This window comes from Rattus norvegicus, chromosome 14 (genome assembly GCF_036323735.1).
Source record: "Rattus norvegicus strain BN/NHsdMcwi chromosome 14, GRCr8, whole genome shotgun sequence".
Taxonomy (NCBI): domain Eukaryota; kingdom Metazoa; phylum Chordata; class Mammalia; order Rodentia; family Muridae; genus Rattus; species Rattus norvegicus.
In genome coordinates, this window is record NC_086032.1 from 100,675,071 (window position 1) to 100,747,159 (window position 72,089).

General features: G+C 43.6%; 1 protein-coding gene, 1 long non-coding RNA gene and 1 other non-coding gene across 7 annotated transcripts; 1 reads left to right on the forward strand and 2 right to left on the reverse strand.

The window, feature by feature from the left end:
- Positions 1 to 9,584: 9,584 nt before the first annotated feature.
- Tmem17 (transmembrane protein 17) lies at positions 9,585 to 50,401 on the forward strand. Of its 5 annotated transcripts, none has more exons than XM_039092230.2 (5): positions 9,585 to 10,188; positions 44,662 to 45,109; positions 48,101 to 48,204; positions 48,341 to 48,454; positions 49,091 to 50,401. In XM_039092230.2, the coding sequence occupies exons 2-5, from the start codon at positions 45,010 to 45,012 to the stop codon at positions 49,151 to 49,153; spliced, it is 381 nt and encodes a 126-aa protein (XP_038948158.1). In that variant the 5' UTR covers positions 9,585 to 10,188; positions 44,662 to 45,009; the 3' UTR covers positions 49,154 to 50,401. The 5 variants fall into 5 exon arrangements, with proteins under 5 accessions (XP_038948158.1, XP_017454809.1, XP_017454810.1 ...); XM_017599320.3 differs by having other exon boundaries at positions 49,245 to 50,401; XM_017599321.3 differs by having other exon boundaries at positions 9,585 to 10,184; positions 49,245 to 50,401.
- On the reverse strand, positions 16,134 to 20,008 carry LOC134481802 (uncharacterized). Its single transcript, XR_010057624.1, has 2 exons — positions 19,530 to 20,008; positions 16,134 to 18,430 (listed from the first exon to the last, which is right to left on the reverse strand). It is a non-coding gene; the product is annotated as an uncharacterized LOC134481802 (long non-coding RNA).
- Positions 46,507 to 46,581, reverse strand: Trnap-agg86 (transfer RNA proline (anticodon AGG) 86). Its single transcript has one exon. It is a non-coding gene; the product is annotated as a tRNA-Pro (tRNA).
- Positions 50,402 to 72,089: the final 21,688 nt, after the last annotated feature.

Here is a 72,089-nt window from a genome sequence, read left to right on the forward strand (position 1 = left end):
GGATCTGTTGTTTTTTCTTTGCTGAGTGTCCCTTAACTTATGGCACACTGGCGCAGACAGTTTAATCCCAGGTAAGGAACATAAACTACGTTATCGAGACTGAGGCCCCTAGTTGAAGTAGCTCTATTATTAAACATGAGATAGTTTGATAAATAATTACCTTGCAGACAAATACGTTGATTTATCCTTGGCCTTTTTGCTTGGGTATATTTTTAAGGTCCTAGGTTTAAAAGATGTTTCCTTTGAGTTTAGTAACATTTTTCCATCCCTTAAAAAGGCTCAGCAGTGGGGTTGGGGATTTAGCTCAGTGGTAGAGCGCTTGCCTAGGAAGCGCAAGGCCCTGGGTTAGGTCCCCAGCTCCTGAAAAAAAGAAAAGAAAAAAAAAAAAAAGGCTCAGCAGTTAAGAGCTTCTGCTGTTCTTATAAAGATTCAGTTCCCAGCACCAACACTGCACCAGGCAGTTCCCAGCCTCCTGTCAGTCGAGTTCCAAGAGATCCGATGCCCTTTTCTAGCATTTGAAGGCACCTGAATACACATGGCATTCACATGCAGGTGTGTGTGTACACACACAAATAAAAGTCAATAAAAAATAATTTAAAACTTCAAACGTATACCTTGAGAGTATCTATTGTATACGAGGCTATTTCATTAATAAAGGTAAGTATATAATTTTGGGGGGGAAAGGCATTTATATTTTACATGAAAGCAAAAGATATTGATCATAGGTAACCGAGGATGGTGGGTGGATTCTGTTCACAGAAGCGCTTTGGTGCACACGTGGCATTTCTCAGCAGAAGCACTGCACCATTGCCAAAGCAAGTGTGAAGAGAATAAATGAGAGGCTTGCAAGGCCCAACATGCTGGCTCAGGATCTTACTTTATAACTCTGCCCTCCGAGCCATCAGAAAGGAAATAAAGAGGAGATGAGTAAGAAAAGACACACGAAAATCACCGGCTGGCCTTACATTTCATTTAAATATTTGCTGGTTGAGTGCTACAGGGTGACTTTGGGATACTTGGGTTTCACACGTATGGAGGGAAGAGGAAGCCATAGCCCTTGGTGTTTCAATGACTAACGATATTTGAAGGACCCTTTACTCTCTAAAGAGTGCTTTTCTACATGCAGACAGCTTTGGCATGAGATAGTTTGCAAGCTACACAGTAAATAATATGCATAGTTGGGATATTTTTCTGCATGCACTCACATACTTGATAGCGACCATGCACGTGTGCATGCATGCATGCGTGTGAGTGAGTGTGTGTGTTGAACATACATAGAAAAAAGTTTTAAAAGACTAATGTGCTCTTTGGCCTCCTTGATTGGAGAGATGACCAAACTTCCATTAAGTGGAAATTTCTGGCTAAAGCAGACACGGGAAAGGATGTTTTCCTGAAGCCAACACGTGAGAGGACATGTGATGTCTAGAAAGGAGATAAATATGACCCCGTAGACAGTGGGAGGGGGGTCTAGCATTAGCTCACCTTTCTCTGCCTTGCTAGTTTTCACTGATGATGCCAATGCATTGATTATCTTTGCATGTTGTGAGTTCAGAGAGAGTAGCTAAAGGACTTCTTATGACAGTCCAGTGGTTTCTTGCCCCTTCTGCTGACTTGGACCCATTGGTGGAGCATGACAGTTTCTTCTGGATGGAACTGCTGTTGGCGATTGCCGAATGGGCTGGGCTGCAGCTACTGACCTCGTTAAGGTTTTGCTAGAATACTGGAGTGCTGACAAGGAAGGTGGAGCTATTACTAAACAGGTCCACACCCCCCTTTCCCCACTACCTCTGGTAGGTGGTGGGCTAGAAGGGAGGTCAAGGCATTTAAAAACCATTATTAAAGTAGGTTTTGAAAAATCTAAGCCTGCACCTCTTTCTGCCTCTGTCTTCCAAGCCTCTTGCATCACACTTCGTAATCAGAAAGAAAGTCTAGAGTGGTTTCATCTGTTTTGTTTTGTTTTTTTTTTTCTAGTGAGCCTCACAGCTATGTGAGGTACAGCTTCTCATTCTCTAGAAGAGGGCGCTGGGGTTCCCAAGACCTGAATGTCCTGCAGTAGGATTGGTGTTAAACAGTAGATCTCAAGTCATCTTTGAGGTCACCTGCGGCTCTGTCCTGTGTGTGGTGCACACGTTCATGTGTGTGCTCTATGTGCATGCAGGTACATGCATGAGAATGCATGTGCATGCAGAGGCCAGAACTGTATCACTTTTCTTTGTGTTTTCTCTTGTCTTTGTTTTTGTTGTTTTGGTTTGGGTATTTTTTGGCTTGGGAGGGATTTTTTGTTGTTGCTGTTGATGGTGGTGGTTGATGGTTTAGGTTTGAAGCAGTGTCTCTGACTGAACCTGGAGCTCCCTATTCTGCTAGGCGGCAAGCTCCAGAGATTTGCTTGTCTCTGCTGCCCCAGTGCAGATATCACAGGTATATGCTGCTGTGTCTGCCATTCGAGTGAGTGTTAAAGGTCCACACGAACCAGTTCCTCAGGCCCCCTGTGTAAATCGTGTCCCGTTCTCTATATTACAAGGCTTGGTTCCAGAGCAGCTCATCGTGGCACATTCACATCCAAGGATAGCTTACGTCACCTCGTAGCAGAGGTCATTGGACCTGTCAGTCATTCTGTAAATGCTGATTTTTTTTCCCCCCAGTGAAAATGGTGAGCATTCTAGAAGGAGCACCAAAGGCTTGAAGCAATTACTCTCCAGCAACAAATTCCGGTAAGTCTATTCACCTGAGTATGCACTGTGTCAAAGCAATATGCCACATGCCACTCGAGGACTTATCCGGACACCAACATCCTTTCTGTATCTGCTCCTATGAGTTTTTCAAGGGTAGTGTTTTTTTAACTAACCTTTTTCTGAAAATCGACTTCTTGCTTGCTAATAGGCCCTCTTCCACTGTGAAAAAGCAAGACACTTGTGGAGAAGTGGAACTAATGGCACCACCAGGGGCTCGGCATTACCCCATTGTTGCCTCACAAGCAACTTCAGAGAAAGAAACTTCTGTTGGCTTTTATAAGTACGGAAAGGATTCCCAGCTGCTTGGAACTGAACACTTCCTTTTTGACTTTTCACAAAATAGTACAGTTGCAGCCACATATCCAAAACAAACAGGATTTAGAGCATAGATATCTTGTCCACTATTGAGAATACGCAGACATTTTGGACCTGGCGTGCTATTGCCTGGTAAAACTCGACCTTCAACCTTTGACCTTCGACCATTGACCTTTGACCTTCAGCCTTCACAGCTGAGCTGTTACCCTAGGCCCAATGGCAATGATTTCTAGGTGCTTCTACCTTTAAAATCTGTGTATCTCGGGGAGGGTGGTAATGGGGGGGAGGATGGGGAGGGGAAGCCCATATAGAAGGGGAGTGGGAGGGGTTAGGGGGACATTGGCCCGGAAACCGGGAAGGGGAATAACTATCGAAATGTAAATAAGAAATACTCAAGTTAATAAAGATAAAAAAAAAAATCTGTGTATCTGCAACTGGAGAAGAGGGTGAATCATGGGGCCCTGTTGTGCTTAACAGACAGCACTGTTCTAGGCTCACGGATACCTTCAATTAGAACTCAACGTTTCTCATTTCTCGAGAACAAATTCACTTTCTCTAGAACACAAAAAAGAAACATGGGTTTTGACTGTAGATCTCCTGGAGAGATACAACCAAGGTTCGGATCAAGGTCCTCGTGCCAAACTTTTATAGAAATTAAAGCCTGGGATCTCCACAGAAAGCTCCCTCAGCATCGATCCTGCCTACACAGAGGGTCTAAGTCTTCTCTGCTTCTTCTGGATCTACTGCTCCCACTCTGACCCCGTCTTCCATCAGCATCCTCTGCAGCCAACCAACCGCATTCTCCTGAGTGATGGAGCAGATTCAACCCTGCCCCTCAGCCCCTGCACTCCGTTCAGCAAACAAAGGGCCTTCCTTTGGACCCAGCTGGGTGTTACATATTGCCAGTCACTTTTCTCAGTCACAAATAACTTGTCACAGTTACAGTCGATTTAACGTGCCAAGTCCTACTGAAATTCTAAGTCCAGATTCCAAGGTGTGTGTGTGGATGGGGCGGGGGGGGGGGGTGCTTTTTAAGGGCAGCTCAGCCAAAAGCTTGAATCTTCAACAAAATTGTTTCATGTGAGTCTGAGGAAAGGGCCCGAGATGGGAAGAAAGCAAGGACTTTAGGGTAAAAAAAGATAGATGTGTGGGTGTTGGCTGGGGTGCTTCTGCTCATCTCTATTGTCAGAGATTTTGTTCACAGATGAGAAAATGGAGGATTCTCTAGGGACATCAAAATAAATCAGAAAGAGGTACAGATAGACTCCTACACCTGGCAGTGGGACCCCAGAGTCCATGGCCTGCTTTATGCTCTGTCACCCACCCCCCAATGAGCTTGAATTCCCACCCCGCCCCACCAAGCTTCTTGTCAGCCCAGAATCGCACTATTTACAGAAAGCCCTTTTCTCTCTAGCCTGGCACAGAGAGAGCTGGGTTTAACAGCTTTGCCTAGCTGAATGTCTCCTGTAGGATTGCCAGCCTTATCAAAGCAGCCACGGGAATTCTTGACTTTTCGTAGGGGGAGCCAACACATCTCCGGGAGCCAGGGGTCAGTGGTGTAGTAGGAAGGACCGCAGACCTTTGTGGTCTGTGGCAAAATTTAATAAAGACAAAACGAATCAGTGTCCATCTCTCTATGTTTGAACTCTTTGGAGACAGAGTTTATACAAAGTGTGGAATAATAGGAAGTAGAAGAGAATCAGTGTTACGGGCTAGTCTCCCCACCTCTCCTAAACAAATGAAAATAATTGATTTCGTTAATTTGTATCTAGATGATTTAGCAACTTGACAGGAACCGACTTACTCTCGGAATCTAAAATAGGACGGGCTATATTTAATTCTCATGTTATCGCCAAGATGCGTTGTTTTTATCCACACAGGGCAGGCTGCACATGTGCCTCCTTCCACTGCCCACTCAGTGTCTGGAGGATGCCTACTCAAGGTACCCAATTTCTTTCTTCCACAATTTCTCCTACTCTAAGAGGAAGCCCGTAGACTAGATACTCCTGGATTCCCTTCTAGCTGTGTGGTAACAGAGTGGTAAGCAGCTTAAGAGTTCATCCTTCCACCCTGGAAGAGTCCCAGACTCATCGTATTTACCAGCAATGCTACCTCCGTTAACTCTAGGGTTTAGTGAGTGAGTTAACATGACTTAGGGGGTGTGCGCATCTGTCTTAGTTTGGGTTTTATTTATGGCCAAGGTGACTCTGATAAAGGACAGCGTTTAGTTGGGGCTGGCTTATGGTTTCAGAGGTTCAGTCCGTTATCATGGTGAGAAGCGTGGCAACGTCAAGGCGGGCATGGGGCTAGAGGAGCAGAGAGCTCTACACGTTGATCAGCAGGCAGCAGGAGACTGCGTGTCTCACTGGGTGGAGCTTGAGCATAGGAGACCTCAATGCCCACTCCCACGGTGACACACTTCCTCCAAACAGCCACACCTCCTAACAGTACCTCTCCCTATGGCCAAGCATTCACATACATGAGTCTATGGGGGCAAATCTATTCAAATCACCACACTTCCTACTTCCTCTGGCTGCGTCTTTCCAAGTTGGACTTATTTTACAGTCCACATGAGACTCTAGGTTTTCATTTCCTGGATTTTTAGTAATGGCACATCAGGCTGAACTTTGGCTATGTGTAGGCACGTATGTCTGAGTAGGGATATAGCCATTCGGGGATTTTGGCCTTTTCACCGGCATAAGTCCACTAAGAACAGTAGGTGCACTGTACCCTAATTATCTTATTGTTGCTGCTTATTTATTCGTTCATTAGTTTTTTTGAAACAGGATTTCACTATGTAGCCCAGTCTGGCCTCAGACTCATAACAGTCCACTGAGTGCTGGGATGACAAGTGTGGGCCACCATATCTAACACCATGTACTAGACAGCGCATGATTTCCAAGACTAACATGTGAAACTCTTTTACTACACCGTAGTCAGAGAGCTTATGACTATTGCTTCTGAGAGACTGTATACATGTATTCCAGAGATTTTTTTTTCTGATTTTGACCCCTGCCAGTATTTAACCTATTTCTTACTCAGCCATACTGAAATATCTTCCTCTTCTCGGCTTCCCTGATGCCATGTTCTTTCATTTTGCCTCCATTTCTTTCCAATACAGATCCCCAGCTCTCTGGGAACTGTCATCTATTCCGCTGTTGAATAGCCGCCATCTCTACCCAGCTATGGTAGGAGATAACCGTACCTCTAGTCCAGACTATGCAACCGCATGGTCAGCATACACATGGACACCCACAGAGGCCTCCCTCTCAGCGTGTAAAGACAAATCACATTTCATCCCTGTCTCCGTGAGAAGCTCCACTCCCCACCTGTCTGCTGAGCCAGAGCTGAGTCCTTGGTCCTCTTTCCTCAGCACCAATGCCAGCCCATCCGTGTGATCAGACTCAGTTGACTCCATTCCTACGTTGTCGCTGGAACTTGCCTGTGTCTCTCCTCGTTCACATCAGATGATGCCCCACCACACTCCAGAAGTTTCTTCCTCCAATGCTCTTTCTTCCATAGCTGAGTGGGATGCTCCCCTTCAAAGAGAAGTGTGGCTATTTCCCCTTGCCACTATTAAAATTCTTAAGACTAAAAAACTTCCAGACTCTGAGCCTACCAGGTTGCACAGGATAGTTCCAAACCCACAGTCACATAGATAGATAGCCCTGGTTAACAGTGGCGGATCACAAAAACCAACATGAATAGGCATGAAAGTGTGCGAGAGATCAGTGGGAAATCGAGAGGGTGGGGAGGGTGGGAGGAAGGTGGCAGGTGAGACTGGTGAGGTGTGTGTACATAAAATTATAAATAATTTTTAAAAGAAAATGTAAGCCAAGCATAGCATATTACATAAGAAAACCATCCATAGAAAGTTGATGTTTAATTTATAACAACAGACATGCATTTATAAAATAGAACCAGAAGCCATCATGCCACTTGACATATGCTTGAAATCTTTCAAGTAGAGTCCATTAGTGGGCTTTGCCTACCTCAGGAAATAAGGAGGCTAAAAGGTATCACTGAGTAACTCGAATTTGACTTTCCTGATGGTGTTCCTCTAAGCCAGAGTGGGAAAGGACACTTTCTCAAAGATTTTAAGACTCCAACTCTGTAAGGGCACAGACAATGCATTTCCCAGACGCTTTGACACGGGAGATGGTTCTGCACAAGGAAAAGCAAGAGGACTCACCCTGCGCGCTCTGCTTTGATGGAGCCCAAGAGTTTATGATACATATGAAAAGTCTTCTTAGCAGTGGTGTTGGGGGCACTAACCCCAGAGCCTGTGAACATGCTAGACAAGCACTCCGCCACCAAGCAGTGTCGGCAACAGCACATGCAGAGTTCTAAGTCTCATGTTTGTAGTACTTTCCCTCACCCACTCAGCGCTGAAGTTCAGGTTTCTTTGCCTTACAAAGTTTCCCTCATGACTTGTGTTTCCTGCCAAGGGGAATCGACTTGCTCCAGACACAACAGTGTGTAGAGAAGCAGACACAAAGGGGACACCTGTCAATAGGAAATCGCCCACAAAATGTCCAAACTTTGAAGTTGATAGGAGGGAAGCACGAGAGAAACTCACATGGTGCTGGGTGAGGTTGTAGCACCGACTGTGGGACTTGAACCCACCTTGTTCAGGTGCTCAGAGTTCTGAACCTTTGGAAGACTTGGCCTGAAAACCACCAAGCAAGTGCTCCCTCCATATTATTGTGGACAATGGTAATATTTTTGAATTTTATAAATATTGTTTATTTTGACTATAGTCAGAGCTCCCAGTGTAACAGTCATCTGATGGGAGGATTGAGTGACAGCATGACTGGACCGCAATATGATCAAAAATTCATTGTCTGTCATTGACTGCAATATTAAGAAAGAACCAAGGGGAAGAGCTACAAAATAACAGTTGAGTTTTGGCACTAGGGCCTTTGGGGAAAAGCTACATTGTAACTTGGTTTACACTTAATGCATCCTGACACCTAATAAATGAAACATAATTTTGTTATAAAAATCGAGAGTTTACCAGGGCAGGTGAAGCAATTGGTACAGTAGGAATACAAGGATTTATAAGACAAGTTGACTCAGCTCTTCACTAGCTAACTTTTGGTTTCAGAAATTAGTGAGAGAATGAAGACTGATCTAGAGCAGGCTGTGCTGTTAGAGTAGCCAGCACAAGAGATATACTCCTTAACCCAGCAAGTGCTTTGAGGGGAGGCTTCTGGGCAGGTCACACCAGCCCCGAGCCTTAAGGATAAACTGAAATCAGGAAGGAGAGGTAAGGGTGCAGGGAGGGAACCAGAGAGTTCCGGATGAGACAGAACCAATCTGCATTGCTCCCTTGCTGCACCTCATGGCTGCACCATGAAGTGTTCTTGGGGGATCACAGGAGATTTGGCTAACACTGTGGCCAGACCAAGGCCTCACACAAAGGGCACGAGCGTCTCTCTAGAAGAGAAAAGGAGCATGATCAGACAAGCAAGAGAGATAATGTACTAGAGTCTGTGGTCTCAAGACATGACACATTCAAAAAAGTCCATTATTTTATATATGTTGTCTTGGTTACCTTCCTACTGGGGTGATGAGACACCATGACCAGAGCAACTTATAGAAGAAAGCATTTATTTAGGGTTAGAGCCTATGACTCTCTTGATAGGGAGGATGACAACAGGCAGGTAGGTATACGCTGGAACAGTAGCAGAGATGGGAGAGGAAGAGTGGGAGGGGGAGGGGAGGGAGAGGGAGAGAGGGGGGAGGGAGAGGGAGAGGGAACAAACTGGGAATGGCTCGGGCTTTTGAACCTCAAAGCCCAGCCCCAGTTAGGCACTTCCTCCCACAAGTTCTTGTCCTTCCCAAACAGTTCTATTAACTGGGGACCAAGTATTCAAATATATGAGCCAATGGGGAGCATTGCCATTCAAACCACCAATTGTACTGACTTAAAAAAAATGATTCACTAAAAATAATGCTATACACATGTGTGCTTAAAGAGGCATGACATGAGCAGGGACCCGAGAGATGGCTCAATGGTCTGCTGCCACACCTGATGACCTGGGATCAATTTCCAGGACCCACAAGGTAGAAAGGGAGAACTGACTGGAGGAAGTTGTCCCCAGAACCCCACATGTGTGCTGTAATACGTGTTCATACATGTAAGATAAAATAAATAAAAACGTAATCTTAACGAAAAAATTTCAGAAAGAAATAGCAAAATAAAAAAATCACACACACACACACACACACACACACACCATGCATCTTTGTTTAACTTAGAATGGGCTCTGGCTGACAGAAGTGCTGTAGCTAAGAGACATGCTCTGTTCATGAGGGGGTCCTCTCTGGGTAACTTGCCAACCTCCACTGCTCAGTGAGCCCCACGAACTCCCACCAAGCTTCTGTGCACAGTGTTTGTCAGCAGTGAAAGAAATCATGACTACAAAGGAGGCACTGGCATTGGTGTGCTTGAAATGAGCCCCAGGTCGTCCAAGTAACAGTGCAGAGCCTCCCGCACAGGAGTCATGTGATATTTCAGACAACTGTGGGGTGACTTTTACACAAGGACATAGCTTTAGCCTATTCGTTATTGTCTCCTTAAACCCGACCTTGAAGCTGGAAGACTGCATGACAACCAGAACTTGGCCAGTCAAAGCTTCAGAAAAAAAGCCAAGACGTTTGGGGTTGTGACTATCATCTCCCCCAAGTCTGGGCATGAGATGAAAATTCCATGCCTAAGCCCCTGAAATCTCAGCGAGGCACCTCCTCTACGAGGTGCTGTTCCACTGAAACAATACAGCTGCTGTCAAGGCAGCGAGAGCTGGTTTGCCATGCATCCTGGATTTTTCTCTCCAAGCCCGTGGAGGTTTCCAAGATTGCTGTGATTTTCGCTGGCATACAGACCACTGGCCCTGTTGCAGCTCCAACGCTGATCATCCACTCAGTCTGCTGGGTTTCCCTGAGTGGTCCTCAGGCGTGGAATACAAAAGAAGCTGGAAGCGACTGCTTGGGCATGCGTGCGGTGGGCTTGGTACAACAGCTTGGGCATGCGTGTTGTGGGCTTGGTCCTGGAGTAGACTCGCCTTAGAGACACTTAGCTCCTTCCACCAAAGAAAAAGAAGCTCGTGACTGAACTAATCATCCTCAAGGATTGTACGTAAGTCGGGTGATTCCCAAAACGAAGCATGATGAATATTCCCTTCTGCATTAGCAGAGCCAATGTTTTGTTGGGGAAAGTTTTCTTAACAAGGCTATTGAACTCAGGATGAGTCCTTGGAAGGGCATAAGCATTTAGGAAGCAGTGGAGCCTCCATATATAATGAAAATGCTGTCACAAGGGAAGCTGTTCAGAAGTTGGCAGGCCCTAAGCAAACCTTTTTGGAGACAAATCAGCTGGGAACACATCGTAACCAATATGAAGTCTGCCCTTGAACCAAAGCACAAATTTAAAGTAACTTGGCAATGGTTACAAAACTTGCCATAGTATAGGCTCTCAAAGAAGTAAGTTTGTGATCGATTTCTTCTTTCTCCAAAGAACGGCGAAATGCCAACAGGTCTGCAAATCTGGTGGACCTTAGCAGACATATAAGTGTAACTGAAGCTAGAAACATTCTTCCAAGTCTCTCTGCTGCCTTTCTCGTGCGCTCCAGAGCATCTTGTCTTTTCCAATCACCATAAAGGGAAAAAGACAAAGTGGGTAACTTGAGAGAGAGAGCTCCTACAAGGAGGGGTGCAGGTGTTCTGAAGGTGACTGCAAACGGTGCATGCTGGGACATATAGGTCATAGCAAGGGGTGGAGGTCTGGTTTGGAGAGGGACGGTAGGCTCAGGAATACTTATTTATACATTGTGTTTGTTTCTTTCAAAGAAAGATTCAGTTTATTTGTATTGATAGGGAAAAGTCATGAGAAGATGCAGGGTATGTGGGGGTGGGGGGGTGAGGTGGAGATGAGGTTTCTGAGTAGACCTGGACCACAAGGTGTTGGAGAATTTAATCATGGGTAGAATGAAACATTCTACTTTTGGTACAATAGGAAGAAAAGAGGGAGAAGATACACTGATAGTGGTAAAGTTGGGGGATTTTTCAGGAAGTCAGCATGGGTGTGGGTCTGGATGAGTGGTTAGGTATGAATAGGAGGGCTGGGGAACTCACCTACTGTGAGAAAAGAGAAGAGGATGCCTGAAGATTGGGAAGAGAAGTATGAAATCCCAGCTAGAGACTGAGGAGAGAGGGGCTTCCTGAGCGCTTCCAGTGTGGTAGTTACTTTCTTGCTGTGACAGAGCACCCGATGAGAGCACCGTAAGGGAATGGGGGTTTCCTTTAGCTTGTGGTTTTAGGGGATGCAGGTCATCCTGGCAGGAATGTGTGGCTAGCAGGAGTGAGGCAGCTGGTCACACTGCACCTCAGTCAGGAAGCAAAGTGACCAGGAAGGGAGACCAGGCTATGTCAGCCTCCCCACAGTGACTCACTCCTGAAGCAAGGCTCTGCCTCCCAAAGGTCCCACAACCTTCTCAAAATGTACCACCAGCTGAGACCAAATGCCCAAACACAGGTCTGTAGACACATTTCACACTCAAACCACAAAAGTAATACTAAGGTTCCCCTGGTGTAAGAGAGACCACGGCTATGTGGTGGAAACAGTTCTTAGCAATGCTTAAGAACAAGTCTCAACTAGAAAGAAGAAATAAATGAGAGATCATTAAAGCTTCAGTACCTTGTATTTCAAAGAAGCCAGCGACGGGGCATTCATATACATAAAAATAAATGATTCTTTAAAAATAATGATAGTGATCTTATAGAGCTAAAACCCATAGACTTCTTCATGACCCTATGTTTAAGCAGGTGTTTTTCATAGAAACTTTCGTTGCAAAGGGATTACAGGATTCTTCCAGTTTGGAACGTAACACCTCGGGCTGGTATTGTGGGTGGCATTAGGTGCTTTGGAAACAAGTTTTTCTTAATTAGCTCAGGTCTTATATTGTACAGAATCTACAGGACACAGTGTGTGAGTTACGAATATATTCCCTCTCTTCCTCCAAAAGCTTTCCCAGACTCCTGCTGATCGCCCATTCACTGTTAATCAGAAACAATCGAATTGTTTTGAATTTTGACTTGCATTGCCACCTGAAAACCACCCTTTCAAATCTAAATGATCTTCCTTAGTGTTAAATACCGTGAGTTTGATGGTGAGACTACAACTAGTCTTCAACCCAGTCAGAGATCTGAGAATGAATTAAATATTACCTGAGTTTATAGGAAGCACAGAAACATAGCTTCGAAAACTTAAACAGACTGCAGAGACCGCTGACTACCTGGACAGTCCCTGATTCCTCAAAATGTTGGAGCATCTGCCGTCAGCATTCTGACCCAGGACCATCTGGCAGACCTTATATGAAGCAGGAATTATGAAGGACTGGCTTACTCTATCTTGGCAGAGATAAACTCTTGGCTGCCCTGTATTGCATGTCCTTTCCTGGACAGTATTTTTGTCTATAGATGAATTAGGACAACCCTTGCCCAGTGGCTAACTGTAACAACTCCATATGGGGGTTATGATGCTCAGTATCTTCTTCGAACCATGAAGGGGGCACTGTCAGGAGGAGCTGACACGTCTCTTAGTCAAAATTCTAATAATATTGAAATGAACTTAAATGTCATATTCTATGAACTTCTGATGCTTTCGAAAACTATAGGGCTGGAGAGATGGCTCAGTGGTTAAGAGCACCAACTGTTCTTCCAGAGGTCCTGAGTTCAAATCCCAGCAACCACATGGTGGCTCACAACCATCTGCAATGAGATCTGATACCTCTTCTGGTGTGTCTGAAAACAGCTACAGGGTACTCATATATAATAAATAAATATTTTTTTTAAAAAAAGAAAACTATATAAACTATATCTGAACTGTTAAACCTTGAATACTCTTAGCTATTTCTATTTGATTAATATTGCAAGCACCTTATTAATTAATTAATTCAGCATTTAATATAATCATGAGTTTACTATCTGGCCCTTAATTGTCATTACTTAACCTTCCTAAACAATAGCAGTTTCTGGAAGGACTGGGTCTAAGCCTTGTATTCTTCAATGAGTTACATAGGCATCATTCCCAAATAAGAGTAACAATATTAATTTCAATTTTGTATCTATATTTTGTATCAGTTATAAAGATTTTTTACCAATATAAGATTATGGCTATACAATACTTTGTTCAAGAATACATTTAGTAATCTCTCCCATATATTTCCTCTGTGCTCGAAATTATGAACATTTTTAAATTATACCTTAAAATGACAACCTACCTATAATTTATAAAATAACCATAAAAAGACACCCAAACCCAAGGGATCAGGATGATGAACTTCTATACCTTCTTCCTTCTGAATTGGGGCAATGAAAATGCTTTAAAGGGGTGGGAACGGGTAGGAAAATTAGAAAATCTGTTAAGACTTAAGAAAGCTAGCTTTAGCATCTGTTATCCAGTCTCTGTATGCTTAGAAGACTCAGGGTTTGACTGCAGTTCTGACTGGATCTGTCTGGAAGGCTGGATGAACCAAGTCCATCCGGAATCAGCAGCTATTCCTGAAGCTGTTCTGGAAGCAAGTCTCTAGAAACAGCTTCAGGAGACGGGGAGCTGGAATGGTAGATCACCTCAGCATCCCCACAGACAAATCTTGTTAGAACTGCACATTCTGTAATATATGATTCTTACAACCAAAATGTCAGTACTCTTAAGATATTCATATGGGTTGTGCAAAGCACACAGATCGGTTAAGGGTGAATTTTTGCTCCTTGTTTGAACAGGCGAAAGAAAACTATCCTTTCCTTGTATGAGTTAATTTGATCAATAACCGATTGTAATAAATCTTTGTTCGTGCCGTGTGAAGGATGGCATAAGGAATCTTAAGGATTCCATAACCAACAAGATTTATTTCTAATTTTAGCTGAAGTTTTGGCTAGAGACATTTTTATGTCTAAGCCAGTTACAGAGCTGTTCCTGTGCGAAGGGATCAGCAATTCAAGTTACCTGTCCTGTTTGGTTTTTTTGAATTTTTCTTTTCTGTAGCCAAGATCTTCAGGGGGTCTTCCTGTATCATATCTGATCCAATTCACTCTGAAAGGTGTCCAAAGCCTTCTCTTCTTTCCTATTAACACAAACACAGAACCTCTCTTCCAAAATAGCATGTCCTTGGTCCAATAACCCAAAATCATCAAAGGTATAGATTGATTCAAATTAGAAGCCTCCTTTCTCTTCAGGTCTGCCCTATTTTGGCCTCTCTCCCAGGAAATTTTTAATATTATAACCACTAAACTTATAACCACATACATTTTGATAATTGAATCAATTTAAAACAAGCAAAGCAATCTAAACAATTAGTATTATCAATTGAGACAGTGGTCCTCTGATATCTCCTGCCTTGTTCTTACATGAATAATTTTTAATAGTGAGATCAAGGCCTAAATTTATTTATTCATCTACACATTCTTAAATTCTCCCTTCTATGGAGAGTAATATTTCTGTGGGTATATAAATATATCTCCTTTCTCTTTATATAGCATGAATTAGCATCCTCTCCTATATGTTTAGCTTCAATTAAATTCCCTTGTACTTACTACATAAGCCTATTTTCAGGCTCTCAATTTGTCATACCAGGCTAGGCACTCTCAGGATTCCCATGTAGACCAAGTACTGTCCTGGCATCAACTTTTTCAAATTTTCTTTAAAGCGTTTTTCATTCATTCTATTCTATCTCTGTGCCTTTGTTTCTTACCTTTGTGATTTCTTTATTCCAATTAGACTTAAAAAGTCTTAAACAATAATTATGTTCTTTTCTATTCTTTAAAACGATTTAAATCAAATTTCTTTTATCCCTATCCTTATTTATCTGATTGTTGGAGGCAAGCAGCCTCTACCGTCCCGTGCCCCCCCATTTCCTCCCCCCACCTTCCCACCCCCATCCCCACCCCCGCCTTCTGAGCAGCCTGTCTCTTTGCACAGCAGAGTTTCCCAGCACCTCTGAGAAGGGTCTTGGATAAATCCCTGCTATCCTGCTTTGTCCAGATTTGCTTGGAGGACTTTGCTGTGTCCAAGCTCATGCCATGAACCCCAGAATATTACACGCCAATTCAGCACGCCTTTTGTTCTAGTTCTGAACCTGTGCAGCTTGGGGAGGAATCACGTGGCTCGGCTCGGCTCGGCTCGCTCGGCTTGGCAACCAATTCTCCCCACCTCCTAATCTCACTCCACAGTGCATGCTTTCCATTCGGGAATCTCCAATTAATTTTTAAAAGTGAGTGAGGGGCTTTGTACTGGGGGCTTTCCATGGAGATCTCTGGTCTGGCTAGGTGCAAGGGTTCAGATGAGGGGGAGGGAACTCGGGCAGGGAAGGGGAACACCTTTGCCACCTTTGCTGCTGGTGCTGCTTTGCCTCCTGCCGCTGCCACAGGATGTTGGGGCCAGGCTGAGCCAGCAGGGGACTGACTAGCCAGCGAGGGGTGCAGGGTAGTTTCTGGCTTTCCGGAGAGCAGATCTCTTCCCCAAGCAGCGGTGTTACAGCTCTTATGACAGAAGCTCTCAGACGATGGAATCATTCCTGCATACACTTAATCCTTCTAAATAAGATTATTATATTCAGCTTTTGGATGGGTCAGTGTCTGACAGCAAGTACTTCCTATAGGTTTGGCCTGAGAGCTTGGGAAGACCTCATCGACATGTTCAGGGGCGTGGTCCTACTTCTTTGTGACTGATCTGTCTTGAGCCTACATCCTCATACTCGGGGCTTTGCCCTACCTGACCTGTCTCAAACCTCTCTACCGGGGGTTGTGGTGAGGTGAGGGGTGTGGGGGTGCTGTAAGCTACATGAGGGGCCTGATCTCCTGGGAGACTGGAATGCTCCTGTCTAGGATCTCCGGGAATTTGACCTATCTTGACCAGGAATCAGGGTACCTTTCACAGCCCACCGCCCTACATGTTGGAGATGTAGGACATGTTGGACAACATCTGTCACATTAATAGTGATCACTCCTCAAATTACCCCACCAGCAGTGACACAAATGCCCTGTCACCTGCCCAATGTTTTGATTCACAAAGGAAAGACACAAACACACAGCCTTCTATTTTAATATGCCTTAAACAATGTAATGGCTGGGTCACTCCCTGACTTCCACATAGCTAACGCCTCCTCTCTGCTTTGAATTATTATTTACTAAAATCTTTATTCCAACTTTGCTATCCCAGACCCAAACAGGGGGGAGGTCGTTGGCCCCTGGGGCCACTCTTCCGGCTCTTACAAGATTGTACGCTGTCTTCTACAGCGCTCAATCCTGAACCTTCTTTCCTGGCAATGGCGAGTCTACATTGTTCTTCCTCTGTCCCCTTGCCCATGAATTCTAAAGTCCTGCCTCTGTCCGCCTGCCCAGCCATTGGCCAATAGCAACTTTATTTACCAATTAGAAACAGCTTGGGCAGGACGCCTCAGCAGGATTCTCATGCAAGCATCAATCCGAATCTACAACAATCTCTACTAGCTTAAAATTTCAATATATTGAACATTCGCTCCAACCCCTTGTTTCTGTGGGTTTTTTTTTTAAGGTCTTGATTCTTCCGTATTTTATTTTGTTATGTTCTCATCTACTTTTATGTTTGTTATTCTCCGTGTTTTCACAGGTTTCCTCTTCTGTTAAGAAGTTATGCAACATGTATGCATGCTTGCGTGCATGCATGTGTTGCCTGCACGTATGTCTATACCTTGTGCATAACCTGGTACCAACAGAAGCCAGAGAGGTGTCAGATCTCTTTGGCCTTAAACTCCGGCATGAGCTCACCTTCAATGTTTTCCTTCCGTGTTCTCAGTTATTACTTGAATTACTCCTTCCCTTCCTCCCTGTCTGCATAGAGTTGCAATCAGATGGTTCTCACAAACTCTCGTGTTATATAAACCCTCTCCTATTTTCTGGGCGGTGTTCTGAAAATTTCCTGGACCTGTCCTTCCTCATCTACCCTCCTGTTGTGGTTGTTCTGCTGTTAGGTCCATGTGTTGTGCTGCTGGTTTTTAAATAGAATATGTGTCAGTGTTTTGCCTACCTGCATGTCTGTGTACCGCTTGTGTGCCTGGTAGCAGTGGAGGCAAGAGGGGGAGGATGGACTCCCCCTAACTGAGTAATATATGGTTGTGAGCTGCCATGTGGGTACTGGGAATCAAACCCAGTTCCTCTGGAACTGCAGCCAGTGTTCTTCACAGATAAGCCATCTTGTTATGTAATTCCGGTGCATATTTTGTTGTTGTTTTGGGGTTTTGTTTTGTTTTTTTTTTTTGTTGTTGTTGTTGTTGTTGTTGTTTTTCCTTGAGCCTATCAAATCTTCTGGTCATGCTTTCTGTATATTTTTAATTTTGGGCTTATTTTTTTTCAAAATAGTTAACAGACTTATTTTATACCCGCTGCCTCCTCATTCCAATAGCTGCTGCTTCCTCGTCTGTCTGTCGTCTCGTTCTTGCCAGGACCTGCACACGGTACATTATTTCCTTTCACGTTTTCTGATTTCAGCCACATGCGCTAGCTTCTTTAGAATCTATCAATGGCGAGTCCTGAATCTGCTGTTGAAAACGGAACCTTCATAATAGACTCGTGTTTGTTCCTGCCAGTCGCCTGGAAACTACAAATTAAGCTTCGCTGTAAATGTTTTTCTTGGGTTGAGTTTTTTTTGGACTCTGGGACTGCAAGACTAAGAAAGATGGCTGGCTACGAGTCTCAGGAGAGCTTTCAGGCTCTCTTGTTCTCAGGACAAAGGAAAGACAGGAGGTCATATGTTCAGGTTCCTCCCTGAACGGAGATTGTATCCTTCAGGCTCTGCTTTAGGCAGAGGCAGAGTCCCCGACACTGCTGACTTGGAATCCTCATGGACTACCTTGCTCACTGAGACAAATGCTCTCTGGAAAATTTCCTCAAGAAGCTGCTCATCTTCTGGCTTTTACTTGTGTTGGTTAATGTTTGACCTTCAAAGATTCTTTACTTGGCCATCCTAGAAATGTAGTTCAAAAGACCCAATGGCAGAGTGGAAGAATTCATAGAGTGAGAATATCCCTTATCAAAAGCAATCTTCAGATTCTGCGCCATCCCAGCCCTGGACTCGGGGCGTGGCTAGCTCAGTTGGTGAAGTGTGTGCTGTGCAAGCACAAGAACCTGAGTCTGCTCATCCACACCTAAGGGTGACGGAGCAGCTCATGAGCTCAGTGCTGCTGACACAGTGGAGCCCTCGGGTTCTGTGCCATGCAGTAGAGACTCTCGGCGAGCCACAGGCCTACTAGAGGTCTCAACTAAAACTACAATGTAGAACTCCAGAAAAATAATACTAGAGGTGTCCTCTGGTCTCTGCACACACCAGCATACATGTTCATATGCACCTGAACATACAAATTAAAAAGAAAAAAGAAACAAGAGAAAAAGAAACACAGGGCAATCTCATTAAAAATTCTAATACCATTTTTATAGAAGTATTTTAAAATCATAAAATTCATATAGAAGCATAAAAGCTCTTGGGCTAAAAGCCAGAGCAATCCAGAGCAAAAGAACCCTGTTGAGGAATCACCATACCTGACTTCATGTTCTACTGCAAAGCCATAGTAACAAAACCAGACATATAGATCAACAGAACAGAAGATCCAGATATCAACCCGTCTATCTATAGCCACCTGATCTTGAACAAGACATAAAAATGCAGATAGAGTAAAAGGCAAATACTTCTACAAATGGTTCTAGGAAACTGGATTTCCAGGTGGGGAAGAATAAAAGTTCTATTTATCAGCCTGTACAAAACTCATCCCACAGTGGGTCAAATATATTAAAGTATAATCTGAAACCCTGAAATTAATAGAGAACAGAGGAAAAAAATACTTTAGAATATAGGCATAGGCAAGAACTTCTCAATGGGGCTCCAGTGCTCGGGAAAATAATACCAACAACTGACAAAAGAGGCCTCATAAAACTAAAAAGCTTTTGTATCACCAAGGAAACAGTCAAGCGGGGAGAGGATCTACAGAAGGGGAAAGGAAATCTTTGCTGTCTAAACAATGGCAGAGGATTAATATCTAGAACATACAAAGAGCATTTAAAAAAAACAACTAAAGAGGAAATCAAGCAACCGGGCAAATGAGTGTGCAAATGGGATAGTTAGATATCTCTGAAAAAGTTAAATACAAGTGTGAAAATCATGTTCAACCCCAGAAACCAGCATAAAAATGCAAACCGAAACCACGGTTTGTCTTACCTGAGCCATGATGGCAGCCATTAAGAAAGCAAATGCTGGTGAGGAAGTGGGGGAGGGGAACCTTTATACCCTGATGGGAATGTAAACTAGTCACTCAGCAACTGTGAAAGTCCTTATGGAGCTCCTAAAAGCTAAGGTCAGACGGACCTTCCACTCTGACTAGCTCTATCTAGCACTGTTTACCCAGAGACCCCCAAGTCAGCATGTCATAGAGACGCTTGTGCGTCAACGCTTACCTACTACAGTGCCATTCACAAAGCTAAGCTGGGGAATTAGCCTAGGTGTCCTGTCGCGCGCCCAATGTCCCACCAGCAAGAACGACGCGCGGCAACAGGATTCTTCTGCGAGCAAGCCTTTACTGTGTTACAGCTCTTCTTAGTGTTACAGCTCTTCTCAGTGTTACAGCTCTTCTGAACAGGGACCCCGAGCAGCAAAATCGCTCGGCTTATATAGACAACAGTATGCTAATTATCTCTCAGGGATTGGTGGGGCTTGGATCACCCCACTACTTGTCCTCCAGGGATTGGCGGAGAATGAATCACCTCATTAGCATATTAACGGTCAACTAACACCTGGTGCATAAACTGCACATGTGCAGTACCGCTGTTCACCACTAGAGGGAGCCCTAGCAAGGGGACAAGCCTGCACATGCGCAGTAAGTCGTTTATATCCAGACAAGGCTGGATGTCGGCCATCTTTGTTTCGCCGCGCCGCTCTCTACAGTGTCCAAGGACAGAAGGGTGGATAGGGAAATGTGAGGTATAAGCCCAATGGAATTTCATTTCCGCCACAAAGAAGAATAAAGTTATAGAGTTTATAGGAAAATGGACACAACTGGAGATGAATCATATTGGGTGAATTACACCAATCTCAGAAAGATCCACGGGTAGCAGGCAGAGCGAGAATGACCAGGCCTGGCTTGGACTTTCGAAACCTCAACCGGCAGTGGCCCACTTCCTCTGACAAGATCACACCTACTTCAACAAGGTCTCCTAATCCTGCTCAAATACTGCCATTCCCCTGTGACTGAGGATTCAAATATGAGTCTGGGGGTGGGGGATGGGGTCGTTCTTACACAAACCACCACGGGACAGGCAAGAAAGAAAGGGTAAGGGTATGAAAAGTAATAAACTTTAGTCTGGTGGGGTCTACTGCTTCTCAAACTGTGTTTGAATTTTCTTCATCTTCCCTGGGGCTGTGGTTTGTATAGAGAGCATCCTAAAAAAGGCTCACGAGTTAAAGGCTTGGCTGCCAGCTGACAGGCTCTTGTTTAATGGCTGGGTAATGAGGGCTCTGATCTCATCAGTGGATTAAGTTATTGATGAATTTGTAAGTTGATGGCAATAGAGGGTGGGCAGGAGTAGGGACTTTTCAGAAGTGGGGCATGTCCTTAAGGGATGTGGCGGTTTGAATATGCTTGGCCCACAGGTTGGCACTATTAGAAAGTATGGCCTTGTTAGAGTAGGTTTGACCTTATTGGAGGAAGTGTGTCACTGTGGGGGTGGGCTTTGAGACCCTTCTCTCAGCTGCCTGGAAGCTAGCCTTCTGTTTGTCTTTGGAACAAGGTATAGACTTTCAGCTCCTTCTCCAGCATTATGCCTGCCTGGATGCTGCCATCCCCAACTAAATGTTGTCCTTTATAAGACTTGCCTTGGTCATGGTGTCTGTTCACAGCAATGAATCCCTAAGACAAAGGATATAGTTTGTCAGGTCCCCATACTTAGTCGCTCATGTGCTTCATTACATGCTGCCCACCACAATGTTTTACCTCATCTCACGTGGTCCCAGCAGCAATGGAGTCGGCATGCATGACTGAACTCTGTGAACTGTGAGCCACAGTGCATCCCTCCTCCCCAGAGCTGCTCTCTCAGGCATTTTGTCACCACAGGAGAAACTGACTAACATACTATGGATGTTCTTATCCGGGACTCTTCATTCTCTTTAGTTTCTTTATCTAAAATATTTCCTCAAGAGCAGGAACCTTTACTGCTGGATTAAAACAGAGATTCTGAGGACAAATAATTCTGAAAAGAAAAGAATCACCAAGAGAATATTCCCTAGTTGTATTTGGAAATGAAGTGTTTAAGAATAATCTCTTATAAACATGAATGAAAAAACTCAGAAGGAAAAAAATACTAGTGAAGCAAATGTTCAAATGTATATAAAAATTAACAATTCATGGTCAGGGTATATGTACTCCAAAACTGCAAAGATGGATTACTACTTAAAATCTGTTAATGATATAATACATTAAAGGACCAAAAAAAAAAAAAACAAAAACAAAAACAAAAACAAAAAACAAAAAACAAAAAAACCCACTTCAACACAAGGAAAAATGTTAAAATTCAGAGTCCATTCCAACAATAACCCTAACTTAGAAGGATATTTCCCTCAACTGCTAAAGGATATCTACCAAAGCATACAGTGAACATCATGTTTTGATGGTGAAGCCCTTTCAGGGTCCCAGGAGGAAAAAGCAGACAGAAGGAAAGAGATGGGGTTTTCTGCCGTGCTTCGGAGGAAGAAGAACACAACAATCATGTAAGGCCTTGGGGAGAGCTAGGGTCTGCGACCTCCACACAGACAGGTGGCCAAGGATGTTTGGCGGGGTCAGATGGAACAAGCCACTACGTTTAGGCAGAGGAGAGACAGAGACAATAAATTGGTAAGGGCACGCTTTTCCAAGTGGGGGATGTCTGCGCACAGCAATTTTGCCTAGAAGGCAAGTTATGAAACGACGAGTTGTGCGTGAGTGTCTTTTATATGTGGATTGAAGGGTCTTGGGAGTGGGCTGGTAGTGTAATCCCTACCAGCAACAGCAAAAGCAGAAGTTGGGTTAGGGCTGGTGGTAGCCAATCCCGGAACTAAGCTAGGTAGGACAAAGGGGAAGCCAGGAGAGGCCGGAGCGCAACCTGATCCTGGGCAAAGGCAGTAAAATTTAAAACTTCACGCTACCCATCTTTCACGGAAATGATTCCACAGACTCTTCATTTTCAAATTTGGACGCAAAGAGCACCTGTGTACTCCTCTTGCACTGAACTGTCTTCACCTGTAGACCTCAGCTGTACTTAGGCGTCAGTAAAACTCAATAGCCAATGCGGTTGATTCTAATGCTCTTGGATTGCCTTGACACTAAGCTTAGGTTCATTAGCTGTTATCAGGGTGTTGGTTCAGTGGTCTGAGAGAAGTGTAGCCAGACTTCGGCTACATTGTGGGCTTTTTCTTTTTCCACCCTTCTCCAACCTTTTCCCACCCTTTCACCACCCCTAACCCTAGATAGGAGAGAGAAAAGGATAGAGGGCAAAGGGGGTGATGTTATAAATAGACTACTTCCTGCTGATTAAGAGCATTGAGTTCCTTGGGGCAAGTTTAATCTTTGTTGGGATGTCTAATTTCTTCCCCTTCCTGTTATTGTAAAAATACAATAATAGAAAGAGTAGGGTTGTCTTTTACCCACTCTAGGTCCGGCACCGAGGTGCCCCAAGATATCTGCTAGATATCTTGGCAAAAACATATCCCAACTCCATGGTGGCCCGTGTCTCTTGCCACCACATACTTTCCTACACTCAAACCGTCACCTAAAAGAACACACAACCCAATAACCTTCGACCCAGATGTTAAGATATAATTGCCCACTTAAACATACAAAGCCCTGTACCATCCATCCCTTAAGAACATTAATAACAACCTGTAAACACACAGAGCAGAATCTTAACGTCACCTGCCATGGCTTCTCACCCTTTTCTCTCTCCTGTCTCCTCCTTTCTGTTCAGTCTCCTCCTCTTCCTTCAAACTTCTCTCCCGCCCATCCTTCCTTCTCCTCCAATGACAGGCCTCCTTCTATCCTGTACCTGCCCCTCACCAGTACTTTACAAATTCAATGGGGAGAAGGTTCTGGTGAAGTCACCTGATTCCTGAGTACGTGACTAGACAGCTGTCCTTGGGGCAGTGGAATGAACATCAAAATACAGATAACTTCAGGGCGAACCACAACACCTTCCTCCTCCCCTTCCCCTTCTTCCCTTTCTCTTTCTTTCTTCCTCCTTCTCTTTTTCTTGCTTCCTGTTTTTGTACAACTACTTAACAAACCATGATTAACACCAACCAACCAACCAACCAACCAACCAACCACCACACCTCTTGGGGCCCTAGCATTTATTTACCCTCTGAAAAGCCCCCAGAATTCCAAATATCACACAATCACGGAAACTATCTGCAGCTGGCAAATCATAGTCTGTTGCGGTGGACAGTCTGAAACAGCCCCATATCCCACACCTGGGATTAAAATGAAAGCACACCCTTACAGTATTTCTGTATTTTTAAGGAAACCAAAATTATCGCTAGAGAGAACCATGCGTCTTGCAGATCAGAGAGAGAAAGGCGGGCTAAACTCAGCAGTGTGCAGCCTCACTGCTTCTCTTGGGACTGCAAACCATTCCCTAGCTCCCCGACCTGTACCCTTCGTTTGTGGGCTGGTACTAACCCCATAGGCATTTAGGATGTAACATGCTCCTCACATAAGTTACAAGGCGAGCCTCCACAAATTAAACTTTCATTACCTATAAAGCTAAATTGAAGATAATGTTCCTGGAGGCAAATTCTATACCACCAAATGCAGAACAGTCGTGAGGGAGAAAATGGTCTTTACAATTATCCCCTAAAGTTCGTAAAGAAAAGGCCAGTGTTGTACGGGATCCATGCGGGAGACGATTCCTTACCGACTGGCTACGGCTTATAAAAATGCCAATCCAAAGGAATTCTAATTAAAGATTTTTTTCCCAGATGAATCTCCCTGGAGCAAGACAATGCTTCCGTGCTCTAACTACTCTCAATCTAGGATCAGGGTGTAAAGGATATGAGAGCACGACTGTCGGAGAGGCCACTAAGGAAGGGCAGATCACAGTGGGTAGCTGTCTGTATCCTCATGCTAATTATGTTCTCCCCTAAACACCTGTCTGCAGTGTCAGACTGAGGGACCCTGTCCCCAGTCGGTTCTGATTGGTAAATAAAGATGCAGACAGTCAATAGCTGGGCATGGCAGACTAAGGCAGGACTTTTAGGATTCCTGGACAAGGGACCAAGGAAGGAAGGAGGGAGAGGAAGATCCACCATGCTGGGAGAAGTTAGAGAAGAGGAAAAACTACCCCTGAGAAAGTGGGGGACAGTGAGCATAGCCATCATGTAGGAGTTGGGGAAGAGTGGCCCCAAGAGGGCCTCCCGACTGGGTGTAGGGCAGCAAAGATGGACTATAGGTTTTAGTAAGTAGTAACTGGGAATATCGGAGGGAAGTAGATTGCCTTGTGGGGGTTAAGAGGCGGCCCAACCATTGAGCTGTTTAAGGCACATGAAAGTGTAAAGGCTGTGTATATGTCTTTCATTCGGGAACTCAGAACATTAGAGTGGGTATCAAGGAACGTGCGGCAGCCGCCAGGGCTGAACTGAGCAGATTAATTGGGTACAGCAACCACAGTGAGCACAACGGTTTGCACTGCACTGTAAAGAGATGTTTCCCTGAAAGCAGCTTTTCCTTGTTGCTGTGTTTCCCTCCTCCTTCAGACCCTCTTCCCACATCTGCTTGTAATTTTATTAATGTTGCGTACCTACAGCACATGTTGTCTTTTGTTTTATACCTCTAGCACACAGTACGCTTCATTTTCTAGCAAACCATTTTGAAGGCAAATTACATGCTAAAATTCTATGGGTTCTTGTGGCTTCTTCCCAAGGCGACCCCACGGGTCTGCTTGACAGAAGCCTTCCCTAGCTGTTAAGGGACAGCGCCTTTTCACCTTGGATGCCCACCAGCCCTTTCCAGAGTGTTCCAGAGCAGAGGGAACGTGAAATTCCCTTCACTTCCACCTGCATCCAGGAACCTAAAGTCTTTCTTCTTCATTCCTAGAACTGACATCCAAGGAGTCCTCTTTTTTCCCCATCACCTCTGAAAGGCAGGCAGGCAGTCACTGGGGTAGGATTTGGCCACGGCCAGGATAGTCACTTTTATAATTAAAGTCATAAAGCAGAGGTGTCAAGTCACCGGGAGTTGAGGAGCCATCTGGACCCTCATACCAGTGTTTATTGTGAGGATTAAAAAGCATAAGGTACTGTAAAATGGGAGACCTCATACAAATGGGAGGAATTACTGTAATCCAAATCCATAAAAATAAACAAAGACCCAAACAACACTGGTGATTTGCTCAACAGCCCTGTGAGGTTAAAGCCTGAAGATGTTTTTCTTTTAAAGTCACAGACAGAATTAAAGACTGGTGTGTCACACAAAGGGATGGGCCCGAGGCCAGAAAACTCTTCTTCTCTCCACAGCCTCTGTGCTGCTTCTGTGAGAATGTGGTGGGACCACTGCCTGCCATTTGGGGACTGACATTTCTTTGCTTTCGAGTTTTCAGATAGCATAGAGTAGCACTGCATTATTCTAATTTGAGCCAGTTTTCTACCCCAAGGTACAACTTTTAAATAAAATTTGTCCTCCTCAAAGCCTAAAAAAAATCAAAAACAAACAAACAAACAAACAAAAAACCAGCATCCCTTTACTTGGGAATATAAGAAAATAAAACTCAACTGACTTGCTATAACCAAGCAATTTGGAATCCTAGTTACATCTTGGAAGAGCAAAAGATCATTCTCCTGCCACACCCCCTCACCTCGTCCCAGATACCCCAATCCCAGTGCCCTGTGTGACTTGAGAGAATCTTGCAGGCAGTAAAAGCAAGGCTTCAGAAGTTCCATCCAGGGTTTGTTGCCCTGGCCCCTCCAGTAGGGCCTAGTGCCAAGGAGACTCTGAGAAATCACAATATAACACACTCTCAAGGTCCTAACTCCAGATTTACATATAAGGGTGGTGAGAAGTGCATGCACCTGTGTTCACTATTTCATTAAGTGTTAACTGAATGTTACATTTCAAACACTAGTCCCTTCCTTTTTCTTTGTTATTAGAGCTCAAAAAAAAAAAAAAATACCCTAGGGATGCCTAGGGAGCAAGTCTCTGAAATAGCGGTCTTCCTCTCTGAATGTTTCACCCCTGTTTCTCTCTCCTCCCCTTTCTTTCTTCTAAGAGAAACCACAGCAATAGTTTCTTGTTGAAAGACCACATTCCCACTTCCCTTGTGGACTACAAATATTATTTCCACTCTGTAATGCCACGGCCCATTTTCCCCTCTAGGCATTTTGACCATCTGCATGCACATGTGGAAAACAAAACAAAACAAAACCCAGTCCTGCTTAAGGTCAGATCAAACCTCTCTTTCCTTCTGCCTTCCATCACTCTAGAGCTGCCATTGATAATCTAATAGACACTAAAATTTCTCTTCCTCAAGGCAGATAACACAAATAGAACCCTTTTCCCAAACAAAGGCCTAAAACTGATCCTCTTTCCTACCCTCGGTATGGCAGAAGTCATAAGGAAATTCTGTGATCTCTTTACCTGATAGTAAGTCCCATGATTCTCATTTCACAAGGCTTCCCGCTCCACACCCAGAGGGAAGAACCCTGCACAAAGAAGCCGAGAAGGATCTGGACAGATGGGCCTAGCTGCATTTCCTCGTCCTGACTGTTAGCATAACACCACACTTCTATTGACCACTCATAGCTCTACGTGATTGCTTATAACTCATCAAATGTAAACATAAATTCAAAGACATTTCCCTGCACCTTTACGTCTTCAGTTGAAACATCCACGTCTCCTGTGAGATTACAATCAAGTTATAATCAGACCTGTTATGCTTTCTTCTTGCTAGTGTCTTTCCTGTGTAGAGATGTCAGTCGTGATGCCCACAGAGAAACCCACCTCCCCTACCAGGTACACGCTGCAAGCAATTCCCTTACAACACTAGACCAATCACAGTAACAACCATGAGGACTTTCACCAGAACAAACCCCACTAAGATGGTCGGTTAGCCATGGTTATCAATGTGATTGGGTTGAAAAGTGCCTTGGAGATTAAAGAATACTTCTTACTATATGCATGTGGGCATTTTCAACCAGGATTGGCTAAGACACGTAAGACCCTTTCTGAACGTGGGTGGCCCCATCCCATCTCCTAAGGGCCGACAATGGCATCAAAAGTAGAAGAGAAGAAAGGCCACTGTGTTAGCTTAAATGAGAACTAAACCCTCAGTTGGCTCACAGGTTGGAATTATTGATTGAACTGTTTGGGAAGAATTACGAGGTGTGATCTTGTTGGAGGAGGTGTGTCACTGGGGCACGCTTTGAGATCTCAAAAGATGTAAGCCATTTCCAGAGTCTGTCTGTGTCTGTCTCTCTGCCTCCAGCTTGTGGATCAAGATGTGAGCTCTCGGCTGTTCCAACCACCATGCCCTGGCTCTGCTGTCTTGAACTCTTATCTTCTGAGACCATAAACCACAAATAAAACACCTTTTCTTACAAGTCGCCTTGGCCATGATGTTGTATCATAACTTTGCAAACTAAGATGTCCGTAGGCCAGGCACTTCCTCTGTGCGTGCTGATCACCATGATATAAGCTGTTCAGTTCGGTCATGACCGTCCTGCAGTGACGGAGTGAAATTTCTGAGACTGAGAGTCAAAAGAGACACCTCTTCCCTTGAAGTTTTTGTCCCAGCTCTTTAGGTCACATTGGCAGACAGAAGACAGACAAGAGGTTATTCATTCTCACAATGTAGCACAAAAACTAAACTAAGGAACGGTTTGAAAATAATTAAGGGAAATGTCCCTTTGATCCCCATTGGTGATCGTTCGCAGGGTTATCCCGTTGTTAGTTACAGTCATCAGTAGCTACCCCCGGGAGACTGGTTTAGGGCAGCACCTCATGATGTACAGGGAAACCCAATAATGCTAAACCCCTCCCTTAAAGTCCCAGCGCTGCATATAACCTCTATACACCATCCTGTGCGAGTTCAACCATCTCTGACTGATTACACCATGGAGCCCAGGGCTTGAAGATTGACTGTACTTAAGGATGGTTAGTAGACGGCTTGACGTTCCCTCAAACATCAGGCTAGAAGAACTGCGTCTGTGGATCTGACGTTGGCAAGGCACATCATGCTGATGGAGCACCTTTGCACTCATGATTCCCCATTGTACAGTAGCAGCCATGTTCATGGTCTCGGTCAAGCAACATAGCTAGGAGGTGCGTATGATTAAACCAAACTCAGACTCCTTTTGCCCCACATTTCCTGAAGTAGGCACAGGTGATAAAATATGAAGGATATAATGTGTTCAGATGTGAAAAATATAGAAACATTTAAAATATCACAAAATCCATATTTTCTAATACACATGCTTTTCTTTGCATCTGATACTGTGGTTTTAAGTTATAACAGTCTCCACTTTTCTCCCAGTGAGTTAGCAGTGTTCGTGGATTGCGTGGCGTTAACACAGGCCCTGCTTGCATGCTAGCTTCTCCCATATGGTAATCATTATTTACTGATGGCAATACTCACTGGATGTGACCCACGTGTCAGTGACATCAAGAAAAGCTTGTTTAAATGATCTGAAGCAGGGCCACAGCTGTAACTTCATCCTGGCACAGCTTGTCAGGTAAATAGCATGGTCTTTTCAAACACGAACGCATCACTTTCTTCCGTGGCATTTGTAATTTGTTAAACGCTCAGTCTGTGAGTTCCTCCCGCACAGCAAAGGCATGTGTCCAACCTCCGTACTCATCTCTTGCAGACACATGACTTCTATATAATATCTCATTTAGTTTTTATATGTAAAGGAAATACATGTGTGACATACACATGCACAGTACACGGTTGCAGATTTTAAGCACTTCCTGTGACTACTGTGAAATAATTCGTCACTCGGTGGTATAAATGCAAACTGCTCAGTCAAATGCTTTCCTACAATAGGATAGGAAAATAGACCAACTGCTTGTTCTGTTTAGAAGGAAAAGCAAACAAAACAAAACAAAACAACAGCAACAACAACAACAAAGCCGTGATACTTCAGAAGTGTTGCTTTGTGAAACATAATGCATCTGGTATGTATAGGCTTGGTCCTCACCGAAGCCCCAGGAGTGTCTGGCTGGGATCTCTGACATTGCGAACCAACTTGTTCATACCTTATTAAATGTGCCAACATCCAACACTTCTCTGTTTTGAAATAATGGGTAGCTTTTCAGTAACTTTTGTTAGTAACTTAACCATTAGCTGTTAAAAAAAAAAAAAAAAAAAGGAGCCACCAAACCATGACAGAATGTATAATAATGTAAACCCCTTTAGTCCTGACTCCTAGCACAATCAGAAGATATTCTAATGGTTACACAAACCTGAACCTCAACCTTAGGCCTGGACTTGGGTCTTCCTACTTATCACCTGTGTGGTAACAGGCAATTCTCTTGTTTCTCTAGCCTTCCTTCTGACTTGCTAAATGAGAATGAAACAATGTTTCTCCTTGCATTTCGTGACTGGGTGGCTGATAAAAGCACAGATCAAATACTGTTCATTCTTCCAGCCTTAGGGAACCCCACAGAGCTGCACGCAGCTGCCTCTTGTTGAAAACATCCAGTAACAATGAAGTTCCCACCGCTTTAGATGTCTCTATTGCAGTTGCACTACTCTTAGAATTCCTGTTGATGTTCATCTCTGTCTTCCCGCCTCCTTCCGTTGACCCTGGTTGTAATCCACTCATGGGGATGATGAGTTGGGAATAAGCCTTGGTGCACAGTTCTAAATCAGACCAAACAGGCTAACTTCATCTCCCTCCCACCCCTGTCTAATTTGTTTCTCCAAGGTCAACTATTGGCAAATCCTTTCCAGAGATAGCATGTTTGCAAAGTCACTTGTGGGGCAGTGGACTGTGACAGGAAACTTGGTAAGGTTGAGTGGGAAGGAAGCCCCAGAACCTCTGAGAGGGTGGTAGGAGCTTTACCTGTTTCTGACCAGACCCTGTTACGTGACTACGCTCACTACATACGAACCTGTGGTCACGTAGATCAGGCCTCTCTCTAAAGGCCCTGAGGGTTTAGCCAATAAGCTTCCTTTCCCAGACATTGTTTCCTGCATGAAGTATTTACTCACTGGTCCACCCTGAGGAGGTGGTATGCACCCTGAGCATGGACAGTCCCTTTCATCAAGAGCCACCGTGGGGAGCATGACGCTGCCCCTCCGTGCTCCCAGACAATTGCTGAGGACGATTGCCCATGAGCTAAGCCGTAGTTCCCCATTCCTCCCCGGTTTCTTCCCGACTCCATGTGGTTTCCAGTAGCCTTCGGACTCAGCCTGTGTCTTTTCTCACTCAGGCTGAGGCCCCCCAGCCTTGGCTGCGTCCTCCCAGCCCCTGGGTAGTACTTCCCACAAGCCCATCGCACCATAGTGCCTCGTGTTTTATCTGCACCCCAGTGGTGAGGCGGAATGTGGGGCCACAATCACTAGTCACCTATTCTCCACTCATTGTCTATCAGTTTATCTCCACAACATTTATGAAAAGAGGTGCCCACGACCAATGGAATCCCCCAGTGCTTAGCAGAAGTTCAGCGCCAGTGAAATTCCGACTCAGAGTAATGACCCTTCTGAGACTTCATTTCCTACCTTTACGTCTTCTATTTCTTTTTCTTTTTCTGCTTGTTTCGGAGCTAAATCAAAGAGAGGCCAGTGGCAGGTCCTTATTGAAAACAGACCTGTGATTTAGAGGGGTGTGGGTGTGAGAGTGTGTGTGTGTGTGTGTGTGTGTGTGTGTGTGTGTGTGTTGGGGAGCTGGACAAGTGTTTGGCTGCAATGCCTGTGGTATACGTAGCAGACAGCCTCCAGCTGCCTTAGCCGCAGAAACAAACTGCTGTGGTCCTTACCTACCAGATTTCACAGCGGAAGCTTTATCTTGAAGACGAAGTGGTATTTTCATTAAGCAAACTTGTCCTATAATTATCCAGCAAGGACTAGCTGATGAAATAAACAGTAACACACATACATCACACACATTGAATCAGGCACCGTGGGGCTTATATTTATGTCAGGGGCGTAGAGCTCAGTTCCCTGCTTCTGGACCCCCCCCTCTATTACCGACACCTGAGCTGGCGATCCTTTAACCAGAGTCCGGTGGCGTTGGCAATAGCAAACTCCCCTGTGCCAAGGCTAGCTAATTGCTATTCTGAACCTAGGGCCTGGTCTTTAGTCCTTTATATTAAGTATTAATTCTCTCTGGTACAAGACATAAGTAAATAGTTACACAATTGGAGGTGATTATCAAGTATAACATGAAAGGCAAAATAATTGAAAAATTCAATCCTTAAAAATGAGTGTGTGTGTGTCTGTACTATAAATTCTGTAATCAAAAAACAAATTTCAAACGTGGAAGAAATACCTGCAACATGCATTTCAGAAAATGGCTACAGTGTTTAATATATGAAAGTTCTTAAGCCACATTGAGATCCACACCCTACCTGGAAAAATAAAAAACATAAACATAGATTTTTTTTCCCAAAGCAAAAAAAGCCAAATATTCAGTGTAATAATTATACTGTCCAGGAAGAATGTTTAGGTTCTCCAACATTTACAGTAGTAAACTGTGATAAAGCAAGATTCTAATTTATGCTTACAAAATTTGCCTGAAAATTAAAAATCAAAATGTCCATTAATAATTGAAAAAAATAAGGTTCAATTTGGAAAAAATTAATTATTTCTAAGCAAAATATTAGAAAACAGTACTGTGGTATGATCTTGGTAGGATACCTAAATAAATTATGTCAATTAATCCAAAAATGTAAAATGAGGTTTAATAGTTTAAAAAAGTACGGTTTAATGTTATAAAATATTTGTGACTATAGTTATATTTTTGCAAAAATAAAGTGAAAAAGAAAACAATTTTGTAATGATTTTAAATATTTAACAGTGAGAATACACTATTTTTATGTCAGGTTGTTACGTAAATGCTCTCTTGCTGGACTTAACATCTTATAGGATCCAAGGGAGCAATGAGTTTTTCCTCTGTGAATTTGCTAAATATAAATTTCTACAAAAATATCTGATGGAAGCGTTAACTAGAACAAGGCTAAGAGAGAACTTTACTTTTAGAACGAGCCCCTCCCCCGTGAGGGAGAATTTGTTTGTGTAGTCATCAGCATTTTCTCCCCTTGCAATCCAGAGACTTGCCGCATCGCACTGAAAGACGGTTTCTCAATCACACCCAAAGCATTACATAATTTCACAAAATACTTTTCTGAAGCGCAGATACACTCTTCCGGGTGGATTAGCCTGTTTTGATTATAAAGAAGAAGGACTCGTTCAGCTCTCTACCGGATCGCACACGGTGCTCCCGGCACTGAGAAGCTGTGTCTCTCACTGCTGACTTGGTACCTGCTTCTGCTCTGGCCTTCGCTGGCTTTCTTTGTTACAAGCTCAACAGCCCTCCTACATCATCTTGCTCCAGATCACAGAAAGCTGGACTTCAACGACTAGCCCGACTGCTTCCCTCACTGGAGGGCGGTGGGTGGGGTGGGTGGGGATTTCTTACCTAAGATGGGACGCTGAATATAGTAGGCAGTAAGACTGATAAGCAGTGAGCTTACAGTGGCAGGATTTGTTCTAAGCGTACACTCTGCCAAAGTATGGATGGAGGGAAAAAAAGATAGAAAATACATTCTTAAAGTTTAAGAGACATATTTAGTGCAGCAAAACGTTTAATTTTAAATATAACAGGAGTTCCAAAAATACACGGAGAAACAGTGCATAAAGGAAGAGGCAGTATTTGAATTTGGGGATTTTTTCCAAAAATGCAAAATATATCAAAACACAAGATGTACAATGTAGCTCAAGAGAGTTGTATTAAAAAACAAAAACAAACAAATACAAAAAAAAAAAAAGTGGTAGGGCTAGAGAGATAGCTTAATCAGTACAGCGCCTTGCAAGCATGAAAATGCGAGTTCAATCCCAAGAACCCACGTTTTGTTTTGTTGTTTTGTTTTGGGTTTCTTGTTTTTTAAAGTGTGGTGGCATGGCTGTAATCCCAGCATTGAAGAGACAGAGACAGGCAGGTCCCTGGAGCTCACTGGACAGCCAGCCTAGCCTACTTCTCAAGTTTCAGATAAAAGACTGTCCCGGTAAAGACAGTAAAACTCATTGAAGAGATCATAGCCAAACACTGAAACCCAAAGGTAGAGTAACATTTTCCAAAGAGTCAGAAAGAGATTACCTTCAAAGAAACAAGACCCATGGCTGACTGTGTCAGAGCTTACGTAAGCAACACAGTGGACTATGTTCTTTAAATAAAAGGGAAATAAATGCCTACGAACCTAGAATTTCACACCCTGTGAAATATCCTTCAAGAATGAAAAGTTGAATAAACACATTCAGACAACAGAATGATATATTTCAAAAGAATCTGACAGGGTATTACAAGAAATAAAGGAATATAATAAAATAAGAAAGAAAAGAGGGAAACTGAGTAACAGAGAGATAAACATTGGATAAACTGATAAACAGAGAGATAAAAATTGGAGAAGGAAACATGTAGTAGTAAGTAATCATTAAGTTGTAAATGCACTAAATTGTCGGAGTAACTAAAAACACACTGATCCGCTGGGTACAAAACACATCTTAAGGAAACAGGGGACTTTAACATAAGAATGTGTTGGTGGGTCTTTGATCGCATTGTGAACTCTGAAAGTGTGAACTAGAAAAACCTGTTTCTTGTTGTGGTGTGCTCAGCCCCAGCAGACATTTTTAACCCAAGAGCTTTCTGTAAACGTGAGCTAAATAAACTCAACAGTAGGTCAAGTAGCAGAGCAAGCAACCAGTGCATGGGGAGTGAACATAAGAAAACCCAGGAAGTAAAAAGGAGGGTCTTTGAGCTGAAGGATATTTAAGGCAGTTTGGAGAAGAAGAAAAAGCTTTTTCCTTCTGCACTGCAATGTCAGTGGAGGAAGAAGGGTAGCTGGTTCTCTGTCTCTCTGAGCTAGCAGGCTTTCACCACAGCATCTGGCTCCTGAGTCTTCATTTCGTAAATCAAATGCTTGGGATTTTATTATTTAAAAAAAAAAAACGAAAAAAAAAAACAAAGAAAGAAAAGTGGAAGACTCAGCACTTGTGAAACACAGACAGACACACAGACACACAGACACACAGACACACACAGTTTAAGAAGGGATGGACTTACACATTGCTAGAAGCCCTTTTCTACTGACACTGTGTTCTTCTGCAGTGTGGGGCCCCAAGGATGCTAAACAAACACTCTGCACTAAGCTATACTTCAAGGGCAATAGATGAAGCAACATGTTTCAAAGTAACGTAAAGGGCCAATTGATTAGGAAGGGACAAGTTCAAAAGACGATCACAAACAATGTTGATAGAATAAATGGAACTACTCATAGTCAGAATGGAAGACTTGGTAGACCTCTGACCAACTGAACAAGTAGGCAAAAATAATTGTACATATGTATATATCGCTCAGAGTACAAGAGATTGAACCACAGAATTAATAAATATGACTGAATTAAGCTTATATAGAAATTACATCTAACAACTAAAGCAAATATGTTGTTTTCAAGAAACTGTAGACCCTTTAAAAGGTGATTGTATTTAAGGAAGTTTCAACAAATACCAAAGCAATGGACTATTACAGGACATGCTCTCTACATGTAATGCAATTAAACTAGAAACCAAGCAACCAGAAACTTCTTAACACACATATACACAATAAATAAATAATGACAAAATTGTAATGGGCCATCATGATAGCTCAGACTATAAACACACTTGCTGGACTTGACAACGTAAACTTGATCACCCAGTGGAAGGAGGTAACTAACTCCAAAGGTGGCCCATGCACTACGGCATGCATTCACATACAACACGCATGCACGCACATGCACATTTGCTCACACGCACACTCACACACTCACACATACACGCACTCACACATTCACACACACATACTCACACACACTCACATACTCACACACACTCTCATACACACTCATACACACTCACATACACTCATACACACTCATACACACTCACACACACTCACACTCACACATTCACACTCACACACACTCACACTAACTCACACTCACGCATACTCACACACTCTCACACACTCACACACACATAAAATAGTAATTTTTTTAATTAAAAAAGTCTAAAAGCCAATTATCCATCTGAAAAGTCATATCCAATGAGGAGAAAACAGGAAATTATACTCACATTCAACAGAAAGTGAAGTTAGAAATCTATGAAAAATAGATATTTTTAGAAAACAGCAAAAAGCCGAACACTGGTTCTAATGCATTTAAATAATTCCTATTAACACTGGAGAGAGAGGGGAGCAAATAACTGCTATGAAGAGAGAAATGGAGAGAATCAATTTAGAGTCTTTCAGCATTAAAAATACAATAAGAGGAAATTAAAAACCAATTACATGCCAACAACACAGATTCCTAGACATTCGCAGCTGTACCAGAATGGAAAAGGAAACAGAAATTTGAATAGCCCTTCATCTGCAAACACAAATAGTTGTCCACAAAGAAAACTACAGGTGCAGATGGGTTCCTTAGCAAATTCTTTTAAGTTCTTTCTAACAGGAAAATTACCAATCTTACACTAAGTCATCTGGAGTACAGAAAAAAAGGAGAGAATTTCCAAAATTTCTATAGGTCGATGCAAAACTAACATAAAAACATCACCAAAAAAAAAAAAAAAAGAAAGAAAGAAAGAAAGAAAGAAAGAAAAAACAGCCTATTCTCTCTCATTAACAAAATGTAAAAATCCTAAATGAAATATTAACCATCAAGTTCAATAGTACTCTTTAATTTTTATATGAGTGGGTAATTTAGCTTGCATGTTTGTGTGCTTGGAGACCAGAAGACAGTTTCCTATCCCTTGGAACTGGAGTTAAGCGATGATTTTAAGCCACTGTAGGTGCTAGGAATTAAGCCTGGGTCTTCTAGAAACAGAGCCAGTACTCTAAACCACGGCACCACCTCTCTAGCCCCCAGCAGTACCTTTTGTATCAGCACGAACTGGAGAAAAAGAGGAAAGCCATAAATTATGAATTGTCGCCATTTGTGATATATTAAAACTCATCGTGTAGTCAAACAGCAAAACCACGATGGAATTGAACAGGCCAGTGTTAGACAACATAATTCATACATGTAGCAGTGGCCAAAAGGAGGAAACAGAAGCACATGTTACACAGACCTTTATACAGGACTAAACTCAGGCAAAAATAATTGACAGATCTAGAGATCCAGATAGCAGTGACTCGTGGTACCGGAGGGCTCTAAGTACAAAGAGGAAGTGCATGCCCAGTTGCGTTCTGTTGCTGAAATACTTGGAGAAGCCAAGAGTTCATTTGTTTGTTACAGTCTGTCACTGAAGGGTGCCAGGCAGGAACTCAAAGCAGGAACCTGAGTCAGGGACAGAAATAGATACAGTAAGCTACCTGCTGGCTTGCTCAATTCGTTTGTTTATACAACCTAAGTTTATCTGCCCAGAAGTGGCACTTCACACAGTGGGCTGGGCTCTCCCACATCAATTAGTAGTCTAGAAAATTCCAGGTGGATTTGCCTGCCAACGGATCTGATAGGGCGATTCCTCAAAGGAAGGCCCTTCTTCCCAGCCTCACGTCCGATTCCCAGAAACTAACCCGCACAGGTATTTCTAGGGCAGTGGTTCTTAATCTATCGGGAGTCGAATGACCTTTCACAGAGGTCACACACACTGCATTTCAGATATTTACATTATAATTCATAACAGCGGCAAAATCACAGTTATGGAGCAGCAACGGAAATAATTTTATGGTTGGATATCACCACAACATGATAGGGTTGCAGCCTTACGAAGGGGGAGAACCACCGTTGTAGGGCGTCCTATGTCTTCACTTGGGTGCTGATTACATAGTGTCGTATTGGTTACTTTTCTGTTGCTTTGATAAAAAAAAAAAAAAACAGTTTGCGCAAACACAACTTATGGAAAAGAGAGTTTACTTTGGTTCACAGTTCCAAGGGAGTATCCTAATGGCAGAGGAGGCATGGTGGCAAGCTGAGAGATCACATTCTTTTTTTTTTGGTTCTTTTTTTTCGGAGCTGGGGACAGAACCCAGGGCCTTGCGCTTCCTAGGCAAGCGCTCTACCACTGAGCTAAATCCCCAACCCCCACATTCTTACCCTCAAGCAGGAAACGGTGAGAAGGACCCGGAAGTAGGGTGGGTCTAAAACTCTTGAAGCCCACTTTCAGTTCTTCCTGCTGCAAGGCTTTGACCTCTAAAGGTGCCATACCCTCCCACCAAATGGACATCAAGTATTTCCATACGTGAGCCAGTGCCGAACATTCTCATCCAGACCAGCGTGGGTGGTTTGTCGTGGATTGCTGTCTGTTTTTTTTTTCTGCCCCCTCAATGCCAGTATGCAGGAGAGGTCAGGTAAAATCTTATTAGTCAGATAAGGCTAAAGCCTGTGATTAGGCAGGGGAAAAGGAAGTCGAAGCTGAATGTTTTAAAGAGCAGAGGGAAGAGAGGAAGAGGGAGAGAGGGAAGGAGGGGGGCGGGGGAGGGAGACTGAGACAGACAGAGACAGGAGACAGAGACAGAGACAGGAGAGACCACGTGGTCCTGGGAGCCATTTGTAACTAGGGATTTCACAGATGGACGATTGAGTTATGTAGGGCACATCTGTCCAACCTAGGTGTGGATCTCATATCTACATCAATTGAGTTTTGAGTTCTTTGTGTGGGCGTTTAGGGAATTGAGGAATTATTGTTATAAATCGGGCTGGCTTTATACTCTGACAAAGCCTCTGGCCTTTTCATTTTACGGGACTCGGGTGGGGCGTACAGCCCGGGAAGATACAAGCAGCAGCTAACTGCAGGAACCTGGGAAGACCCGCATGCGGCTCCCCGTGAGGGTGGCGAGACTGCCTTTGCCAGCACATAGCCGAACATATCGTAAATTGTTGTTGTTGTTGTTGTTGTTGTTGTTTTAATAATTACATGCTACAGTGGTTCACTGGCTTAAAATCTACAGAGTTCTAATATTAGGACTTGTGCATTCTTTTGTCCGAAAGTTTTATACTCCGACTCATTTAAAACAAATAAAAAAAAATCTTAAAAAAGTAAAGCCACTCTTGTGGGTCAGTTGACACAGTGCTTGCCTTCGTGCAGGAAGCACCGCATAACAGTAGGCACACACGCATAAACTCAGCACTCCGTGGGGAGTGGGGGTTCAGAAACACAATGCCATGCTCAGCTATGTAAGAGAACCTGTCTCTAATTATCTAGTCAATTAAAGCCATTCTTGCTTGCACTGGTATTCCTCGGAACCATTTCATTCCCCTCCAGAAGATAGAACTACGAACAGAAGATAAATACGAAATGGTTAACACAGAGGCTAGCTGTATTAGCCACACCTGCGTTCTTTCTGGTGTCAGCTCTTTTAAACGTATTTTTTGCTTGATTTCATTATTTATCTGCCTCTTCAAGTAATTAAAATCATCTCCTTCTGGTTGTAATTTCCAATTTAAACTTCAAACTGAATCTCGAGTTATTTTTACCCCAGGCCCATCACCAGTGCCTTGGTGTAAAGGGATGTAGGAGTGGCCAGCCATGTGTCTCACAGGCTTCCCAGGGAGGATGCAATTCCCTCCTCACTGGATGTGGGTGCTTCTTTAGAAAGCCGGCTGAATGTTTCTGCCCTCTCTTCTGTACTGGCTTCCTCATTGGCAAAGGTCCCCTGAGTGCATTCCCAATGCCCGGGTCCTTTAGTGAAAGTGGAAACTTAAGGGTTCTTTGGAAAATCAGTTGTGTCGGATGGTGTTCTGCTGGGGCAAACAGATAAAGAACATTTCACTGAGGCAGACACAGGTAAAAGGTTAAGGCAGACTCGTAAGGCAATGTTTCGCTGAAGCAGACACAGGTGAAAGGGTGTTCTGCTAAAGCAAGCACGTGAAAGGACACGTGGTGAAGGATTCTTTGCTAATGAAACTCATGTAATGGTCTGCCTTACACTGCATAGTTGAGCTCCATTTATTGGGACTCCAGTGAGAGAAATGCACCAAAAACCTTCTGGTGGTGTGCTGTGGCCTCTTGCCAATTCCTCAGACTCAGGCCGATTGCCAGAGTGATGTCCGCTAAGTCAGACTCACATGCTGAGGCAAGACCCATGGAGGATCCGTGATGTTTGGAGGGAGTATAAATAGGACTCAACCGACTGGGTTGATGGTCCGAATCCCTCCTGCTGACTTGTGCTGCTTAGGCTGAGGCCTGACTTCCTGCTAGGTCATGGCACGGCTGCCACTGTCCCAACACTAACAAACTGGACTGCTGGTGTGTCTGGGAAGTGTTTGTGAGTGGACCAAGCTCCAGCTGCGGACCTGGGAACTGAGCTGCTGGTTTCCTGACAACGAGGATAGGAGTTGCTCCAGAGAACCATTTCTAAACAGGGCCACGTCCCCCGTATCCTTTCTTTTCCAACCTCTGGTTGGTGGTGGGCTAGAAGGGAGGTTAACGTGTTTAAGAACCATCATTAAAAGTAAGATTGAAAAGGTTAAAGTCACACCTGTCGAGTCCCTCCATCTGTGAAAGGTGGGTTCCCAGCCCTTCCTGGATGGGGGTGTGGGCTGGTCCGTGCCTCTCTTTACAGGTAGACTCAATCTCTGTCGCCACCCCTCCTCCTCACCCTATAGATCACTTAAACATTTCTCATCACCGTGACCCAATATCTATCTTATAGACTCATTCCCTCTCTTCTCTGGGGGACAGTATTGTCATACCAGGTGTGGCACAAGGGTGGAAGCAGGCCAGTCAATGGCAGCAGGAGCACGAGGCAGTGACTCCTTATATCCGGAGAGATGAGGAAGAAGAGTGCGAACGCAGTCCAAACAGATTCCGGGACTGGAGAGATGGCTCAGCAGCTAAGAGCACTGGTGAAAAACAAGCCTGGGAAGCAGAGATTAATATGCCCATATTTACTGGGAAAGAAGATTGTATTACGACCAATAACGGGACACATTCAATAAAATCACTCTCCCAGATCCACAACTTCACTTGACAGATCTGAGATTTTCTTAAGCTGGTGTTCCTTTTCTGCTATTTTCCCTTGTCTTGGAGTTTCCCATATCCCACATAGTGTTGTGCAATGCAGCGGCTGTCTGACACAAGAGAGTAGTGCACCGCTGACACAGAGACGTGCCATGGAACCAAAAATAAAGGAAGAAGAAGAAGAAGAAGAAGAAGAAGAAGAAGAAGAAGAAGAAGAAGAAGAAGAAGAAGAAGAAGAGGAGGAGGAGGAGGAGGAGGAGGAGGAGGAGGAGGAGGAGGAGGAGGAGGAGGAGGAGGAAGAGGAAGAGGAAGAGGAAGAGGAAGAGGAAGAGGAGAAGAAGAAGGAGGAGGAGGAGGAGGAGGAGGAGGAGGAGGAGGAGGAAGAAGAAGAAGAAGAAGAAGAAGAAGAAGAAGAAGAAGAAGAAGGAAGAAGAAGAAGAAGAAGAAGAAGAAGAAGAAGAAGAAGAAGAAGAAGAAGAAGATAAACAGGTTTTTTTTTTTTCTAATAAAAATACTCAGGCTGGAGAGATGGCTCAGCGGTTAAGAGCGCTGGCTGCTCATCCAGAGGTCCTGAGTTCAATTCCCAGCAACCACATGGTGGCTCACAGCCATCTGTAGTGGGATCTGATGCCCTCTTCTGGTGTGTCTGAAGACAGCTACAGTGTATTTATATATAATAAATAAATCTTTAAAAAAATACTCAATGGGTAGGGCTTTGAAAGCAAAGTATTAGCTGGCCATGAAATATCACTTAATATAAGCCTAAATTTCCTCTAAGAGATCTTGCTTTCACTGTAATTCATAGAGGACTCTCTTTATCAACCTGTGAAAAGTCCTGTGAATACATTGTGTGAGGAATCAAAAGGGTTTGATTAACCATTAACAATGGAAGATTATAAGATTAGAGTTCATGTAATTAGAGTAAGATTTTTTAAATGTGGATGCTAATGTAAAATCATACCCGAAGATATTGTGCCCAAGCATATATTTATCTTTTAAATTTATCCATATTCTTGGAAATGTCTTCATAGTTAATTTTAAAGCAAAACATTGAATGACATAGTCACCTAAGATATTATAGCTAAACTTAGAATCAAGTAGAGAGAATTTAAGTCTTTCTTAGGACTAGGAGCAATTTAAACAAACAGCGTTTCCCCCTTGTAAAGAGAAACAAATAATCACATTAGACCAACATTTTTATGAAAATAAATGTAATTTTATGAAAAACATGTAATTAAACCTCAGTGACATACATTAAGCAATTATCAAAGAGGAAGCATTTCTCTGAACAACACTGGTATAAGAAATACTTAACTAGCGATGGAGAGATGTCTCTGGGGTTGAAGCACTGGCTACTCTTTCAGAGGACCCTTGTTCAATTCTCAGTACCCACATGGTGTCCCCCCACCTCTGTTACTCCAGCCCCAGGGGATCTGATGTCTTCTTCTGGCTTCTGAGGGCACCCGGCATACATGTGATGAATAGACATACGTGTGGATGGAACACTCATACACGTGAAAGAAGTAATTATGTTTAAAGAAGTGTTTAACTTTGCAGACCTCTGTAACATTGTTCATCTTGCTCAGATTACTCCGTGGTTTTAAGAACAGACTTCACACTTCTTTGGGGATTTCTAAGCGAGCAGCTGGCTTACATTATAGGCAATTCCACAAATCTCTTGATTCCCTGAAAACAGATGCCTTCTTGTGTAACCCAGAACTCACAGGTGTAATTACCTGTAAGACACTGTGAGCATCAACTGACAGCATCATTCAGAAAGGGTGTAAGCCCTTTGCATCACCCGTGAAATCAGGAATGCAGGACCCTTCCCAGCCCATACTGCTCCTCTCACACCCACCCCTGGCTTCACCTTTGCTCTTTTATCTCAGTTTTTAAACAGGATTTCTAGGCTATGAAATACATGTTCATCATAGGAAACTTGAGTAATAAAAATAGAAGGAAAAACACCCATAATTCTATGAATTTCCCCCTCTAGGATATTGATTAAACAATTACAAACCGAACAAAGGATTTTACGTATTTTTTTCAGTGTTAGAGAGAAAACATGTCTTTAAAAATTCATTCAGACGCTGCATAACTTCGGTTAATATACAAGAACTGTTTAAATGGTCAGTTGCATTAAAGATCTTTAGTAGGAGACCAATAGACACAGGGCTCAGCAAATATGGATTACTTCAGAAACTAAACTCTACATTAGGTGTTTCTTTCTTTAATAGAGGTGCACATGAAAGCAATCAAGCCTTTATAAAACATATCCAATGATACAACCTTCTGTCAACCATGATAGTAAAATATCATCGCTCCGTCTTTGTAGAACAAGGTCTAAAGTTCATTGCACAGATGTTGGGTGGTTCTGAGAGTTGAGTGGATTTGAACTTTATCTTATTACCCTTCTCTCTCCTGCTTCCTTGCCTGGGAAATCTAAAGTCCTGCCTCTCTCTTCCTGCCCAGCCACTGGCTGCTGGCCATTTTATTTCCCAATCAGAACCAACTGGGGTCAGGGACCCTCAGCACAGACATGTGGCTCCCCTGTGATTTCCAGAGCCAAATTAACACAAATAGCATTAGAACCAATCTACAACATATCCCGTCTGAAAATTCCCAGAATTCCAAACCACACAGTCGCAGAAACTATCTGCTGCTGGAAAGACCACGCCCCTGCTACCACAAGAGTCAAATCATAGTCAACAGCCCTGAAGTCACCCTGTATCTCCACCCCTGGGATTAAGACGAAAACATGTTCCTATGTGTTTTTAAAATAAGCCAAAATTCCAGACTTCTCATTATAAAACTATAACTTTGTGTCTCGTTTGACTCCATGAGTCTCACTGGGCTAGATGTCTTAATAAACATATTTTGAATCCCTTCTAAAACCCAGCTACAAAGCCATTTCCTTCCATTTCTTCCTCTTGACATTCATGTATGTGAATTTTCCTTTTGACTGTGTGACCTAAAGCTTCTTGGGAAAAACACGCCTTTATTAAAGATTCCGAGCTTCTGTAATTGTTGGTTAGAATGTTACAGATCAAAGGACGAAATTATCTTAGGCTCTCTTCAGTCCTCTTGATATCCATTTACCACTTGCCTCTGTATCTGATCATTCCATTCAGAAAACACCTTTGGAATCTGTTAGGTTAGCCGATTGTGGCTTTCACCAATCCACCAACCCAAAGCTATTATACCCTCATACAGCATTTGAGACCTATGGCAAAGGTGTCCCTGCCTTGCTGTGACCTGCCTACCTGGTGTCCTCACTAATGGATTTAGTAGACGCATTGATTTATGGCTATCTTGCACCCTCTAGTAATACAAATTCATATTGCCACTTTGATGGCGGAACAGATTACCTGGATAACCTGAATCTATCTTTCCCGCTTTGGGGACTCATAGTTAGCTCAGAATAAATCCTTTCTCACTCCCTTTGGGAACGAGGTTTCTGATGGAGTTACAGACGTGAGCCACCATGTGGGTAAAGGGAAATGAACCGGGGTCCTCTGCAAGAGCAGTGAGTGTTGGTAACCGCTGAGACATCTGCAGACCCACCGCCCTTCACCAGAAAGATGAAAAGGTTAGGGTGGAATATAAGCCCACACTCATGAAATAACAGGGACGTTCAAATATAGCTGGAGGTGGGAGAGTCTGATGAAACCTCTTTGGGAATGTGTTCGTAGATCCCAATAAAATCGGTCTTACACACCACTCCACTCAGCACTTCTCCGGCACACTCTCAACATAAACGTGAATGTTACACTTGACAAAAAGGTGTATGTTATACTCAACATAAACATATGCTTACCAACAAGCATTTTCACCAACAGTGGCACCTGTCATAACTGCTCCTACGTAGAAACTACACAGAAACTTATCAACATAGACAAACTTGGTGTGATCATAAAATAAAAAGAAGATTCATACAAATGTTGACATCAAAGTCAGATTTTCTTTTTAAACTTCAGTGTGCGATTAGTGTACTATAAAGTTGCTTCATAAGCAACTGAGAAAACGTAGCTCCTGGAGATGCTGATACGGTTGACTGACTTGGGTGCTGGTACATCCGATTGTGCTTTTCTTTATATGGCTATTACGGTTTGTTCTGGGTTTTAAGGATTTTGCAATGTAGTCCAGGCTAGCCTGATCTCCTGTCTCTGCCTGAGTGCTAAAATGATACATCTTAAGGGAGAGCAGGGAACGGCTGATGTTTTTAGTTTTTAAGTCACCCATATTCCAGAAACAACTGCTCTCAATACTTTTGAGTTATTTTCCTGTCTTCTGAAGCAGGTTTGCTTGTCTCATCCACCCTGGCCTTACTCCAGATTTTATGTACCGATAGAAAGGAACCTACTGGGTCAAGCGCATTCTTTAAGATTTATGTTTCTTTTCCATTTCCCTCTAGAAATGGCGCACCAATTTTACGGAAAAACTGCCTTGGTGTGAGAGCTCCTTGTGGCTCAGCTCAGGACCAAATGGCTTATTACTTGTGATCATCTTAAGACGCTGCAGCTTTAAAGCAAGACGGAGGAACCCTCCATTTTCAGCAGCACTAGGCCACATTCGGCAGCGGGCCGGTGGCTCCCGCTCGCCTCTCCGCGGAGAAGGCTCTGGAGGACTCTGTTCCGCGCCGGGCAGCCCAGGAACCAGGTCCCCAGCGGCCAGCACAGCCCTGTTGCCAAGGGAACCGCCACGCGCCGCTGAGCTGGCCCACTAGCGGGAACGTGAGGGGATAGGCCCGGGCAGGCCAGACATGGAGCTGCCGGACCCTGTTCGTCAGCGCTTGAGCAACCTCAGCCTCACCATGTTCGGCGACTCCAGCCGTACCGGGCCAGAGTCCAGTGAGGCCGCGGGTGAGTGGCAAGGGGCCCCACGCGGAGGTGTGGTTCGCGGGCGGGCGGCCGCATAGGCCGTGCCCGGGTCAAAGATGGCGGCCACGGCTTCAGCCAGGGTACTGTCCTGGGTTAGGAGACCGCGACCCTGTGGCGGACCCGGGAGACCACGAGCTTCAGTAGCCACAGCTACTGCACCCGGTGGCGCTGTCGCCGAGCGGATTGGGAGGCAGAGTGCATAGCAGGAACGCCTTCTCCCACAAGCCGGTCCCCGCTACGTGAAAGCAGTCCGCTCGCAGGCCAGGGTGGGGAAGAGGCTTCCCGCTCCCACCCTGCACAAAACCGGGCTGTGTCCAAACTCCTAGCAGAGCAAGCACGTTCCTCACCAGCCACTGGCAGCGGCCAAGCTAACATGGCCTTCCTCTGCCTGTTCCTTTCTCCCTGTATAAAAAACTCTCTCCCTCAATCTAATAACGAAATACCACCGAGTTGACCCCAGTTTCTGCCTCCTCAATCAGGACGACAGCGTACATGATTTTCACCTTTGAACTCAAGAAAGTGGAAATCCGTCTTGATTTGGGCTTTTTTTATTTTTATTTTTTAAAGGGGGTATTGGAAAACAAAGCCACTTCTCATCATTGCATTTTGTCACCTTGGTCATTTGTGTAATTTAGGTTATGTAGGGGAAAACCTGAAAAAAATTAGGATTTTATGTTTCTGATTTAAAGTGCGAGCCTTACCGTGCAGAGCCTCAACAACCTAGATAGTAGCAAGGCTGACTATGCATTTACTCCCAGCACTCAGTGGGCAGAGGCCAGCCTAGTCTTCAGATCAAGTTCCAGGACAGCCAGGGCTATACAAAGAAACCCTGCCTTGGGGGAAAAAAAGTCATTCCTATATTTGGGATAATTTAGGATAGTTTAAGAAATCAAAGCAAGAAAAACAGACCACAATAGTCAGCCTTGCTCTTAAAACTTAGTTTCCTTCTAGAGACCATGATTTTTTTTTCATTAATTTGTTTTATTTTATGTGCATTGGCTTTTATGCTTGTGTGCCTGCATGTACACCTGTGTTACAGACAATTGTGAACTGCCATGTGGTTGCTGAGAATTGAACACAGGTCCTCTGGTTAGAGCAGTCAGTGCTCTTAACAACTGAGCCATCTCTCCAGTCCCCTACCCCATGATTGTTTTAAAAGTATTAACCGTCAATTAAAAAAAACTATGCAGAGAAAAACAAAAATCAGTTTCAGTGGAAATTCTCATTATCTTCCTAAATTCTTACATTTAGAACAACCAATTTAAAATAAGAATGTAGTTAAATTATAATGTATTTTAGGGCTCAATTTTTATAATCAAATTCTTGTTGAAGGACCTTTTGTTTTCTTTTTTTTTCTCTCTCTCTCTCTTTTTTCTTTTTTTCGGAGCTGGGGACCGAACCCAGGGCCTTGTGCTTCCTAGGCAAACGCTCTACCACTGAGCTAAATCCCCGGACCTTTTCTTTTATACAAAAGCAAAAGATGTTGGGTAACCAGTCTAGTAAGTAGAATGTGTGAGTCACAAATGGCCACCTGTATGGCAGCATGCTTTTGAAAATCAGTTCTTTTTGCTTCTACATGGTTGGTATTTGTACGATTCTGAACAGGACATGTTAAGTGAAATCTGTGCTTACACTGAGACAGCATTGTCTCCGTATACAAGGAAGGGCACTGTCTGTGGAGTGCCCACTAAGTGTGATAGGCATAATGGAAAGAGTGGAGTTCCTCACAACAGCCTGTGAGGAGTCATCCCTCCAGAGATGATTAGGGGAATGCCCAGAAAGATGTAATAATGTATCCCAACTCTGGCTCCTAGAGTCTCTGTCTTCTGTCTTACTTAGTCTTTCTAGTGCTGTGAAGATACAACGTAACCAAGGAAAACATTTAATGGGAGCCGGCTTACAGATTCAGAGGTTTAGTCCATTATCATCATGTTAGGAAGCATGGCAGACGTGCTGGAGGAGTAGTTGAGAATTCTACATCCAGATTGGCAGGCAACAGGAAGAGAGAGTGACAGTGGACCTGGCTTGAGCGTCTGAAACCTCAACGCCCAACTCCAGTGACACTTCCTCCTACAAGGCCATGCCTCCTAATAGTGCTGCTCCCTGTATATACGTGTGTGTGTGTGTGTGTGTGTGTGTGTGTGTGTGTGTGCAAGCAGCACTCTTGACCACTGAACCATCTCTCCAGCCCTAACCAGCACTTCTTATATGCAGTTCAGAGAGGAAAATACCTAGAGGGGCAAGATTTCTTTCGGAGTGGGGGAACATAATCAAGGAAGGATTTGTAGGGACTGGCACTACATTGAGCATTAAGGAATGTGTAGGATTAAGATTTACTGAAAGGGGGATTTTTTAAAGATTATTTTCTAAGAGCTAACCAATATTCACTCATTTTACATCTCATTATAGAAACCCTACAAAGGAGACAGTGATAATCACCTGTTGAATAAAATTTCATATTTGCATCCCTTTTTTGGATTTTTTTTTAAAAACCAGGTCACATATGTATCTTTGATTAGCCTCAAAATCACTCTTTCCCTGCCTCGGCCTCTGAGTATGTGAATTTCAAGAATATTCTACCGTATTAGATGGTAGTCCCTTTCTCTTTTTCTTTTCTTACTATGTAACCCAGGCTGGCCCCAAACTCACTGTGATCCACTGTCTCCCAAATGCTGTGATTTAAGAAAGGTCCATGCCCCTATGTCCACCTCGATGGTCCACATTTAATCCAAACCCACCTGTTTGCAAGCATATCAGCAGACCATAGAGACAGATAATCGAAGAGCTTATATGAAGCATACGTCCAAGCACCTAATGATTGAAGTAAAAGGTTTCAGATAAATATCTGTTACACTGTGGGTAAGTATAAACAGGCCTAGGGTTTTGTTGAACCAATGCTAATGTTCAGGAATGTGGAGGCTTCCAGGGCACCGGGCAGGATTAGAACTGTGTCCCTTCCTGTTGTCCCTGCAGATAACGAAATGGTCTCCAGCCTGCCCCTGCAGATGTCACTTTACTTTAACTCTTACTTTTTCCCACTCTGGTGGGTGAGCTGCATCGTGATGCTGCACCTGAAGGTGAGTCCCTTTCCCTCTCACGATTCCCTTCTGATCCCTTCACATTCCCAGGGAAGGGTCTCAAAACCCCTTACCGCCCCAGGTCCGTGTCACTCGACGGAAGATTTTACAAGGACGGTTTGCCTTTTCTTTTCAGTATTCGGTTTTGCCTGACTACTATAAATTCATTGTGATTACTGTGGTCATCCTCATAACCTTGATTGAGGCCATCCGGCTGTACCTGGGCTGCATGGGTAACCTGCAGGAGAAGGTGGGTTCCTCCCTTCCTTTCAGGGCTACGATAAAGAGGGTTAAGGTTATTGTACCGGTTGGCCATGCTTCTGAGATGAAGCGCAATGATCGTGTGAAGTATCTAAACATAATAAGCGTAATGATTGGTAAGCTCCCAGTTCTGAAAATATTTGGTCAACATTAGAGGAGTGGGAGAGACAGGGAGGGTAAGGGGGTGGGGGGATAAGATCACAGGGCATCCTGTGCATGTATATAGTTATAAAAACGCTCAATTAAATGTCTGTTTGGAGCCTTAAGAGAGACTATAAATTCACGTCTAGTGCCTGGTCTGTGTTTTCTGAATCATCACCCTGCCTGAGTGCTTACGGTTTCTGAAGTGGTTAAATAATTCCTGTGCTCTGCCAGGCCCTTCATAACAGGCCCCACCCAGCACATCTTACTGTTTTTCTTGGTATTTCTTAAGCCAACCATCCATGCTAGATTGCTGTGTTGATTCCTAGTCATGTGGGAGCTTCCAGGTGTGAGAGCTCCCGCTGTGTACAGCCCGAAGTCTCTCTTTCATGTGACTTCTGCAGTGTAGTCTGGTCCTTTAAATGTACTGGTTCATCACTCAGTGATGTGAGTCACTTCACATTAAATCCGTTTTCTCATCCAGAGACTACGTTTCTCCGAGGACAAGGACTATGGCACACGTCTGAACTGCTCACAGACCCTATAACGTCGTTTCTTTGTACTGCTGAGTGCCTGACTGCATAACAAAACCGAAACCATAGCCTACTGAGCTTCTAACTCTCGCTGTGTGTCTGCAGGTTCCCGAGCTGGCCGGCTTTTGGCTTCTGAGCCTTCTACTGCAGTTGCCTTTACTCCTTTTCCTGCTCCTTAATGAAGGCCTGAAGAATCTGCCCTTGGAGAAAGCGATTCACAGCATCTTCACCGTCTTCCTTACTTTCCAAGTCATCTCGGCGTTTCTGACCCTGAAGAAAATGGTCAACCAGCTGGCAGCCCGTTTCCACCTCCAGGACTTCGATCAGCTGTCTGCGAGCAGCGCGACTGGGAGGCGGGCTAGGCAAAGCTCGGAAGAGCTCTGACCGCGTGCTGACGGTGACGTCACCAAGATGATGCAAGAGGACCCAGAAGCGAGTGACAGGACATCGAGTCAGGCCTGAGGAAGGGGGCACGCGTGTTGGGGTGTGTCCTCTAGCTCTGAAGCCCCCCATGGAGGAAATGCCCAGGCTTACTCGTATCAACCCTGCAGCCGAGGGGATGTCCAGACTCGGCATTTCTTGTTTCTGATGTTGGCTTCGAAGGTGTTTCTTCATGAGTGTGTTGGCAGTTGCAAAACCACCTCTTCTGTCATGTTTCTGGTTATAATCTGTGATGAGAAATGTGTGGCACTTCAGAGAAAATCAGCTTTGTCCACTGGAATCTCACCGAGTGTGTCAACACCCCCTAGGACATGCCCTAACCCAGCAGGAGTTGGCCAATATAAAACGAACTCCGTATTCTTGTGGGCTTTCTGTTTCCTTTGCTGTTGCCTTGGCATTTCTGTCTTATTATTAGAGAGTAAAAAGGTGGGAAGGAGTTGGGAAGGGGGAAACATGAAAAGTATGGTATGAAGAAAAGAACTAATAAAAGAAGTACGTGACGTTTCTTTTAAACTTGTCAGCTATCTAACTGGCTGCCCTGGGCTTCTTGGATCATATGGAAACCCTTGATCAATAGGATGCCTGTGTGTTAGGTGGAATTTTAACCAAGACCAAAGTATTGGGTGTGCTAGTACTCAGTTCCAAGTGTCTTTCCAGTTGTTACCTTGCAGTGAAAGAGGCAGGCACATCGTGGTGTCTGAAGAATATTTATCACAAATATTTCAAGCTTTATAAATCCATGTTCAGTATTTGTGGTGATGGCAGCTAAGTCCTTTTTACCATAAATCGTAAGCTCTTTATATTAAACTATCAGCAGCATATCACGCTGGTCTGCGCAGTTCTTTTGAATGAGGTTTGTGGGACTGTTTGGGTTTTTTTCTAATTTCTGTGTTACATGTGTAAGTGTTTACCTGCATGTATGTATGTGTACCGTGTGCACGCCTGGTGCCCATGGAGGCCAGAAGAGGGTGTCAGATACTTTAGGACTGGAGTCACAGAAGGATGTAAGCCACCGTGTGAGGGCTATGAATCAAAGTGGAATTCTCTGGAAAAACAGCCAGTGTTCTAAACTGCTGAACCATCTCTCCAGCCCCATGAGCTTGTTTTAACTGGAGTTGTAACACGAGAGAGCCTCGTACATAGCAGGCAGGCAGTAATAGGCACATTAATTCCTGATCTCATTACTAGGTCAATCCCTAACAAATGCTAAATAGCTAATAGATTCACATGTGGAGTTTGGCTTGAAAGCAGCAGCTCGCTGTTATCCACAGTGAGCGCTGAGACAGCCAAGGGACTGCTCTCACAATCCTACAGGAGCACAGCCCCTTGTGAATAAAAGGAACCTGTTTAAGGAAATCTGGTTAAAGTCACAGTTTCCTGAGTATATCCAGACGTTATTTGTAAGTGTTTATTTGGATTGTCTTAAAGAGATGGTGGTGGCACTATTTTTGGTCTATTTTATTGGGTTCTTAAACCTCTACTTCCTGTCCAACCTTTATTCCACCCTGATCCCTTCCAATCCCCCAACACTAGGTAGGAAAGAAAGAAAGTCAGAGGAGAAAGGAGGTGTAAACCTCTTTCAGCCAACAAAATAGACTACTTCCTGCTGATTACGGGCATTGGGTTCATTGGAGCCAGTCCAATGTTCATCTTCACGCTACTTCCTCCTGCTCTTCCTCCCTCTCCCCCCCCTTCCCCTCCTCCTCCTCCCCCTGCTCCTCTCCCTCCCCCCTCCTCCTCTCTTTTCTCACAAACACTTGACAAACTGAAGCAATAAGAACCAGCACCAGCCTCCTCAAAGCACCTCCAACCCTTCTCGGGACTCTTGAGTTTATACCCTCTCCAAAGTTCCCAGAATTCAAACATAAACTATCTGCAGCTGGCAAAAAACAAGCAAACAAAAACAAAAACACATCTCTACTAGTGCACCAGGCAGATCACAGTCACCTGCTGTGAAGCAGTCTCATCCCACACCTGGGATTAAAACAAAACATGTTCACATAACATAACTGAGTTTTTAAAGAAACCAAAACTCTCACAGAGTATATTTTTCAGGCTTTCTTCTCTCCTATGAGAAAACGTACCTCCATAAGTAGTATACTTTACTGAGGGAATGGTTGTACTAAATTAAAAACTATTCTTTCCTCTCTTCTCCTCTTCCTCCCCCTCCCCTTTCTTTTTCTCATCCTCCCCTTCCCCCTTCCCTTCCCCCTCTTCCTTCTCATCCTCCTCCTCCCTTTTCTCACAGAAGGTCTTACTTTAGCCCTAGCTGAGCTGGAACTTCTCGTGTAGACCAGGATGACCTCAAAGTCATAGCCTCCTGAGAGATGGATTAAAGGTGTGAACCAACATCCTGGTCTCCTGTTTTCTGTTACTTCAATCCATGTTCATTATAGGAGTTCCTTGATTTTCCTTTGGCTACGTACTCTTTTAAAAAAAAAAAAAACTTAACTTGCTATTCTTTAGCTTTTCTGACCAAACTACACCTCCTCAAATATAAGATTTCATGAACAAGGTGAGTTCTCAGTCCTCAGGGGTGTGATCTGGTAAAACAATTGCACGACAACGCCCAGGTGAGGTGATAAAGTGTGACCATCAGGGAGGTCACATCGAACCTTCTAGTACCTCACAGGTGACCCCCTGCTCACACGCTGTCTCCCCTCTGTGCCCAAGCACGTAGCAGCTTCAGCAACTTCCTTTAGCATTAACCCCACACCACACTGGAGGGAGGGGACTAATTGTGACATTAGAGGCGATGCACACACACACACACACACACACACACACACACACACACCCCCCGCCTGAACAAAGAGGAAGCTTACTATCTGCTGGTAGGGACTGATAGGCGATCAGTGCTCTTACAGTGTACGGTAGGGCACCGTGGTTTACAGAGGAGCCACATCTCAAGGGTTAGGAATCTTGAAAGCTTTACAGAATGAGGTGACACTGCACAGTTGAAGGATGAGGAGATGCCATGCTCAGCATTTAAAAAAAATAAACTAATAATGGCATTGTTTCATGACTTCAAGGGAGTAGCTTTGAAATAGTCATCGAGAAGCTGCTTTTGCTATAAAGAATGGACTCCTCCATTGAATCACAAGGCTAACAACACAGAGATGTCATTGTCCTCAACCTGTACTCATCTTGGGTTCCAGAAAGAGCAAAATTCCACAGCACAGACTCACCTCTCCTACCACAGGGTAATCACCCACATGGCAAGACTGCTTCCTGGGCACAGGAATCATCTTGTAGCAAGCGCCCTGGTCCCTTGAGAATGACTGGATAAGAGATCAACAATTCATGGATCACCTTCAGTGGTGGGCAGGATCTTTACTAGGACTGCTTGATTACGTACACCTCTCTCTCTATTTAAGTCTAGTACATGTCAAATGCTGTCCCCTTTCCCCCTTTCTGGTCTCCCTCCTAAGAGGGTGCTCTCCCACCCACTCACCCACTGCTACCTCACCCCTCTAGCATCCCCCTTCTCTGGGGTATCAAGCTTCCACAGGACCAAGTGCCTCTCCTCCCACTGATGTCAGACAAGGCAGTCCTCTGCTACATATGCAGCTAGAGCCACAGGCAGCCCATGTATAGACTTTGGTTGGTAGTTTAGTTTCTGGAAGCTCTGAGAGGTCCAGTTAGTTGATATTGTTGTTCTTCCTATGGGGTTGCAATCTCCAAAGATGGACACAGGCTCACATGTGGGTACAGTGAATACATCTTTTCACAGCTCCTTAAGTGGAATGTGGGGACAGTATCTAGGCATACCTGTTAGGACGGCTGGATGTAGAGATAATCTTTTGTGCACTGTGTAAAAGCATTCACTTGTCAGTTAAAAAAAAAATCTATGGCTAATAGAGAGAGAGAGAGAGAGGATTCTGGGAAATAGTGAGGCAGAAGACAGCCTCATGAAACTGAGGACTGGGTAAATACCATATGGCATTCGTGGAATAAAATATATGGGATATTAAGTTATAAGCAAGTCAGGGAATGATCCAAGGCTATTGGCCTAGGCATTTATTCGTATATAAGAAGTCTCAGAGTTGTTATTTCTGGGAACAAAGTGGCTGGGTAAAAAGTTCACAGTTATAGATGGCGCTCAATGTGGGACACAGGATCCAAACTTAGAAAGAACCAGACTTAGAGCCTGAAAAAGTTCTGAGTGAAAGGCACAAACAAGTGCTCCCCAGAAATAAAGTAGGTTCCTAATAGACACAGGGAAAGGAAGCCAAGCATTTCCTGGGCATAGTTCCTTTAAGAGAAATCACCACTTTGTAGCAAAATTGGCTGCCGGGCCTGTGAACAGCTGGCTCAGCCAGTGAATGCCAGAGCTGTGCATTCGTCTCTCAGGCAAGACCAGACACTTGTGGCAGGCGGAGACCCCAGTTTTCTAGGCCAGCTACTGTAGGGGCTTCATTGAGAAGCCTGCAAGCAGCTCCTAGCATGGGATGACGCCTCTTCCTGTCTGCTCAGTTGTGGCTCCAACAGGACATTTGGCCCTTTAAGGCCTATGCGGCAGAAACTGGCTGCAGAAAACTGAAGCCAGGCCCAGACTGAGAAAAGTCTCTGAACAGATATGGTATGCCTGAAGATATGCTTACGTTCTGAAGAAGGAAAAGATCTCCATACAGACAATCAGAAACAATAAACAGCTTGGAAATAACACAGTGGATTCTCCAAAGGAAGGAGAGTCTTAGAGACTGAAAGGCAAGTGTTTTCTGTGTATAAAATGGAGAAAAGCACACTGACACAACGCATCTGGATTCCATATGATTTTATTCCAATTACCAGCATGCACGTAATTGTAGGTTCAGTACTGACTGTGGTTTTATGCATCCTCTATAAAAAAAAAGGTCAGACTAAAACAGACTGAGACAAGGAGAGGACTGAAAGATAGACTGCTGGATTCCAGGCCACAGGGCAGAGGTGAGAGGATCTGGTACCTGCAGTATCAGGAGAAAAACAACAAAAAACTAAAACAAACAAAGACAACAGACCACAAAAACAAAACAAACAAACAAAAAAACAACAAAAGCCGTGTCAGAAGGAAAAATTCCACAAGGACTTGAGGAATCAGAATAGCAACACGGAGATGCAATCTATTGAGTACAAATTATCTTTGATGCTACCTTAGAATGATGTCATACAATAGAATATATGTATCGTTCTAAGGAGTTTGGAAAATTAAGATATGTACATGTGTTGACACACCATACTACTGATACGTGTTCAGAATTCCAATGGACTTTTGCCTTGAATTCTAAAAACCAATGACTCTGAGACTGCACATGTATTAAAGATAATGTCTACCTTGGAAATGTAGATTGGAGCTGACGATACCTCAAATATGTATCCATTATAATACAACAATGTTTTACACGTTCTGGCATAAAACATGTTACAGATATAGCTTACAGTTCCAGAGGTCAAGCAATTGTGGAGAGAGCTAACAGGACTTTAAAGGAAATGCTCATACACAAAAGGGGGATATGAGTTCTCCCAGAGACAGATTGAACAGTGCTTTATTGACTTCAAGGTTTTTGACAGCCAATAAGACAGATGATATAACTGCCAAAATACATTGCATTATGGGGGAAATGCTTAACTACATCAGCCTGTTTACATTAAGGATGTCCTAACTTCGGAATGAAAGGCAGGAAATATGTTGGGTTGGGGAAGACAATATGCTCTTGTTTCAACAGGAGAAGAAAAAATACTGATTCCATACCAGTTGATAAAACCAGATTTGACAAGGTAGACCCCCTGAAGATCTTGGCTGCAAACAAAAAGAAAGAAATCATGAAGACCAACAAGACAGGTTGTTGTTTTAAAAACAAAAATTCTGGGTTGGGGATTTAGCTCAGTGGTAGAGCGCTTGCCTAGCAAGCACTAGGCCCTGGGTTTGGTCCCCAGCTCCGAAAAAAAAAGAAAAAGAAAAAAACCAAAAATCCTAGCCGTTCCATTTTACCAAATGAAGACTCGGGAGCCAGATGCTGTGGTGAAAGCCTGTTAGCTCAGAGAGACAGAGAAAACACCAAGTTGACCTTCCTACCTTGCCTTACCCTCTTGACCCAGGGTTGACTTTATTTAGTTCTTAGATTAAAGGTGTGTGCTAGGGCTAAGCCACACCACAATTAGAAACAGTTCACAACCTCAGTGTTCACAATGAGATCAAATATCCTGCAACAACATCCCCTGTATGGGAACAGCTCTGAGATTATCTGAGACATAAAAAATGTCTCTAGCCAGAACTCCAGCTATGTGTAACCAATAAATCTTGTTGGCTACAGAATCCTCAAGACTTATCACACTTCCCTTTCAAATGGCATAGATAAAACTTTATGTGACAGTTTGGTTATACAATCCAAACTTACATATAAAGGCAAATGTCTTACCTGCTGAGCAGAGCGCAGAGAATCCTCTTTAACTGAATTGTGCACACTGCACATTCCATACATTCTATTGCAGAAACGTGCACTGCCTCTAAAAGCTTATGTGTTCACAGGGAAAAACAACCAGACAAGCATCCCTGACAAGATTCACCCTTGAGGATGCTGAGACACTCAGACATATTTATTCCAGCATCCTGCTTCCTCCCACCTCAGACTGCCTTAATCGCTCTTACATCAAAAACCTGCTTCCAGGATAGATTCAAAGAAAGATGACCACAGTTGGTCCAGCATCACAACTGCTCCAGTCAGGACTTCAGTTAAGCCCTGAACTTTATCAGCATGCAGACTAGACAGCAAATGCTACAGACAGCTTTCTTAAGACTAATCATTATTCCAAATTCTGGAAGGACCCCCAAAGGAAAGGGATGCCCCAAATCAGCAGGAAGCAATTTCAAGAGAGAGAGAGAGAGATACCCTATTCCCAAAAGGCAGGGTGGGTGGGTTTTTAACAGAAGATTATCTATCTATCTATCTATCTATCTATCTATCTATCTATCTATCTATCATTTAGTGGAATTGTTTGTTTCTAGTTATTTACCATCTGTTCAACCTAGGAAACATATTTCTGTAATAAAGTAGACTCATGTTAGATCATGAGTTTGATCGTCTGACTACAATGTATTTCTTAATTATCCTAAGTAGTTTGTAAAATAGCAGGCTTTAAAAGGACTAGAACTTACCACTTTATTTTTAAGAATTACAAAGGTAAAATACCTTAGAAAGATTTGATATGTGTATGTATAAAATGTTGTAACCAAATATAACCTTAATTTTGTTTCAATATACAAAGATCTATACCAATGCAACCAAATATAACTTTATTTTTATCAACACACAAAAATCTATGTCAATGGGAACAAAGTATCTGGATACAAAAGCTTGTGGGAGCCCAGGCTTTGGTGCTAAGAACTCTCATACCGACTTTAGCAAACCACAGGTGACAAAGGCCTTTGCACAGCAGTCACTAATAACCAGGTGGAGAAGAGGGAAGGAAGGGACAGATGGTCCCACGTGGTCCCCAGAGACTCATCTTTCCATTTGAGCAGGACCCAGCTGCTTCTGCTACTATTCAGTGAAGCAGGAGGGTTTGGCTTGTTTAGTCCTTGGTTGTTGTTGTTTTTTTTTTTTTCCGGAGCTGTGGACCGAACCCAGGACCTTGCGCTTCCTAGGTAAGCGCTCTACCACTGAGCTAAATCCCCAGCCCCTTGTTTAGTCCTTGGTAAGTTCACCCCAAGGTTGCCTTGGACCTTCCTGCCCCTTGTCAGCCTTAAGGCTCTTTTGAGGTGTTCGAGTTCTTTTTTAATTAATCTCCATTTCTAGGATTTGTCTGACAATATATCTGAGTCCTTTGTCTGTGGGGCTCTTTTGAGCCATTTGAATGGCTGCTGTTTCTCTGATAGGGACCTTCTGATCCAGTGTGGACTTTATTAAACTCTTTGTGCATCTGACATTTCTCCAACAGGTCTTGTGTAAGGGGACTCTTTTGAGCAAATCTGGGTTCACCTGAGCTTTTGGAACATCGACCAAAGTGACAGGAAAGCTCAAATTCTTTAATTTTGTGTTGGTAACTAGAGAAGGGATAAAAGATAGAAATGGGGGAGTCTAGGAGATGTCTGCCGCAACTCGTATAAGCATGGGGAAACCTGCCAAGTATTGACCGACCTATCTAAGCATGCTTTCTGAATCAACAGAGTTGTTCTATGTGACGTCTTGTGTATCCGTCTATTGGTCTGTGTCTGTGACAGTGGCTCAATGGAGGCAGAAAAACTGGAAGCTGTAGCAACAGTTCCAAACAGAGATTTGGCTGCACGAGGGTCCTAGGACTTTGAGCAAAGAAGGCAATGTTCCCTCAGGTCCTCTCTGGATGACTCAGGGTAACTATACTAAGGTCTTAAAGGAGGCGCCATGGACCTATGACCCCACAACATTCAGAAGTCACCTGAGAAACCATGTAAGAAGGCCATACCTGTTGTAGTAAATATTTAGATTTGAAGGGTTCCAAACCAGTACTAAAGCTATGCCCTACCATCGCCCGCTAAGGTCTAGTAACGCAATCTCCTCACCCCCATGGTAGCTGCACGCTGTGGTCTTCCCTGGTCCCGTTCACCTGCCTCTGAGCTACTTGTGCCTTCCCAGCCATCTGCCCTTTGCAGCTAGCTAGCTGACACAACCCCCACCCCCACCCCGTAACCCAGTAAATGAAAACTCTAGAAGCTTGTAATTATCAGTCAGTTTTATATATCAATAAACTCTCAGCTCACAAAATGCCCACACAATAAAGTCAGAGCCAATTGATAACGATACGAGCTGCCCACCTAGATTAGACAAGTTGTCCTAATAGTCCATTCTCTCTCTGATAATCCTAGCGACTGTGGCTATATACAGCCATGTGGATAAGGTTCGTCCTTTTCTCCACCCATTTTTTTCTCATCTTCCTCCTAATGGTTTCCATCTCTGAAACTCTTAGCTCCGCCTTCCTTTTCCCTGTCCAATCACAGGCTTCTTGTTGTCTTTAATATGTAAATTAATTAGGGGGAAATTCTGCCACACCTACCCTACTCATGAGTTGGTAGAAACCATCCATGAGTCCACATAAGGGAGCTACTTCACATGCCTTGGGGTGGGGGGCATCAGATCCCATTACGAATGGTCGAGAGCCACCGTATGGTTGCTGGGAATTGAACTCAGGACCTCTGGAGGAGCAATCAGTGCTCTTAACCACTGAGCCATCTCTCCGGCTCTGAAGGGCATTTTTGGACTTCAAGTCTTTGTTTCCTCTTTCTGCTGCTTCTTTTTTTTTTTCTTTTATTATTTATGTTCTATTTTATCTTTGTTTGTTTTGCTGAATGGGGAAGAGGGGTACACATACATGTGTGCTTGAAGCCTGATTCAACATCAAGCATCTTTCCTTGATCAGTCTTCACCACTGCTTTTGCAGATAGGATCTCTCACTGAACCCGCAGCTCTCCCGTTTGCCCGGTCTGGCTGGCCAAAGAGCTTCAGGAATCCACCTGTCTCCACCCAAATGGCTGTCTGTGTAGATTCTGGGGACTCCAGATCAGGTCCTGGTACTCTATGAGTGTGAGGCCAGCCTGTTCTACACAGCAAATCCCACGGCGGCCAGGGCCACAACAACAAAAATGAAAGATTTTTAAACTAGTCCAGTGAGGAAAATTATGGGGGATGGAATGAGGTATTTTATTTAAAAAAATAATTTTGTCTAAAAATACTTTGTCAGTGTTTCAACTGTAAACTCATGCCACAGTGAAAGTGTTGGTGAAGAAATGGGATTTAGTTCTCTGAGTTTAAAGCAACAAGGCCAGGCTGGGTGTGACAGCACAAACCTCTAATCCTTGCAGAGACGGGTGGAGCTCAGGTTTGAGGTCTGAGGCTAGCCTGATCTACATAAAGCAGAAAATTCTTCCTCCAAATCCTAGTCTACTCTTCAGTAACATTTACAAGGAATCTGGCTTAATGGTCAGGGATTTTTTTCCTTATTAACATAGTTTCCCACATTTCCTGCTGATTTTCTCATGCATTTGACTATTGAGGAAATTTAGTTCTGGTTCACTTACATATTCATTTATGCTAAAGTTTTATGAAATAACAAGGTTATAAACATGTATTAAGATGATTCGAACACATTTCATAGCCTTAGATCTATGACCAGAAATGTGTAGAGGTGGCTGCCCGCACTTTATCCACATAATATGCAAAAGTTTGCAGAGGCCTGTGAGCTTAATACATGTAAAGAGGCCAGTAAATGCCGTAACCACGTGCACTGATTACATCTGAATTTTCTACATGTAAAACTTTGTTAAGAATCTTATTGTCTAGAGAATTCTCAACAGAGGAATCTTGAACAGTTGAGAAGCACTTAAAGAAATGTTCAATGTCCTTAGCCATCAGGGAAATGCAAATCAAAACAACTCTGAGACTCTATCTTATACCCACCAGAGTGGCTAAGATCAAAAACTCAACTGATAGCACCTGCTGACGAGAATGTAGAGCAAGGGACACACTCCTCCATTGCTGGTGGGAGTGCAAATTTGTACAATCACTCTGGAAATCAATTTGGCGGTTTCTCAGAAAGCTGGGAATAGTTCTACCTCAAGACCCAGCTATACCACTCCTGGTCATATACCCAAAAGATGCCCCACCATACCAGAGGGACACTTGCTCAACTATGGTCATAGCAGCTTTATTCATAATGGCCGGAAACTGGAAACAACCTAGATGCCCCTCAACTGAAGAACGGATAAAGAAGACGTGATACTTCTACACTACTCAGCTATTAAAAACAAAGGTATCATTAATTTGCAGGCAAATGGGTGGAACTTGAAAATATCATCCTGAGTGAGGTAACCCAGACCCAAAAGGACATGCATGGCATGTACTTACTTATAAGAGGATATTATCCATAAATATACGATACCCATACCACACCCAAAGAAGCTAAACGAAAGGAAGGCCTGAGAGAGGCTGCTTGGATCTCACTTGGAAGGGGGAATAAAATAGTCATAAGAGGACAATGGAGGGAGGGAACTGTCTGGGAGAGGGGATGTGGCTGGGTGTGTGTGTGTGTGTGTGTGTGTGTGTGTGTGTGTGTGTGTGTGTTCAGGATCAGATGTGGGAAGAGACAGTAGAGATGGCCCAATGGCTGTGAGAATGAATGGAAATCTGAAACTGTTAGGCATAAGGAAATGGCACTCAAGGAAGTGCTGGAGACCTGGGATGGAGGAGGGCTCCCAAGAATCAGTGGGGATGACCTCAGCCGAGACTTACAACATTAGGGATATGGAACCTGAATAGGCCACCTCCCATAGCCAGGCAGGGATCCCAGGGGAGGATAAGGACACCAACCCACCCACAAAACTGTTGACCCAAAATATATTCTATCTACAAAAAATGCAGAGACTGAGGGAACAGCCAAGCAAAAACCAGCCCAACTAGAGACCCATCCTGTGGGCAAGTACCAATCCCTGACACTATTAATGATGCTTGCTATGCTTGAAGAAAGGAGTAGAGCATGGCTGTCCGGTCCTCTGAGAAGCTCCACCCGGCAGCTGGCTCGGACAGATGCAAAGACCCACAGCCAAGCATTGGATGGAGCTCAAGACTCTTATGGAAGAGTTGGGGGAAGGCTTGAGGGTCCCAAAGGGGATAGAAACTCCACAGGAAGACCAATAGAGTCAACTAGCCTGGACCCTTGGGGGCTCTCAGAGACTGAACCCCAACCAAAGAGCATTCACAGGCTGGACTAGGATCTCTGCACATATGTAGCAGATGTACAGCTCACTCTTCATGTGGGTCTTAAGCAGGGGCTGTCCCAAACTGTTGCCTGTCTGTGGAATCCATTCCCCAACATGGCTGCCTTGTCTGGCCTCAGCAGGAGAGAATGCACCTAGCCCCTCAGAGACTTGATGTGCCAGGGTCAGGGGATACTGGGCAGTGGGGCTCTACCCTTTCGGAGAAGAGGAGGGGAGAGGTAGATGGGGGAAGGGACTATGGGGTGGGTGACCAGAAGGAGGGCCAGCAATCTGGATATAAACACACAAGCAAACAAACTGAACTGAAGTGAGAAAAGCAGAACGTATATAGTTGAAACACAGTTGTGCATTGGCAAACAATGAGGCTTTATGGACCTGGTCACTAATACTCTTCTTTAGTTTGATTTTTAACTAGTGCTATAAACCAAACATCCTACCAAGCCAAACATTCTGTTCTTTTTTTCAAAAGTAGAAGCTGATACATAAAGGCCTTATATTTAGATGGAATACTAATTGTCATTTATATCTTGAATATCCATGTTTCTCATGTATACAAGCCTGCTAAAACACTAAACATAGGAAAACACTTCACCAAGCTATTGTTCTCCAAAACTAGAGTTTCTAGTAGTCCTAACCTTTCCCGGGCTTGTATTCACAGGGGTTTAATTATATCATACTTTCTATCTTACACAAAGATCTTTAGACATGCTCAGACACCAGACACCCTCAACAGTGCTTCAGTAACAGCTACAAGGTATTAGATATTATTCAGTAATAGTTACAAGGTATCGAATATTATTCTGTAATAGTTACAATGTGTTAGTCATTATTCAGTAACAGGTACAAGGTATTAGATATTATTTAGTAACGGTTACAAAGTATGACATTACTCAGTAATCTAGGCAGCATGTGTAAAAAGTACATTCTGCTTTATTTAGAAAACTTTTTCACTTATTTTTAAGGGACAAATCAAAGGGGAATGTGTATATAAATATGGCATTAACAAATGATTTTTTGTTAATAATGATTAACAAATCATTTCATCCTTTAACTGAAACAAAAATTGTTATTTGAAAAGAAAATTAAGACAGGTTGATGGTCCTGATGTCTTGCTGTCAGTCGTAATAATTACCCTAAAATGACCTGTGAGGTGAAAATAATTAAGACTTTGTCAATTGCTAAACTTTCTCCCAACTTACCCACAGCTATTCTAAGTCTTTTGTGTTCCATGGCTCCTAGACCCTGCTATGAGGAATCTACATTCAGGTCAATGGGAAATGGCTCTTCTGAGTACTTATCTAAGTACAATAAAAACCACGAAAGCAATGTGCGCACCGCCATGCAGGACCAAACTGCTTACCGTGCATACCTTTTTTGTTGTTGTTCTTGTTGTTGTTCTTTTTTCCGGAGCTGGGGACCGAACCCAGGGCCTTGCGCTTCCTAGGCAAGCGCTCTACCACTGAGCTAAATCCCCAGGCCCCCCCGCCCCCCGTGCATACCGTTCGCCCTCTGTTCAAAACCAAAACTCATGTCAGTGCCTCAGAGATAGATGGGCTGGACTCTGTTATCTTCCTCTTCCAAACTTGGCTGCATTGACTGAACCTATCTGCTTTTCTTTCCTTCTTTCTTTTTTCTTCTTATTTATTTATTTATACACTCCAGATTTTATCCCCCCCCCCATCCACCAAGGGACTGCTCCGCATCCCATACCTCCTTCCTGCCACTCCCTCCTGTCTCCACAAGGATGTTCCTACCCTACCCACCCAACCAGACCTCTAAATTTCCTGTGGCCTCCAGTCTCTTGGGGGTTAGGTGCATCTTCTAACCTATCCAGACCCACCAGTCCTCTACTGTATCTGTGTCGGGGTCCTCATCTCAGCTGGTGTATGTTGCCTGGTTGGTGATCCAGTGTCTGAGAGATCTCAGGGGTCCAGGTTAATTGAGACTGCTGGTCCTCCTACAGGGTTGCTCTCCTCCTTAGTTTCCTCCAGCTTTTCCCTAATTCAACACAGGGGTTAGCAGCTTCTGTTCATTGGTTGAATGCACATATCTGCATCTGACTCTTTCAGCTGCTTCTTGGCTCTTTTGGAGGGCACCCATGATAGGTCCCTTTTTGTGAATGCCCCATAGCCTCAGTAATGGTGTCAGGTCTTGGGACCTCCCCTTGAGCTGGGTCCCACTTTGGGCCTTTTGCTGGACTTTCTTTTCCTCAGGCTCTTATCCATTTCCATCCCTGCATTTCTTTCAGACAGAGAGCAACCCTCACTTGATTCCCTGTCTTTCTGCTAGAGGTGGAATGTCAGTAAGTCCCCTCTCCCCACTGCAGGGGCTTTCATCTAGGTCCCTCCCTCCCCTTCAGTCCTAAGAGTCTCTCACTTCCCAGGCCTCTGGTACATTTTAGAGGGTTTTCCCAACTTCCTTCCTCCTGAGGTCACCTGTTTCTATTCTTTCTGTTGGCCCTCAGAGCTTCAGTCCTTTTCCCCCACCCAATACCAGATCATGTTCCCTCTCCCCATTCCCCTATCCCCTTTCCCTCACCTGTCCCTCTCCCCACCCCAGCCCCCTCCTACCCTAACCTTAAGGTTGCTTTCTTCTCCCTCCCAAGTGGAACTGAGGCATCCTCACTTGGGCCCTTCAGCTTGTTGACTTTTTTGAGTTCTGTGGACTGTATCTTGGGTATTGTGTACTTTTGTTTTTGGCTAATATCCACTTATTAGTGAAAACATACAGTACATGTCCTTTTGGGTCATAGTTACGTCACTCCGGATGATATTTTCTAGATCATCCATTTGTCTGCAAAACTCAGGATGGCCTCATTCTTAATACCTGAGTAGTATTCCATTGTGTAAATGAACCACATTTTCTGTATCTATTCTTCTGTCGTAGGACCTCTGGGTTGTGGAAAGCTTCTGGCTATCACAAATAAGGATGTTATGAACATAGTGGAACATGTGTTCCTGTGGCACGGTGGGACATCTTTTGGGTATATTCCCAAGAGTGGTATTGCTGGGTCTTTAGGTAAGTCTATTCCCAATTTTCTGAGGAACCTTGAATGGATTTCCAGAGTGGTTGTACCAGTTTGCAATCCCCCCAACAATGGAGGAGTGTTCCTCTTTCTCCACATCCTCGCCAACGTGTGTTGTCACCTGAGGTTTTGATCTTAGACATTCTGACTGGTGTAAGGTAGAATCTCAAGGTTATTTTGATTTGCATTTCTCTGATCACTAAGGACTTTGAACATTTCTTTAGGTGCTTCTCAGCCATTTGAGATTCCTCTGTAATGAATTCTCAGTTTAGTTTTATACCCCATTTTTTTTATTGGATTGTTTGGTTTTTTGGTGGTAAGCTTCTTGAGTTCTTTATATATTTTGAATATTAGCCCTCTATCAGATGTGGGGTTAGTGAAGATTTTTCCCCAGTCTGTAGGTTGCTGATTTCTCTTATTAACTATGTCCTTTGCCTTACAGAAGCTTTCCAGTTCCATGAGGTCACATTTACCAATTCTTGATCTTAGAGCGTGAATCATTAGAGTTCTGTTTGGGAAATTTCCCCCTGTGCCAATGAGTTCAAGGCTCTTTCCCTCTTTCTCTTCTATTAGATTCAGTGCATCTGGTTTTATGTGGAGGTCCTTGATCCACTTGGACTTGAGCTTTGTGCATGGGGACGAATATGGATCTATTTTCATTTTTCTATATTCAGACAGCCAGTTAGACCAGCACCATTTACTGAAGGTGCTTTTTTTTTCCATTGTATATTTTTGGCTTCTTTGTCAAAATATGTGTAAATATGTGGTTTTATTGTGGGATCAATTCTATTCCATTGATCATCCTGTCTGTCTCTGTACCAACACCGTGCTTATTTCATTCTGCGCCATTTCTTCTTGTCCGCCAGTCCCATCAAACTGTGTCTACAGGTTTTTAGGGGGAAAGCAGGACTCCAGTAGCCCTACCAGTTTTGACTTGAATACCTGTCCCAGATACCTAGTGAGGTGATAAGTAACTATGAAAAGCAGAGACCCCCTTCCTCCTGGTCCTTTCTGTGGGACAGACTGCTAGCTAGTCTGCTCCCTGGAAGAGGCTATACCCTGAGGCATACCAGAGGATCCGCTGCACTCGGAACATTTGGCATCCTATTCTGAAGCAAATCAGAAGAACCACTGCGCTCAGAACATGTGCTACCACATGCTGAGGCGTCCCAGGAGACCTGCTACACCCAGGGCATCTGACACCACAACTGGAGACATCCCAGGGGATCCGCTGCACCCAGGATACCACAGCTTGAAGGCATCCCAGGAGTTCCTCTGTATACAGGACAACTGGGCAACAGTCTGAAGACTTCCCAGGGGCTCTGAGGCATGCAGGGCAACTGACTCCAAAGACTGAAACCCTCGCTGGAGTTCTGCTGCACACAAGGAAACAGAAACCACAGTCCATTGAACTCCTCTACCCCTGAGAACAACTTCACACAGGACGACAGTGTGACTGTTCCTCCTCTGAAGACCCAACAGTCTGAAGGCCTCCCAGGAGATCTACTGCAGCCAGGGCAACAAATCAGCAGTTTCTCTGCCCCTCTGAAGACCCTCCAGTTGGAAGGCCCCATAGGACGTTTGCTACAGCCAGGGCCACAGGCCTACCAGGAGACCTGTTGCAACCCAGGGACAAAAGAGGCAGACTCCAGACAGAGTCACCCAGACCAGCAAACACTAGGGATAACCAGATAGTGAGAGGCAAGTGCAAGACCTTAAGCAACAGAAGCCAGTATACTTGGGCTTCATCAGAACTCAGTTTTCCCACCACAACAAGTCCTGAATACACCAACACACCTGAAAATCAGGAAGCTGACCTAAATCCTATCTTATGAAGATAATAGAGTCCTTTAAGGAGAATGTAAATAATTCACTGAAAGAAATACAGGAAAACACAGGTAAACAGGTAGAAGATCTTAAAGAGGAAACAAATCCCTTAAAGAAATACAGGAAAGCACAATTAAACAGGTGAAGGAATTGCATAGAGTGGTTCAAGACCTAAAAGTGTAAGTAGAAACAATAAAGAAAGCACAAATGGGGGCAAACCAGGTAATGGAAAACCTAGGAAAGAGGTCAGGAGTTACAGATGTGTCACTATCAGAATACAAGAGATAGAAGAGAGAATCTCAGGTGTAGAAGACACTGTATAAGAGATTGACACAATGGTCAAAGACAATTCAAAACATCCAGGAAATTCGAGACACAATGAAAAGACCAAATCTAAGAATAATTGGACTAGAAGAAAATGAAGATTCCCAACTCAAAGGACCTGAAAATATCTTCAACAAAATCATAGAAGAAAAATTCCCCAACCTAAAGAAAGAGATGGCCATAAACATACAAGAAGCCTACAGAACACCAAACAAATGGGATCAGAAAAGAAACTCCTCTCACCACACAATAGTCAAAACACTAAACTCATAGAACAAAGAAAGAATATTAAAAGTTGTAAGGGAAAAGGGCCAAGTAACATACAAAGGCAGACTTATCAGAATCACACCAGACTTCTTTACAGACACCATGAAAGCCAGAAGAGGTCAGAGGTCATGCAGACTATAAGAGAACACAAATGCCAGCCCAGGCTATGATACCCAGCAAAACTCTCCATCAACATAGATGGAGAAACCAAAATATTCCAGGACAAAACCAAATTCAAACGGTATCTATCTACCAATCCAATCCTACAGAGGATCCTAGAAAGAAAACTCCAATACAAGGAAGATGCCTCTACACAAAAAAAAAAAAAAAAAAAAAAAAAAGACAAGATATTAAGCACCTCACAACAAATCCAAAAGGAGAAAACTACAAGCACATAAAGCTACCTACAAAAACAAATATAACAGGAACCAACAGTCATCTGTCTTTAATATCTCTCAATATTAATGGACTCAACTCACCTATAAAAAGACATAAGCTAACAGACTGGATACACAAACAAGATCCAGCATCTTGCTGCATACAAGAAACACACCTCAATAACAAAGACAGACACTATCTTAGAGTAAAAGGATGGTCCAGGTGAGGAAGTGATACCCATCCCTCCATCTTGTATATCCAACAAGTTCTTGGGCCTGGTTTCCTTGATATGATCTAAATACACCCTTTGCTCTACAGTCTCAGTTCACCTCAAAGAGCTTTATAAGGAAGCGTCTTCCTACTCTAAGGACAAATCTTCCAACAGTCTTCTGCATGGGTGGTACTAGACATATAGAGCCATCCATGTATCCACCCATGTGCAAAGTCATCCTCCAGTCTCAAAATGGAGTCAAAGGGAAGGCACAGCCTGGCCCCTAACTTCTGCTTAAATGACTCTTTATTTGAATCAGTGGAAATTATAGATTTTTAAAACTTAGAGTCGCAAGATTTTGAGAATAAAGAAAACTTTATCCATACTTCTACTATCCTAAAATAGCAAATGTTGCCAAATGTCATTGTTTCCTTGAGATTTACTAAAATGCTATTTTAGAGCATAGTTGTGGATAGGAGAGATGACTCAGTAGATAAAGGCATATGCACCCAAAGCTCACAGTCTGGATTTGAACCCTGGGATCCACATCCTGCCTTCCACAGACACAGACACAGACACAGACACACACACACACACACACACACACACACACACATATGAATTAGAGTGTAGTTTTTAAAAGTAAGAGCTGGTTATTCTGAAGACTTTCATCTTCAGGACTTACATGATAGAAAAAGAACTGACTCCCCAAGATGTCTTCTGATTGTGACGCAAACAGAACTGGTACATGTACACACACACACACACACACACACACACACACACTCACACACACTCACACACACTCACACACACTCACATTCACACACTCACACACACTCACATTCACACACACATTCACACACTCTCACACACTCACATTCACACACTCACACACACTCACATTCACACACACTCACACACTCACACATTCACACACTCACACACACTCACACACATTCACACACTCACACACACACTCACACACACTCTCACATACTCACACACTCACACACATTCACACACTCACATACACTCACACACATTCACACACTCACACACACATTCACACACACATTCACACATATACACTCACACACTCACACACACTCACACACCCAGAGAGAGAGAGACAGAGACAGAGAGACAGGGAGAGACAAAGATAGAGACAGAGAGACAGAGACAGACAGACAGATACAATTTAAATTTGCTTCATTAAAAAGAAGAAAAATAATGAAATAAGAAGAGTCGTTGTGGAGCGGGTGTTGCTGCACATAACTGCAGTCCCAGTACTTGGAGGCTTAGGCATGAGATACTGAGAAAAGCCTGAGGTATATGGAGAGCCTCTTCCCACCTCCCCTCCAAAAGCAAGTGATTTTTAAAACGTGGTACAGACCTCTAATCATAGCCCTCAGGAGGCAGACTCAGATGAGTCTCTGTGAATTCCAGTCAGCCAAGACTACTCAGTGATACCCTGTCTCAGAAAGAAAGATGGAGAGAGAGAGAGAGAGAGAGAGAGAGAGAGAGAGAGAGAGAGCGCAACCAAGCAAGCTAGGTTACACACACCTGTAACCACAGCATTAGGGAGACAGATAGAACAGGATTGAAAATTTTAAGCCAGCCTGAGAGACGCTGTCTCACAAACAAACAAACAAACAAACAAACAAACATATTGTTTAATAAATCACAAAACAATCAGTGTAATCAGAGGCACTTATAATCTTGCACCCAGTTCTTTAGAAAACCTAATCGAAACCCTCATTCCCAAATAATAGCGTGGGCATCCTCCTCAGTGATTACACACTTTCGTATCAAGTAAACGGGCTGCCATTTATTTCATTTCTTTCCTATTGTTGGACATTTATATTGTCGTCTTCTTTTTTATGTACCATAATGAGTAGCTTGTCTACACAGATTTTTACTTATTTTAGGTGGTTTTTGTAATTAATAAGCCAGATTCTCAAAAACAATATTATTTCACACAGAAGTATGCCCATTTTCTTTAATTTGCTTAGCTGTCACAGAACAATGAATTTCATTTAGAATCTTCATACATATAAACTCTTTTTTTTTTTTTTGGTTCTTTTTTTCAGAGCTGGGGACCGAACCCAGGGCCTTGCGCTTCCTAGGCAAGCGCTCTACCACTGAGCTAAATCCCCAACCCCACATATAAACTCTTGAACTCAACACACACCTGTCCCTCAGTCATTCTTCCCAGGTTTGTGTATGTATGTTTGTGTGTGTGTTTGTGTATGTATATAGGTGTGTGTATGTGTGTGTGTATATATATGTGTGTGTATGTGTGTGTGTTTGTGCATGTATATGTATGTATATATGTATATGTGTATATTTATATGTGTGTATGTATATGTGTGTATGTAATGTGTGTATTTGTGTATGTATATGTATATGTGTGTGTGTGTGTGTGTGTGTGTGTGTGTGTGTGTGTGTGTGTGTATTGAGGCCAGAGGTTAAAGTCCAATGCCTTCCTCTCTTGCTCTCTGCCTTATCTTTTGAGACAGGGTCTCTCTCCTATTGAACCTGGGGCTCACTGTTTCAGCTAACCTGGCTGTCTCTGCTCTGCCTCACAGCTGTGGGATTATAGGCTTGCTCCATCTGCCTACTCTTTAACACAGGCCTTGGGATCTGAATTCAGGTCCTCACATGTGCACAGCAGGCACTCTACTGAATGGACCAGTCCACAGCCCGTAAAATACTTTTTTTTTTTAAGATTCATTTATTTAACATACGTGAGTACACTGTTCCTGTCTTTAGACACACCAGAAGAAGGCATTGGATCCCATTACAGATGGTTGTGAGCCACCATGTGGTTTCAGGGAATTGAACTCAGGACCTCTGGAAGAGCAGTCTGTGCTCTTAACCGCTGAGCCGTCTCTCCAGCCCCCATGAGATTCTTTTGAAGTGTGATTATTTTGTCTATCAAACTAGCTTTCCCTTGTGACTTTTCTTTTAAGGGGTCAGCATTGCTGCCTAAGTCTGTTGAAATATAGATCTCCCATCTACTGCTTTTGTTCAAATGATCATAGTAAACTGTGTGTGACTGATGGTAACCCTTCCAGTTGGCTTTAGCCCTTGACCCTCTGCATATCTTATATCGAACTCTCACAAAATTCCTTTCTGCCTTCTTCTGGCTTTATCTTTTCAAATGTCTTCACTTTTGCCTACAGTACACTGGAGTTTGTCCTGGCCTTGATAGGCCCTGTCATTCATCCAACCACAGTACTATCATAAAACACCAGGCACGATAGCTCTTCCTGTAAACCTAACACTTGGGAGATAAAGGGAGAAGGGTCTTGAGTTTGAGAGTTCAAGGCCAGCCTGGGCAACATAGTGAGGCCCTGTTCAAAACAAAACATAAACAAGGCTATGAGATTTATGGTACATTACATTAATTTATGGTATGTTACATTAGTCTCCTTCGATAGCCTTTACCTTGAAGAACAAACAATCGACTCCATTTATTGTTTTAGGACTGGGGTGTGGATATGGATCTATTGACACCAATTACATGAAGTTTACTTTGCAGAACAAAAGCTGCAGCCACAGTGAAAATATGAAGAATCCTTAGCTGTTCTGCGTTTAACTTTCGAACAGAGGTTACTGTTCTACCCTTACTGCAGTTACACAGCAATACCCAACCTCATCTTCAGAGAAATATAAACTGTATGCCAAGATTTATAGACTTTTTTGGAAGTAATAATTTTAGAATAGCAAAAGTCTTAATTTTGGTTTTTTGTTTGTTTGTTTGTTTTGAGAAAGGGACTCACTGTGTAACTCAGGCTGACTTGGAAATCACAATGTATCCCAGGTAGCTTTGAATTCATGACTCTTCTTCTGGAGTGAGGCCAGTCTTGGCACAATAAGCTCTTATTTCTTGTGGAAAAACTATTAAGGTCCTAAACATCCACTCCTGTGGCAGACCGTTTTAATACTTTTAGGCACTTATGAATCAAGCGTTTATAAAATAATTATCAAATGTGCGTGAAACTTAAATACTAAGCAGTCTTCTCTTCGAGGCATTGTACTGAGCAATGCGTCTGATCTCTTCCAATTAGAATATAAATAACTCAAGACCAGGGACTAAAAGGCCTTTAAAGATGAGTCGATAATACCACGCTCCTATTAGCCAAATGCAGGGCTATTGCAGATCTGAAAAATTAAAGACAAGGCCGCTCATGGCTGATTACTGCTTTTAGAGTCTGCATTTTTAATGCCTTTGGGTGGTAGCCTAGGCGTCTAGGTGGTGGAGGAAGGACAGCTGAGACATGAACCTCGTGACCATGTGCGTCACAGTTCAGAAGGTCCTCCAGACAAGGGCTTCAGTTGTGGCGAGCCTGTTTTACCTTGGGCGTGTGGCCAAGAACAACTTCCGGTGTCTGGCTTTGGGCATGCAGCCAAGAACAACTTCCGGTGTCTGGCTTTTCACGGGAACGTGTGCTCCAAGCTCTCCTTTGGTTTTATCCTTCCTTTCTTGTCTTTGGTTCCTTGTGATCTCACGCTGATGCCTAACTTCATTTTTAGGAAAACTGAAATCCACATGCCAAAATTTAAACTGTGTTTTAACTTGTATTTCAATGGTCTTCTAGGGCCAGCGTATTTAAAAGGCTTAAAGTTGGGGGGAGGGTATGTGCTTTGAAATAATTTTTATAATGCCCACCAAAAAATTCGTTTTCTAAAGTATAAAGTCTCCAAATAGAACCTTTTAGACTTAGAGTGAAGATTCACACCTAC

Bases quoted from the DNA above. Each gene is read 5' to 3' on its own strand.
- Tmem17 (XM_017599320.3), top strand. From the start codon at position 45,010: ATGGAGCTGCCGGACCCTGTTCGTCAGCGCTTGAGCAACCTCAGCCTC. The intron at 45,110-48,100 runs GTGAGTGGCAAG...TTGTCCCTGCAG, and splicing joins AGAGTCCAGTGAGGCCGCGG to ATAACGAAATGGTCTCCAGC. The intron at 48,455-49,244 runs GTGGGTTCCTCC...GTGTGTCTGCAG, and splicing joins TGGGTAACCTGCAGGAGAAG to GTTCCCGAGCTGGCCGGCTT.